Source organism: Juglans regia, chromosome 3 (genome assembly GCF_001411555.2).
Source record: "Juglans regia cultivar Chandler chromosome 3, Walnut 2.0, whole genome shotgun sequence".
In the NCBI taxonomy this organism is placed as follows: Eukaryota; Viridiplantae; Streptophyta; class Magnoliopsida; order Fagales; family Juglandaceae; genus Juglans; species Juglans regia.
The window spans coordinates 16,593,029-16,665,117 of record NC_049903.1 but is presented as its reverse complement, the minus strand read 5'-3'; the positions used below and the strand labels follow the sequence as shown (position 1 = coordinate 16,665,117).

Sequence of the window (72,089 nt, the reverse complement as noted above, 5' to 3'; positions counted from 1 at the left end):
GGCCTCCAAGTTTCTGATTCGGTAAGAAGAGTCTCATAATATTGTGCAATATGACTTTCTAAATCATCGGAAGAAGATAGCACCTGAGTACCTGAATGTAACAGCTCAATCGCATTATTACGTCGATGAGAATTAGCCATTTTGTGAAAAAATTTCGTACACCTATCACCCTCTTTCAACCAAAGGGCTCTAGATTTTTGTCGCCATGAAGTCTCTTCTAACAATAAAACCCTTTCCAACTCTGCCACAACCGTTACTTTCCTCAATAACTCCTCATCAGAGGCCCTTCCCAATAATTCCTTACCCTCCAACTCTTGCAACTCCTCCAACAAAATAGACTTTTGATTGTCAGTGTGACCAAAAACTTCCAAGTTCCATTTCTTCAAGTCTTGCTTTAGAGCCTTCAGCTTTCCTGCAAGAATAAAACTCGGAGTGCCACTAACCTGGTACGAAGTCCACCAAGTTCTCACCATCTCTACAAACCCGTTCACCTTAAGCCACATATTCTCAAACTTGAAATACCGGCGACCCCCGTGAATGCCCCCACAATCTAAAAGAATGGGAAAATGGTCTGAACTGACTCTAGCTAACCTTTTCTGACTTACTTCTGGATAGTGGGCTTCCCATAACGGCGAGACAAGGAATCTCATCAGGATTAGTGGCACTCCGAGAAATTATCTCTTTCCCGCCAGGATTACTCATCACCAAAAGTGGAGAAACACACGGAACCTCATCAGAAAATGACTTCTCTCTTTCCCGCGTAACCTCCTCACCGCGTAAGGACTTCTCACTTTCCCACGAACCAGGCTGCTCGTGCACAGCTATAGGACCTTCGTCCACCATGCTTAGCTCCGAAGGCCCATTCTCCGCCAAGATCCCTGGAGACGAGGACTCAAAGGTATTTCTCGGACTCTCTAACGCTATCGGCTCCACCAACAACTCCCCCTCCTCTAAATCTTCCCGTCGGAGCTTCGTTACCATCTCACCAGAGTGGTCGACCGAGGTCGTCAGCCACTTCTGTGCCGGCAGGGTTATCGGTAATGGGCTTGTCGGCAAGTTCTGTCTCTGATCCGATATATCGGGTCCGATAGATATCCCCGACCCAGCTGGAGCCACTGCCCCCCAGGCCTTCACAGTGCCTGCGGCCTGAACCTTGCCAAGGCCCAACTCTGCGGCCTTAACCTTGCCTAGGCCCAACTCACTGCCGTGACCCATTCCAGGCCCACCCTTACGGCCCACCACCTCCTTCAGCTCAGCCTTACCCTTAACGCAGCGTTTTAGATAGCTGATTTCATCTAACACGCTACCAACCTTCTCCTCCAAGCCAACTAACATCCTCAAAACACTTTCCTCATTTAACCCCAGCATTCTGCTTTCTTCTCCACCATACCACTGCACGTCTTCAGAATTGGTTACGTCTGACACCACGTCTAATGCAGCGCGACACGGTACCTTCTTCAACACCTCACTGTACGTCCTTGCTCCTCCTGCCCACGATAATGAAGCACCTCCCTCACCTCTGCTCTTCTTTGCAGCAGCTATCTGATGAATGTTTGAAACAGAGGGTGGAGAAATCTCCATTAAAATATCTCCAAGGTTCTTCCACCCCTCCCCCTTCCTTCCTTCCGGAATCACAAGCAATCCTCTCCTCTTATCACGACCAAATTCTGATATGGAGATAAAACTACCATTAAGATTACGTCCCTTCCTCACTATTAACACAGTGTCTCCTTTTCTACGAGTTCGTAGAAACTCCTGAGGACCCAATGTTACTGCACATTCCTTCACCATAGAACCCAGCCAACCCAGAGTTTCCCAATCCACTGAAATATATTTCACTCCACGACGACTACTTTCTATAATCCTCCACCACCTAGCATTCTCCTTTCTGAACTCAAAAATCTTCTGATCAATGAATACCTCCTTACACAACCCCATCTAAACCAGCCCACAAACAAGACAACCCTAGTGATTCAGTGATACACTAATCCCCTCAGGGAGGAAAAGCCATTAATATAAATAAAAAAAAAAAAAAAAAAACCATTTGACCTTATTAGCATTAGTAGTTCAGATGGACTGGCAAAATTTACTCTGGTAGTTGATGTAGTTGCTGTCTTTGAGATATATATTTTTTTTGGCTTGGTATATTTATTTTCTTTGTGGGATGGAAGAGACGGATGAAGGGTTTACAACTGCAAGCCCTCACATTATTTCAAATGCTTTATTTTCCCTCTGGCCAGAGTATATTATATTGCCACCCTAGTTCCGGCCACCCTCAGAAAAGTAGTTTATGTTTTATTTCACTTATACGAGAATAGAGTTTTGGTCTATTTGACATGGAAAGGATATATATCACCGTTAGTGGGGTTATGATTGCCAAGAATCCAAGATAAATGTCTGGTTTCTATATTAGATAGCTTCGATGAGATTTAAGGTTTTGTCTCTAGCATGTAAAGAAGGCCCTCAGTATTGGTGTGCATATGGACGTCAAGAATCCAAGATGGCTAAATTTACCTAACAAAATGGCATAAGCATTATTTGCACATGCCTTTACTCCATTTTGAACTCTTTTAACTTCCAAACTTTAGATCAGAGTTAGACAAGGAACATGATAAATGAGGTGATACAGACTACTGATTTCAATTATATATCCAACATGCCAGAGATTTGTCTCTGATATGCATTTTTTATTTCTTTTTCACATCACTGCAGCTAAAGCCTCACTCTATGTACTAAAGTTTTATTGCGTCTTTTGTAGTGACTCTTTCAATAATATATTGCAGATGCTCCCATCCAAGGATGCAAATTTCGTTGGTTATACCTACAAGAATTTTGAGATCGTGAATGAGGATCATATACCTGGCATTGGTCAGTATCAACCTACAAGTTTTCTGGTTATGGTGCTGAGATATATTATTTATAGTAGGACAAAAAGAAAGAAAAAGAAGGGGTGGGTGGTGAGGGATGTGGATCATACCATTCATGATTGGTCATGGTGGTACAAGGCAATATATATTTGCATTGTCATTATCTCTATGCTTTGTTATTCTTCAAATTATTTCCACAATATTCTATTTTTCTTTAATGTTTGATATTATTTTCCTTGAGAGATTCACTGATTGTTAAATGTACATTTGGCATTTATAACTCAATTCAGCTGAGTTGAAGAAAAAGAATAACAAGCCCAAGAGACCCTCTATTAGATCGCTATTTGGTACGTTCCCCTCTAATTCAAAGTGCTTTAAACACTATCCGTTTATACTCAGCACGTATCTTCAATGTCAGACCTCTATGCTTTCCCTCCCTCCTCTCAGACACACCTGATCCTCCTGATCGGCCTGCTTTGGGAAATTTCCTTAACATTTTGCCAACACAATCAGAGGTCCCTGAAAGCTCCGAATCCGAGCCATTGCGCCAGTCTGCTAGATCTGCACAACATCAAGATCAATGGCCTATGAGAAGATAGCAAGCGTCAGCCACAAGTAATTGTCCATCACCAAAACAAATATATAATAATAGAAGTGATTTTTTTTGTTATTAGGAGAAGGAAATCAATATATAGCATTGCATGTTTTTCTAACTATTTCAAGCTCTGCAATTTCTGTGCTTCCTGTGTAGCTTTCGTAGAATCTCATGTAGTACTAATGGCAGAGATGATCATTAACTTCCCCCCTAGCTAGTATCTCACCTGTACTGTACTAGATATATATATATAGCAACGAAATAAAAATTTTATGCTATAGTTTTTAATTAATTACATGTAAGCTGTTATCTGTTGTGTTAATTTGTGGTGTATTTGTGGAAACGTATAATAAGGTCCGACGTTGGGGTGTTTGTTATCAGAAGTAATATTGATGGAAGCCATTTTAGTTCAATTTTTTAATGATTTGTTGAAACCGGATTCTCAGAACTTATTTTTCACTAGACATTTGAATTCTAAATTGTCTTAACATCATTAAAAAATAATTCTTTAATCACCAAGTAAAAAAAAAAAAAAAAAATTCCCAGCGGGATGACCAGCATTTTCCTTTCCCATATAAAGGTTGTCATGTTATGATTCCCTCATTTAAATCTTCCGGAGAAAATATTATAACACAAAACCTTTTAATTTTAAGGCGTAGGATGACTCAAATTAAAAACAACATTCCAAAAATTAACTCCGGCCTAGAGATCGATCGAAGCCCTCATGAAATTCTTGAGTTATAGTCTTCATGATATTATTAATTTTACTATACAAAAATCACATATGCAATTTGTTAATTGAAATAGGGAAAACGCAGATACATTAAGACATTTTTTGGAAATTCTATATAGGCATATTTATATACAAAACTACTACTACTTCAACCCTTGAGACATTAATTAATTAAAGAGAAAATATATTTATAACTGTGAATTGTGTAACCACCGCGTAATTATTTTGAAAAAAATGAATAAAACATAGAATCTATATAAAAAAAATTAATTTTTTAATAGTGGTCTCCACTTTTTTTCAAAACGATTACACGACGTTTACGCACTTCACAATTGTATGTAGAATTATTCTTAATTAAATATGATGTATGTAGAACAACATGTGGTTAAATGAACAAGATATATTAAACGTACGGTGCCAAAATAACAATTTGACAATCAATGTAAATTAATGTTTAATTAATCGTTGAAACTGGTAAAAAAAAAAAAAAAACACGCTACTTATATATTACAGTATTAATAAAGTTTTAATTATCCGAAAAGAAAGCAGCTCCAAATTGAACAAGTCAAGGTAACGATATTTCCAAATCATGACTTAAAAATTCAAACGTTGATTACTTATAATAATATTCTTAAATTATATAATTTTCATTCACACGTAATATTATATATATAATATATGTAGCAAGCAAGCACATTTTAAGTATTTTTCACTTTCCATTATATATATTTATGTCGGGAATAGGAATTGTGAGGATCATCGCATATTGTACATGATTTCGATCCTTTGATCTTCCTTCTGGATCTATAAAAGTAAGCATTAAAAGAGAAGTTGAACAAGATGGCATGGGGAGTGTGGAACAATGCTCATGATCATCAGTGGCAGTGCAGCTAAAATGGTGGGGGTGCAAGTAAAGGACAAGCACTGAGCAGGCACAGAGATTATGAAATAGAAAAAATGAATGGACAGTGAGGTCAAGCAGCACTTGTAATAGTCAGTATCAGTAAGCTGGTGGATAGATAGATAGATAGATCAGCTTGTTTTTCCGAGGCCTTCACACGTTTATTTGGGAGATTCTTGTTTTTCTCTATACATACATACATACATTATATATATGTACTGACTTTTCTTGTCGAAATTGCATGGCCATGTTCTTTCACACCCATTTATTTGCATGGAATGCTCAAAGGGAAAAGCCCAACATATCCCCTCTCTCCCATCATTCTTGCTGAGAAAGTGACCCTTAGAGAATCCCTATGCTTCTGCTGTCATAATGGTGGGGTTTGCATCGCATTGGGTTCTGCCAGTTCTGCTCTCTCTCTCTCTCTCTCTCTCTCTCTATATATATATATATATATATATATGTATATATACACATATACACACACAAACACAGGCACACACGCAATGCCTGTCTTTTCCATCACCCACCAACAGCGCTCCACTGCTTTTGACTTTTCCTGGTACTCATCAAAACTCACCCATCTCCTAATTATTACTATACTCATTAGTTTGTAATAACTCTTTAATCAGTCATCATCGTGAACTGATCTCACTTCATTTCTTTTCCTTTTCTTTTCGTTAAAATATTCCTTTTAACTTTTTAAGTATACTTAAAATTTCAAAATGCACTGATCTCTAAACTCTCTAAAACGCAACGTCTTTATGTATATAGAAAATTTTATATATCATTTTATTTTTATCTCATTAAATAAGATGTAGTATATTTAATATCATTAAATGATAATTTATTACATATTTATTTATCATCTAATAATAATAAATATGCTACATACTGTTTAATATGATCAAAATAGGACGAGAATATAATATATAACATTTCTTTAGATTTTGAATGAACAAGAGATTTTAGATATATTTTCTTTGAATTTAGATACTTTAGATATATTTCAATTAATAATTAATACTATCTTTTAACAAATTGTATTTCTTTTAATATTTCTTAATTTTTTCTTGAATAATTGCAAATGAAGCACTCATGAATTTCAAAATCCATATATATATATATATATCCCCAGCCTTATTAATACGAGGAAGAATAAATTATTTGAGTTAAAACTTTATTTTTAAAAAACTAAGTTAAAACTTAATGCATGTTTATTTTTTGTTGGGTTTATATAAATCAAGGGTAAAGCATATATATATAAATACGTCCCGTCCAAGACAAGATGGTTGCATATTATATATATCATATGACTCTCAGAAAAGGATAGATGCATGCATGTGATCTTCGTGGGCAATTAGAAGCTGATCAATACAATGTCCCTTATTCTTCTAGTACTCGATCCCTACGCCTTTTAGGCATGAGCTTCAAAATTGGAAGTGTGCACTGCGAGTTAATAATGCTTGCGTGAGTACTGGTGCATGCATATATATATATATATATGCATTAATATATATGGTGAGACAGAAAATATTTCAAAGTGTTTAATGATAGTGCAAGGGTCGCAATTTTAATACTGCAATATGCTGCCTCGACTCATGAAAGATCTACTTGTCTTTAGTGACAGTGAGAGCTGAGTTAATACCTTCTACAAATTAACCTGAGGAAATACAGTATTTTTCACATTTAATTGATGTCTAACTTTATATGAATGATATTGCCTAAATATGTAATCGGCCGCCGGAATTGAGATATTGCACTCTTAAAGCACTAATATTATGAGAGTTGTTATTATGTCGTTTCAGTTATACCACTCACTTTGTCTCATTTACGTGACACCACAATCATGTGGTGCCACATGCATGGTTTATTACAATATATATATATATATACTCAAAACAAATTGGCATCTGAAAACATTAAAGAAGAAGACTGAAACTCTAAATTTCCTCTATTACTTTTATATTTGTGTTTTTAATTTTTTTAACAAGTTACGGGGCACACCATGGTTGTGGTGCGACATTAATGGGGACAAAGTGAGCGATATAATTGTGACGGCATAGTAACCGTTCTCTAATATTATTACCTTTTCTCAAATAGTAATATTGGTCCAATTCATATAGTTAATTAGATGGTAAACAATATGTAATATAAGTTAATCATAGCCCTTTAGATCTTAATAGAAGGTGCACTTGATGGTATCATTCGTCCAAATTTAATTGTTTATTAAGATGGCAAAACATAGGTAATGTGCTACAATCTTACGCCGATCTTAATTAGGAAGATGCACATGATCATTGATTGTTTGGGTACAACATTGCAAATTGGACATCTGTAATATTTACCAGTACTATATATATATAAATATATATATATATATATATTTATATGGGGTGCCTTCCCTGAGTGTAGCATGCAGGTGATCAGGGCCCGGGTGCGTTAAGCTCCTCTTTCAACTTCGGTACGTAGGGATATTGACAAAAAGGCGCCGCTGCAAAACCCCTTCCCGGGTACAAATATCTGATCAAGAAGAAAAAAAATCATGGATTTTTGTTATTTTCTCACTAACATTTTTAATCCAAAGAAAAAAAATCCCCCTTCCTGCCCATAGTTTTCCTAGCTTCATGTAAGTCTAGTTAGTAGAGGTGGCAATATTTGACACAGCTAGTGAACCTAACACGAATACGACACAAAATTAGCGAAATTGAATTTAATATAAATTGGTTCGGATAAAAAAAAGTTGACTTATTAAGACATGATTAATAAAGGAAAATACTATTCTTACTGCTAGCTTCTACCGCTAGTTTTTACCGCTATGAGTTTTTTTTTTAATTTTTTTTTTACTTAATGATTAAGTAAGTATTTTTTAATAATATTATAAATTTTTTTTATTTTTTAAAATATATTTAAATGTGTTAAAAAAATACAAAAAAAAAATAAAACTCATGATCCTAAAACCACTAGCAGGAGCCCTAGCGGGAGCTCCCAATGGTGGGAGTAGCACTGCTCATTAATAAATGAGTCTATAACGGGTCAACCCGCTTAACACGCAATAATTCCGTTTAAATTTATGACAAAATTACAATTTTACCCTCTTAACCCTAAAAACTAAAAAATCATAACTCATCACTCATCTCCCATTCTCTTACACTGCCCCCACTCCCCAATATGCTTATGTCTTAATTGTTGGGATTGTAATTTTGATCTATGTTCATATTTGTTATTGTTGGGCTTGTAATATTGGTTTTATTATAGCTTAAAATCTGAAAAATATAGATAGTTTTTTGTTAGAAGGTACTCTTAGGCCTTGTTTAGGTAACAATGTATTCTCAGGTATTTTCTTCCCAAACATCACTACAACACAAAATACTTTTAAATTTTAAATCTTTAACTTTTTTATCTAATAATTACCTAATCTTTACAACTTTTCCAAATTTTTAAACAAAACACAAAAATAATACAAATGTTTTAAATTTCAAAACAAAAATAATATTAAAAAATAATATTCAAACAATTTTTTAATTTTATAATATTTTATTCAGTTTTTTTTTTCTCTCATTTCTCAAAACCCAATAAAATATCTTAACTTAAACCATTTCACTACTATTCACAAATATTATGAGATATTCTAAGTGTCCAAACGATCCCTTATTTATTTTTGCAGATATTATGGCTATAAATAAATATAAATTTTAACTTTTATGTAAAATTATGTTAATCAGGTTATATGAGTTATGCAAGTCAATTCAACCCGTTTATATAAAACAGGTTGAAATATATCGTGTCATGTTGACTCATTTTTAATTAATTACTAAGAGTTTCCTCATTATTATATAAAACAGGATATTATTGCCTCTATATGTGCAATTTTGCATATATTTTATGTTATTCATTTACACACACACACTTATCTTTCAAAAAGTTTCAAAAGAAACCTAAAATTCAAACTCATACAAAACGGTAAAAAAGCTAAAATGGAATCTTGTTTATTAATCTATTACCATAATATTATAGATACTATATATTAATTATTACATTATATAAAACATAATTTCTAATTTCTTGATCCATGACTTAATGAGTCGTTTCAGCGTTGGTGGTTCAAAAATCGTTTTGGGTTCATTATTTTCAGATCGATGGGCAATGAGAGGTTTGGATAGTGAGTTGAAATGATATGAGATTTGAAAGTTGAATAAAATATTGTTAGAATATAATTTTTTAATATAATTTTTGTTTTTAAATTTGAGAATTTTGAATTGTTTATTATATTTTGTTTGAAAGTTTGGAAAAGTTGTAATGATTAGATGAGATGAGATAAAATGAGTTGAGATCAACTTTGAATCTAAACAACCCTGGTCAAGGTCATTTTTCAGAAAAAGATCGTGCATACTTGGTTTAATTTGAGTATAGAAAATGACACTCGCAATCGGTAATCCAACGTTTGGCTTGATCAATGTGTGTGTGTATATATATATGTAATACAGAAAAATTCTACTTATCATCCTCACACCACATAAAATTTTTTATCTTATTTTTTTATTTTTTTTCCTCTTATCAAATGTGTGATGTATGGATGATGAGTAGAATAAATCAATTAGTTTAGGAAGAATAAAACTAAGAATAATTTTAAGAAAATTAAAAAAATTAAAAATAATTGTAGTTTGTGGTGTGTGTGGATGATGTGTAACAAAACTCATATCTATGTATGTATAGCATTTTCTAAATATGCAAGTGCAAAAGTATATATCTCTTAGTTCATGTACTAGTGTTGTCATGCGATGTTACTAGTACTCCTCTTGCTATTTGTATCATTTCACAAATAAATTAAAAAAGAGAGGATATATATATATATATATTTATATATATATTGCAATATAAATATCTCATGTTTCCGAAATAAAGCAACAGCAAGTTGCCCTAGTACTTCAATTGTAATTTATATAATTTTAAGACCTAAAAAGGATTTATATAATTTAATTTTTTTTTTTGTAACTTTAAACATTTCTCCATTTCTTTTAATCTCATCATTTTTAATAGTTTCTCAGCTCTTTGCTTTTTTTTTTTTTTTTGTGTGTCTCAACTCTCAAGTCATGTTTGTATTTTCTTAATACCTTTCATGGATGTTTCAATTCATCTCTTGAAAATAGATAGTTTCAATGATCATGGGATTTATCAGCTTAATTGGGTACGTACGTAAAACCTAATATTAATGCTTTTCTTTTTCTTTGTAGGGGAAATAAAGGAGTAGCATTGCATTTAGTCGCTTTCCCAACTCCATAATTTGATATATATATATATATATATATATATTTGATCATGTATATATGGAGTACATCCCATGCATGTGCCTCTATGCATGTAGTTTTTATTTTTAGTCTTACTAATTATCTAAAATAAAAAAAAGAAAAAGAAAAATTATATTCTCAAGTCGGTGTTTATAACAAACCTAATAAAATACTTACATGTCATAATTTGATTTGGAAGATAAATTTTAAAACTTGAATCGTATAAATCAAATTTTACCATATAAGTAATAATGTGCGTGGATGATGTGTGTTGATCTACAAATCGGCTTGAGAATAGAATAACTCAAAAAGAAAACCCCTTAAGTACTACAACATATATACTTTGTGACAGAAAATCACAAGCACGAAAGAGATACGTGTCTACGACTACGGTTTTCTTGAATTTGAAATTCACTTAAAGGGAGCATTGGGATCTATAAACGATCCCCAATATTAAGGCAAAAATATATCATGCATGCCTGATCTTTGATCAACAACGACTAATTCTCATTAGAAGCAAAGTCAGTACTTATAATGTCACATGGGAAAGGGCCACGACACACGCTCCAAGGGCTTAACTATCCCATTAATTCGATCTTAATCTATGGAGGATATATATATATATATATATAGTTACGTGGTTTCCAACTAATATTGTACATACCATATATTATACAATATATATAATATTATGCTCATGTTCTCAAGGTGATCGTTTTCACATTAGTACTCTCGAAAGATTAATGGGTTGGACTATACCTAGGCTAGGGAAGAAGCTCCCTTATATATTGGTGTACACCACGCAAGCGTTACAAGTTAATTTTTTTTTTTTAAGAAAACGAAAAGATTGGCCGTATCGACCAAAAATAAAGGGCGTGAGACCCAACAATCATATAAAAAAAAATCAAAATCAAAATCATGCAAGATAACCGATAAAATAAAAAGGAAATTATAAGGAGATGATGATTATTAGGGGAATTAAATGGAATTTAAGGGTAGCTCAATCTGAATTGAGGTCCAAGGTAAAAAAATATAAAATGAGACATTTTGAATTTTAATGTGACATGATACCTTTATATACTTTATAGATCATGATTTATAACATTTATCCTCTATTATTGTTCCTTACTTCATATTTTTTGTAAGTACACTAAAGCTAGCATTTATATTTTTAGGGCCTTGCTTTTTGGGGGCACTTAGATATATATAACTACGTACCTTAATGTCACACCCTTTGAGTTGGCACCGTGGAACCACATGAGTGGCGTCTCGAACTCCATATATAACATTTTAATTTCGAGTTTAGAAAATAATCGCCGATTAGAGGTAATACCTTTTTTTGCGTAGTTTGGTGTGCAATTCACACAAAGTGTGCTACAAAGTTCATCTTGAATCGAGTGCGCAAGTGATAAGGGAGAATCTAGAAGGAGAAATTAAGAGGGAGATCATCAAATGAAATAATGGCCTGAAACAGCTTCTTCAAGGATCATGGGTTCAGGAGTTAGATAAGGATATTGCTTTTAGAGATGGAGACAGATAGAAGAGAAAAGGAAATATATATATATATATATATATGTATATATAGCTTTTATATGAACAAGTTAATATTGTTGGTTAGTTTTTATGGTGCAGGCCAGCGTGCAGCCCCTACTCAAATACCCAGCCAAGCTTCGACAATAAGCACTGTGGTTAATAGTGAGAATTAAAGCATATATACAAACCCCACCTTTCACAATGCTGGCCTGCCCTTGTCCAAATTTCCAAGGAGTGCCTGCACGCGCTACTAAATTCACATCCAATTTCATGCCTAAACTAAAATCAAATACTTATTAATTTGCACAAAACCTTAAAAATTCAGCTACTCAGACTGCAGAAATACTGCAACTAAGACTGCATGCATCAAGCAGTACCAATATTATATTACACAAAAACCTTAAAAATTCAGCAAACTGGGGAGATATACATATATATATCAGATCACATACTAGCTAGCTCGATGATTTTGATCATGTGAACGGGCCCCTACATTGACTTTGTCCCTGTTGGCGGGGCATTAAAAATATGGTATAGTTTATAGGGAAAAAGACAGGTGGGGAGTGCTAGCTGATGATGATCATAACCGTCCATGTAGAGGCATTGAGAAGGCTAAGATGAGCGTAACTGGTGAGGTTGCCGGTAGACGGGTGACGTTGAGAGGCGTCAGATGCTTAGGCAAGTGTCCCTGCCAGCCAGCGTGCAGATCAACAAGCTCAGACTGTGACAGTAAGGACTTGAGGAAATATATAAGAACACGACTACTACACAGACAGATCACCCCTCAATATATATTTAGATATATATTGGGACGGACAATCGTCGGCATCGACAAAGGGTCGGCATAATATATATATATATATATATATATATATATATAGGTGAATGAGGAAGACAATATTAAAGAAGTGGTTGGTTCACATGGGGTAGGATGGCATGGATTCTTATTAATGTTGTGGGAGGGAAGACAAAAACAGTGTATATATATATAGTATTGCTCGGAGAATCCCAGTTTAATTTTGTTCTCTTATGGCCGGGGACCGTGGTAGGCTTCTCATGCACCAACGTGGGGCAACTGTTTGTCTGATCAACCCATTCAATATTCATCATTCAAACTACACTCTAAACTTAAACTAGCTAGGGTTTTCATGGTGATGGGGTTGGACCACCCAAATTCTCCTTCCCTTTTCTTTAATATATATACATCAAGATAATTTATACTATTCATATATATATATATACATATTTTTTTAAATTATTGTCCCTTTAATTAATTTATAATTAGGTTTTGTTTTAATTTGATCCTTATAATTAGAAGCTGCCAATCAGTATCATGATCTTCTTAATTACCAGCTGGAGGAGGTACACATGAAGCCCTTGGGGTTTCAATTTCAAAATCCCGGCCAACTTCATGATCATGTGGAGAATTTATTAGGGTGATATTATAATAGTATTCTTTGTTAATGGTCATGGTCATCTAGCTAGCTAGCTAGCTAGCATATATGTAGATCATCAGAATTGATTAATTATATATAGAATTATATATGAGAAAGACCGTGACGGCCTGCAACTTGCTGGCTGGAGATCAATATCATCATCTATTATTACTTGTCATATCAATTACCTCACAATAATAATTTGTTCGTTCTTGTTTTGGCCTCTATCCCCTACCTTTTACCATTCTATATATATTCCCAATATATATCCTGGTCATCCAAATAGTACTGCTACCTCCATCCTGACACCATATATATATATATATATATACAAGAAGATATATAGATAAATATTATCGTTTTTAAAACTCTAATTTATCTATAATTTGCAGACAATAATCTAGCTAACAAAGAAAGCAAATATACGTACCCATGAATGAATTAATAACAATTAAATTATACTACGAAAGAATATACATGCATGCATATATGGTAATGGTATCTCAATCTATATACATACGCATATATATATGAACATTCCTTGGGATTCGCGGATATATATAGGTTACATAATTAATTAGATTAACTTTCTATTAGATTAATCATGCATATTAATAACATGATGCAGTACCAAGAGATAGGAAGAGCCTCTTTAAGAATCAACGTACAGTGTCATATTGTACCAATGATGTAGACGGCTAAAAAAAAAAAGTAGTAAGATGGCCGGTGGCAACATTGGTATTTTGGAGAATCCAAATGCAGAGGCGGGGAGAGAGAGAGAGAGATGTTGTTTTGCTATATGGTAGATTCCCAAAATGTCTCATCAACGGTAAGGTCGGTGATTCCTTCACTGATCATTGGCCCATTCAAACATCCAATCCTTAAAATACTAAACAAAAGCCATCGCCCACACAAAGATTAACATCCCCACATGATTACTGTTTTATATTATATATATATATATATCTCTAGAGAGAGAGAGAGAGAGAGAGAGAGAGAGACGTTTCGAAACTAGTTTTCTTAAAAGAAGAAGCAAATCAATTAAAAGCCCATCTCAATCTCAAATGTCTTGTTGAACATGATCGATATGCAATCCTGCACCCTTCAACACCAACTTTATTTGAACAGCTCGCAAAGTGAAAGGTCCTCCATAAAAGAAATCCTACTTTTGGACCAAAACAATAGGCATGCATGGCATGGCATACACATGATATATATATATATATATATATATATCTGATGACGGCCTCTTACAATATAAAGAAGAACTTGCTAATTAAGCTACTTTCCTAGACCCTTTTTCAAATCTAAAGTGCTTGGCCCGGGTTTAGACTTGGAATTAACCTGATCTCCTCTCTGTCCTTCATAATCCCGACATAATACTTTTTAACACCCTTATTGTTAACCTAATTAATGTGCATCAAACCCATGCATGCTAATCACCTTTTAATTATAATCACGTTTTAATTATAGCTTTCTGAATTAACCTATATATCTAGCTAGCTAACAGGCCGTAATCTCCCTAGCTAATAAATCCACGTGCTAATCATTTCTCAAACACCACGACACAAGCTAGCTAGCTACCATATATAGATATATATGTATGCATGTATATATGTTGGGACCTCCAAATTAAGCTTATAAATTTATGTTGGAATGTTCGTTCTCAACCATAATTGGTGGAAATAAAGTGGCTTATGAAATAAGTTAAAAAGCATTAATAATCCATGGCCAAGAAGTAGTCAATTACCAATGTTGACTTTGAATATTAATGGATTTAGTGGCACTAGTACTTCAACCTTTCTCATTTTTATTTTTTTTTTCTCTCCCCCCTCCCGCGCCCGTCCATTTTTCTTATCTCATATTCTATGATCTGATATCTAGTAAAAGTAGGCAATCGACACTGCGTAGGTCTGCTAAATGCGTCTATCAGTAATTAATGCAATTCCAATATATATTGACATGATGAGGTTCAGATCATGATATGCATAGCCAGGTCTTGTATATGGGTCGTTCTTGGTGTCGGCCTTATTGATCAAATGATATAGTGGCCGCCATGAAAGTTAAAAGAATTCTGAAGTGGTGTCAAATAAATGAAACTCATGAATTTATCATTTAATATACATATATATATATATATATATATATACATGTATAGTACTATACCCTAAGCTAGCTACAGGGTTATTTTGTCTATATATGTTGAAGATCGATGCAAGTTGGAGGCAGGTGGCTTAGATCCCCATATATATATATAAATATATATATATATAGTAATAATATACACACAACACATTTTCACAGCACATTTCATAATAATGTTATAAAATAAGAATATTTTTGTAAAATGATGTTATTTTTATAAGATATTTTACAAAAATATTTATCATTTAAAATATAGTTGTATAAAGTGTTATGAAAAATATTATGTATAAATTATTTTTCATATATATATATATATATATATATATATATACTAATGTGATGTTTCCTGTTTTTGTTGTGCGTGCCCATGTTACACGCGTACGAATGAATTAATGCAAGTTGTGCATGCACGATGTATATGGATGAAAGATTCTACTCATGGAGTAGTCATGCACCACATATTTGTCGAAGAAAAAAAAAAAAAATCTACTCAGTACGTGTGTGGTGTAGGCCAGGTTGCTGAGTAGAATATATAACTCATGATTAATTTATATATATGTTATTTTCACATTATTATTTTTACAATATAGTAATGAAAGTACTTTCATTTGATAGACAATGCTAGGATAACTCCTGTATGTGCACTCCAAATATGGCTCCTAGTGCAATTGCATTTTTTTTTTTAAATATTTTTTAAACATTTTTAACTGTTAAAAAAAAATTACAAATTAATTCAATAATATATAGTGATAACTTTCTTAACCATTAAAAAAATTAAAATACATGATCATGGGCGCATGATTTGGGGTGCACATGCATTTGGGAGTCATCGATCCAATCATTTTCTTATAAATTTCCTTAATTAGCTTATAAATTGGCCCATAGTGGATACATATGCTCAAGTAAACTAGGGTTTTCTAGTAATGTTGTATTTTTGTGACTATATATATATATGCAGTAAGTGGAATTATATTATATATCGTTGTTTTACTTAATATTCTTGCTCCCTGGCCAACATGCACATAAAAGACAAATTAGTGAGTATAAAAAAGGTAACGCATTTGTTTTTCGATTGATGTTTTAAATTTTCAGACATCAACTAATTCATGATCATGATGATGATGAAGATTATGATCAGTGTCTCCAACTAAATTAAGATCGACTTCGCATGAATTAGGAGATCATGAGTTGCTATATATAAATGGCTTGTTTAGTACTATTAATTGATCATAAAAAAACATGAAGTTGTACGGTGGATATTAATTGTAAGTGCTTCTACACTTTTTTTTTTATTACTAATAATTAATTAGTATAGTATTCATTTCATTTCATAATTAATTAATGAAATTGACTTCTATACGAAAACAAAAATACCTTTACTGACAACGTACGTACGTATATACATGCAGGCAATATATTATAAACAAACATGCATTAATATATATTTCGCATCAACAGCAGGCGAAATAATGAGTAAATAACGAGTAATCGTCCGAGATACTCGCCTGTTATATATATATCGTAACCCATTCTAATATTATATATTAGCATCCATTTGAAACTTGATATACGGATGTCTCGAAATCATCGGAAAGATTAGTAGTGAGAATGTTTCATAATGATTGTAAATAATATATAGTGAAAAAGTAATAAAAAAAATAATAATAGAATATTAAATGGTAGTAAAAAAAATTAATGAATAGTAATAAAAAGTAAGTACAAAGTATTTATGAGATCTCCATCAATTTATAAATCATGTTTACCTATAAAAGGGACAGACGCAGCTGATTCAAGATAACTTTTGGCTCATCAAATTTACTTTCGAATTCTTGTTGTCTAAAACATTGACTTAGATATCGAAAGTGTCTCTGATACACCGAGCTCTCACATGACTCTTTAATTGATACAGGTTGATTGAGTCTGTGAGCGAGGGTGCGAAACACGTCCAGAATATATATATAATAATTCTTTAATGAATTTTTCAAATATATATTATATATATATAATATAATATATATATCATGATTAGATTAATTATTATTGTAATTATTTACAAGTTTGCTCAATTAATTTGCTTGTGTGGGTCAAAAAAATAGTTAAGCGTCTCAATTAATATAAAAGAAAAAAAAAATGCATGAAATTATTACGTACATGCGGCCAGATTAATCGTTAAGAGATTATAAATTAATTCCAATGTAGCTTAAAAAAAAAAAAAAACTAATTCCAATGTAAAGTACGTATAAATCAACCAATAATATTGATACATATATACTTGTTAAATATATGTTATTGTTATGCTAGTCAGCCTTCTAATTTTAATTAGGTTCAAAAATTGTTTTTAAACTTATTTCTATTAAATATTATATATATATATTAATATAAATAATGCTTGGCATATATGAACTTGACAGATATTGCTGGATATAGTGGCCGAATAATAATAATTCAATCAGACATGACGCCAATTAAGTTGGAAATTAAATCCAAAGGTCACGATCTTTTGGAAATGGTATTTGTGGAAATGATCAGTTTATAAGTCCAATAATTTGGCATGTAACTTGTGCAATCAATTTCAATGAGGTTTTTCATTATTCCTAAGAATATTATTAATTAATGTTAGTACTCTTAATTAATTTTGTTGTAAACTGCATTAAGATCGAATACTAATTGGATACGTCCTAGAAACATTTAAATGAAACATTATATTAATATTAGAAAGAGATCAACAAGGAAAGGAAGTTATCTTTTAAAGATGCATGTTTTGCTGATCTGAATCCAATATTAATTTACCATATCCATAATAAATTAGTAGATGAATACACATACATACATATATATATTGTATATTTATATGCATATTATATGCATTAATTGTAAGTTTATGTACGGACCAACGTCTTTGCAACCTAACTAAATTACATTATATAGAGATATATAAGAAGTTAGTACGTACGACGTGTCTTATAACTATTTTTATTATTTACTAAGTGGCACAACTTAATTAGGAAGGTATTTTAAAGAAGGTTATATATAAAAAATATATATACTTGAAAAAATTTATATACAATCCATATTTTGAGATGAGTAATGCTATATATATATATACAGTTGTGGAGTGTGTAAATACCGCGTAATACTTTTGAAAAGTAGTAGAATTTACTATTAAAAAATTAATTTTTTTTATATAAATATTATATTTACTAATTTTTTTAAAAATAATTATACAATATTTACGCACTTCACGATTACAAATTTCACTTATCTTTTTGAGATATATGATCAACGTCATGACAAGCAGTGACATGGAGGATGTGGATCATACATGCCGCATCAATTAATAAATAGTGTTTTAACTTTTTCAAACAACCCCACACCAAATAGCTGTGTATTAACGCATTAAGTAGCTTGTAGGTAATATAAGGGCTTTTTTAAATATTGAATATCTTAGTATATTTATGAATGATAGTGAAATAATTTAAGTAAATTTTTTTATTAAGTTTTGGAAAATGAAAGAAAAAAAGTTGAATAAAAATATTATAAAATTAAAAATTATTTGAATATAAATTTTATTTTGAAATTTGAAAAAGTTGTATTATTTTTTATGTTTTGTTTGGAAGTTTAAAAAATTTGTAATGATTAGGTAAAAAAAGTTGAAGATATAAAATTGAAAAGTGTTTTGTGCTTAGTGATGTTTGGAAATGAAATATCTGAAAATGTATGGTTGTGTTGCCAAACAGACCCTAAATCATATCATTCTTCTTCGATATATTTGCTAAATTAGGGAATGTTTAGATAGTGAATTGAGTTAAGATTAGATAAGATGAGAGTTGAATAAAATATTGTGAGAATATAATTTTTTAATATTATTTTTGTTTTAGAATTTGAAAATATTGAATTTTTTATTATATTTTATTTAAAAAATTGTAATGATTAGATAAGTTGAGATGATTTTTTAATCCAAACAATACCTAGTCTTTTTTATTGTAATTCCATTATTAATATTGTCATGCACAAAAAGGTGTTATATATCATATATATGATAATATATATGTACAGGGATTAGTCGGCTACATAGTGCCTTTATAAAGAACTGCAAAATATATATATATAATATAGAAAAATTCTTCTCATAAATTATTATTTATCATCTTATGTTTCATATCTTATAAAAAATATTCTCATATTTTATGAAAATTATTTTTATATTTTATAAAAAAATTATAAATATGAGATGTGAAAATAAATAATAATTAATAGATAATAATTCTCTATAATATATTTTGCAGATAAAAGTTAAAACCCAAACAAGTTGTGATCAGAAAGTATTTAATTAAGACTTGTACTTTTCTAGACCATGACTTTGACTAATGGAATTTTTGCCTAACATTTCGTTTACGTGTAAGTTACCTAGTACTTGACCATACCATTTACTTTCTTTCTTTTTTTTTTTTGAGAAAATACCATTTTCTTTTTAGATGGTGATTCTCACGTGTATATAGCTACGTATGCCTCGAGTATTACTTTGACATGTTGATACTTTTATTTATTTATTACTAGCTGCTAGGTGAATGCGATGTGATTGATTTGATTCTTCAAAAGGAAATTTTAAAGATTTTGGAAAAAAGAAAAGAAAAGAAAAGATCAAAGCTATGCAATATTTTCATGCATGTTGGATATTGAAGATTATTGTATAATCTTTTTTGATTTCCTGCCAAGTTAGGTAAGCGACAAATTAAGGGTGGCATCACAGAGAGTGGTGCTTGTCAATGAGACAGATCAGCTTGTGTGTTCTTCCGGCTACCTCCTCCTCCTCCTCTCTACCACTGGCCTGCTTAATTCATCAGAAATGTTAACGAAACGGGATTAGATAATATGTACATAAAGAAACGGAGATGGATGTATGGATCGATCGAAACGTTTCCGAGAAATGCGGCTACTTGCCGCCTCTTTACTTGCCCATCACTTGTTTTCGAAAAAGGACTTTTGGCTAAAGTTTCTTTTACAAATCCAGAGAGAGAGAGAGAGATTAAAAATTAATGGAGAGATTAAAAACAGTGGCAGAAATTTGACCCTATGATACTTCTTAATAAATGATTAAACACCAGGCCAGCTCAAGACCTATTTGTTTATTGCTATCATTTTAATTTTAAATTCTCCCTCTCTCCCTGCGTGTTGCGTATGGAGATCAAGAGCTGTTTTTGTGTGAAAAGTCAGCGACTCTAGCCTTTTTCCCATTATTATTTTTTATTGTTTTCTCTATCTGCTAATAAGACCATTCTTTCTTTGTTTTTCACAAGAACGATCACTTCCATTAACCTTCGCAAACAAAGCAAACTTTTTTGTTCGTTTTTCTGCTTTTCTTCTTCCTAATTGCCAAAACCCATCTCCCCAGAACGACTGCTTTGTTCCCTTCCTTGATCAAACACCCATATAGCAGACGAACCAAAGAGTAATTTGCATGTCTTTTACGTCTGTGGTGTTCAAAAGATCAGGACAAATATCCCTGGCTTGCGGCCTCCAAATGACACTCTTTCTCTCCACCTTGTTCTTGCTCTTGCGCTGAAAAAAGTATGTACTGCAGCTTGTTTATGCCCAGGATGGAGAATTATCAAGGTGATTTGACTGACATAGTCCGAGCTAGCGGGGGAGCATATGGCACTGGAGCTGCAGGCGCTTCCGAACCCAGTCCCGGCTGGCGCTTCCCTTCCGATCCCATGAATTTTTTGTCCGTTGTCGAAGAGCCTAGGGATAATTTCGGCGATCCATTCTCCTACATGCGAGATCCGCTTCTTAACGAGCTCGATGTATCAGGTTCCAGCTTCTTCAGCAGCACCAGTTCTGCTGAAATGATGGGCAGCAGTACAGCTGCTAGTGTGGAGGACACGGGTGGTTTTAATGGAGGAAATACTACTGGTGCTGTTGTTGGTGTTGGCGGTGGTAGTACGAGTACGATTCTAGCTCCGAGCAATTATCTTGAAGATGAGATGAAAAGGCCTTGCAATATATTCTCACGGATGCTTCAGATCTCTCCTAATGCAAAATTGCCTGTCTCCCCATGTGGTTCGCCGGTGATGGCAGCGGCGGCTTCTCCCAGGGGAATTAAGGCGTCTGCCATGATTGCAGGCGACATGATTACTGCAAACAGCCCCAACGGTTGCTTTATCGACAACACCGGGGTGCAGATCTCGTCCCCGAGGAATCCGGGTATTAAGAGAAGGTGAGTATTTAATCTTATCCAGCTAGCTCAGGGTTTCTTCCATGAATTAACTCTAAAAGAGTTGAATTTGATGCTATTTTAGTACTTATTAAATCCTTGTTCAATTTTATTTTTGGATACAAAAGATTTCACAAGTTGGACCAGAGAGCTGGAAGTTTGGTTTTCGTTCTTTGGGAACTTGGGTGGTCATGATCATCAAGTCAAGGCAAAGATCTGAATAAGGATTACATGCTTTAACTGTCCATATTGTCATTTTAAGGTTGATTTTATCCTGTCTTGCTTGTGGTGCTCGAGAAGATTTTCAGATGGGATTTCCCACTGTCAACATTACCAACAAAAAACATGTTATCTTTGATGTGTAGTATTGATCGACCTGAAAAAGTAGGCTTAGTTTTGGTGGTGTCACACTGATATTCATCGTAGACTTAGCTTTAATGTTGTTATCTCAAACCACTCGTCTTCCCTAACACACTTGAGAGGTTAGCTGCGTTTTGATTGGTATTTGGGCTGCCTTTAGAATAATACCGTCCCTTTCAGCTTTATTAAAGAAAATAATCCAAAAAACATCAAATTGCTGCCAAAAGGTAGCTAGGAGATCAATTGAAACATTTTAATTAATTTGCTCCGGGAAAAGATCATGACAACTATTTAAGTTTCTTCAAATCCTCTCTACTGCTTTAATCATTCAAAATTCTATCAGCTTCACCATATATATATATACACATCATGATCTTCCTCTTATTCTATTCACTGATGTCATGATCATTTACAGTTGCTTGAAAAAGTATAGCAAACAAACATAAACTTGGATGAAAATATATATACACATATACGCAGGAAGAGCCAGGCAAAGAAGGTGGTTTGCATTCCAGCGCCAGCTGCTGTAAACAGCAGGCCTACCGGAGAAGTAGTTCCATCTGATCTGTGGGCTTGGAGAAAGTACGGTCAGAAACCCATTAAAGGTTCTCCATATCCAAGGTGAAATATTAAGTTCATTCAGTTATTCATATTCTTGATAACGGAAAGTTCGTTTAAGATAAAACTTCTGCCAAGGCTGCAATTTGTATCTTTCACTGACAGATCACATTATTACTTCTGCTTCTTTGCTTAATCTTATTTTGTCTGCATTAATATAATCAAAGTGATACAACATATAATAAAGACACTGCAAAGAACCTTCTGAATCCCCACAAAAGCTTCGATCCTTGAAAACTGACAAACCTCAAACACTTCCATTGCCATTAATTGACTATCTCCAAATTAACCAACCCTAGCTATCAGTTTCGTTTACTTCTGTTTCCCCCAAAACGAGTAGTAAACAAAACCGCTGGCATGCATCTTTGAACTTTAGGTTTAGAATTTCAGGCTCTTTCGAATGTTTCCTTCGTTATTGGATCGGACTTAATCAACCGGCCAGCACGAGCTCTAACACTATATTTTTTCTATTATATATGTTATTTCAGTAAAAATAGCTGTTTTGTTTTGGTTTCTTAGTTTATGATATCCAGTCAATCTTACAAGCTAGCTAGTCTTTTATATAAGTCTCTTATTTTTGTTTTTTGTTGGCAGAAGGAGTTTATAATAATATATAATGTTTACTATTCGGTTTTGAAATGTGAATATCCTATTATATTATAAAGAAATAGAGAATCCATTTTCAAAGTCAGATATACAGCTTACATGTGGGTGTATATAGCGGCAAATATTTCAGTGGAGTTTGATTATTTTGGATCTAGTAATTATTATCCAATCCGAAATGATTAACAGGCCAAACAGGATCGATCGACAACTTTAAAGTAAATAGGATCATGATTAACTGTTAATATTGTTACGTGAAAATTAATATTATTACAATAACATGCATCATGTTGCTCATCAACTTGTATATATGTACGTGTACATGACTTCTTATTTTATACAAATCAACTTCATGTATATATATTTACTTTTTTTGATACTATACAGGGGCTATTATAGATGCAGCAGCTCGAAGGGATGTTCGGCCAGGAAACAAGTCGAGCGCAGCCGGACTGATCCCAACATGTTGGTGATTACCTACACATCTGAGCACAATCATCCATGGCCAACTCAGAGGAATGCCCTTGCAGGCTCGACCCGGTCCCAACCATCGAAGAGCAATGCTGCTTCGAGAAACTTCCAAGGAGCCCAGTCCCAGAAGCCAACAAGCCCGAAAGAAGAACAGAAGGAGAGCAGCATTGACGACCACGTATCTCCGATTGTCTGCGGCAGCTCGACAACAAGTGCATCAGTCAAGGAAGAGCTTGACGAGGTGGAGAAGCAAGTGCTGGAGATTGATGACGGAGAATTCAGTACTGCTGAAGAGTTTTCTTACAGGCCGACAATGCCGGGGTCAAACCTCCAATCTGATCAGGACTTCTTCGCTGAGTTAGAAGAAATTGAGGCTGACCCTTTAGATCTCTTGTTTTCTCAAGGGTTTGCGGGAGATCATGCTCAGAAAGATAGTAAGGGCATGGATCCATTCAGTCTCTTTGACTGGCCAGGGGACGGCGGCACCAACTCTTTTGGAGAAGCTAAGAATAGGGGTTTATAACAAGGCATTTGAAACGATACAGAGCAATTTCCCCACTAAAGACTCATTTTTTAGTTTATATGGTGCACTTCTTCTATATTCAAGGTCTGGTATAAGCAGCCCTTAAAGCTTCTGGTTTGAATATTTTTCCTGTTGAGGGTGGGGGTAGCGGGAGAGATTTCTACCACTTTTCTTCTACCTTTTTCTCTTGTTATTTACCAGAACGGTTTGGGGATTAGGAAAAGGAGTAAAAGACAGTGCTGGTTCATTGGGAGCAAAACCTTGAGTCCCACATTCCTTTTGGAATATTGGTGGATGGGACAGAAAGCTGAGGAACAGAAGGTTTCTACAGTGTAAACAAGTACATCCATCAGAGACATGACTGGAAAGCTCGGTGAGGAGATTGATATAAAGATGGGACTTTGCCTTTCATCTTTTGAAGTGGGAAAAATTATCAATTGCGAAGCCCACGCTCTGGTTTTGTGGGTGGGTTGTCTTAAAAACAAAAGAAAATTAAAGCCATGCTTTAATTGCTTGGTAGAAATAATCGAAAGATGACAAAAATATATATATATACAGGAAACAGATTACTAGAAAAGCTTGGACTTTTCTTATCAGTCTTCTCTAGGGATGTATAAAGGAGAGAGAAACTACATGCTTTGGGTTCCTCAGCTTTCTGTTTCTTATATTATCCGTGCAACTTGTATTTGTTTTCTATTTTTAATTCCAGTGTTCTAGTTTTTATAAATTACGGTGATTGTTTACGAGAAAATGGAATTACCATTCAGCCTTATTTTCTATGTTCATCACCCTAGCTGCTCTCTGCATATTTTTAAATAGTATTAGTCCAGCTAAAAGGAGGTTGGCATTTAATATTTCTGCATGTGAATGGTAACCTGTGCATGCATTATTATTTCTGCATGCCTAGCTGCGACTGCGAGCCTAGTTTTGCAAGAATCAAAACCATATTCATGGAAGAGGTTTTTCAACACACATATACAAGAACAACTACGAACCGCCAAAAGTGTACTAGGTTCTCGCTAGTTGCTTATAAATTAACGAGAGGAGGGAATTGATCACGGGTGTGTTGAAATTGTGCCTTCAACAGGAAACTTCAAGGAGATTGATGGACTAGCGGCCTGTTTACTGTTTGGAAACGTGTTTCTCAGATTCTCAGTGAAAGTGATTTCCCTCAGCTGTTTGATTTTTTTCAAGGTCTATATGTATGCACCGTAATGATCAGTTTCATTATAGAATAGAGGACATAATTAATAATTAACAGTAGTACTTCTGCTAGCTTTTAGTACTAATAATCGCTTAAAAAATCTTTACGTTTAATTTTCAGAAATCTTCTTTATTTAAAAGAATTAAAAGACTGCATGCATCGTGAATTAATACGAGAAACTAATTGTATATATGACTTTATGATCCTAAAACACCATATATATATATATAACTAGCTAGTTAGGCAAGCTAGTCCTTGAGGACTCCCTTTTCCATCCATACTGATCTGTATTTTGAGATGATCGGAGGGGGAAATGGAGAGGACAATTAATAAATCATAAGATCATGATCAGTATGAATAAAAGAACAATCTTTAATTAATTTTTTTTTTCCATGTTATCGGATTTATCTTTGAAAGGAGTACTGTAGTACTTCTGCAACCTCGACCTTGATCGTGTGTACAGATCGAACTTTTTTCTTAAAAGAGTTCTAGTCTTTAGAGCTCATGATCACTAGCTAGCTAGCCCAGCCTTTAGTAACACATGAAATTAATATTCGATCGATGTCTTCTCCTAGCTAGCTCCTCCTATGTATATAATATATATATATATATATATATATATATATATATAAAAGCTAAAGAAATATAGACAATTGCATGGGTTTGATTTTAGTTTTGTAAGTGTCTATATATCTTTAACTACACAACAGGCAAACAAAAAAAATGGAACACTGGTTTTTGAGTTTGGATAAAGTCACGTTGCATCAAGTAACAGGTTTTTTCGCAGCTAAAGGTGGGATTTCATATTGTGTGTGTGTATATATACATATATATATTTTAAGGAATGCCAATACGCGTGGAAATTGAAACCTGTGCCAGAAACTAGGTGTTGGCTTTTAACACTTGTCCAAACATCGCCCTTGTAACATTGGGAGTCATATGCCTCCGCTGGTAGCTGAGGTAACTTTAACTAAATTTAATGGGAAATAGTGACCCTAAGTTCTGTCAAATCCATCAACTTTAAATCAAATTATCAATACCCTTTCAACTGAAGTCACTTCAAAGTGAGGAAAAAGAACAGTCCAAAGTTGTTCTCAAATGGGTCTCCCTCTACTTCTCATTCTCGATTGATTGAAATAAGACTCATTATGCATTTAAAGGAATTTTGAGTGCAATTGGGTTTATGGGAGTGACTGTTGTCATGATTTTGAAAAGAAAGAATGCCAGTTATAATTGATGACAAACATAAAAGCTTTAGAGACCATTTACTCTCTCTTTTTCTCTCTAAAAAAAAACAACCTAGCTGTGGCGATAAAACATGATCTTTCTTTTCTCAAATCCTAAGACTCAGATGCACATAAAACATCATAATTTCATGTTTTCAGAAAATAATTAGTCATAAGTATATATAATGTTTGCATGCATATATCATTATATATATATATATATAGCACGTAGTACGTACGAGTCCAGCTCTGATCTGTTGACAAAGATCAAAGTACTAGTAGTAGTAGTACTCGTGGTGATTTCTGTTAATTTTTTTTTTTTTTTTTACTAATTTAGTACTTTGACCTGTTCTTAATATCCTAAACCGGAAAAAATAAAAATGTGCAAGCTAATTGCTTTCATTAATACTAGCTGCTAGCTAGGGAAAGAAAACATATATGAAAGTCAGTTTTCCACACAAACCACTAGCTAGCTAATTTCTTGTTGATATCAAGTGAGCAATAGTACGTTCTTTGTCTTATTTTATTAGTGAAATATCACAATCATTATCATCTCACTTTAGCCATATTTTAATTAATTTTTGTTTGTAATTGCAGCAAATTATCACAAAATCCCTTTATTAAAGCCCTATTAACATTTGTATTTTATTCTTTCATGTTGAGGTTAATTATCTGTATATCATGATGAGTACTATTATATATATATATATATATATAATTTTACTAGTACTGTATGTACCTTCAATAATATGCTATATATATATATAATTAATGTGGGACCAGTAAGTATATATAAATTAAATATAGCATGAGTGGCCACATGAATTGATCAAGTCAGCATCTACAAATTAATTTATAAACCGTCTAGGTCTTAAATTTGATTTCAGTCGGCACTTTGATATATAAAGATAAACCATTATATTGATGTATATTATAATTTTATTTTTCATTTGGTTGTATTGATGTGACAATATTCATAAACCAATTAAATCAAATCTTATTTTTAAAGTGAAAAATTCAATAATTGATGGATAATATATATCGTATCGTTAGAATTAGATCAGTCAGATGAAAATGACTGTAAGTACGTACTACTGATCATCAGTATTTAGCATTTTCCATATAACAATAAATTAATGTGACCTTTAGTTTATTAATATAGAACAGTCTCATGTACATTTTGTTTTTAAATATTCATGTGAAAGGTTATTAGCTAATTAATTAACTTCTCCCTTTGAATATAGCTACTTAATTAGCTAGCAATTTATAATTAATTAGGTTAATCTGAGATTCCCTAGCTTTGGGATATTATCTCATACATCTCCTAATTATTAATTTGGAGTCTAGGTCTATATTTTACAGATCAGCTTAATGATTATGGTTTGGGAATTAATGCAACTTGGTCTCCAACATATATATATATATATATATATATATATATATGTGGTATTTTTATGAGAACTTTGAGAAGCATATATATATGAACGTGAGGTACTGGATGATATTTTCAGATTTTACAGCACATGTAAATTAATTTTATCAAGTACAGTACCCTATATATATATATATATATATATATATATATATATGAATAATGCTACTCTCACCACTCTCGGTCCCGCTCTCGGTCCCGCTATATTTTTTTTTTATTTTTTTAATATATTTTTTTTTACTTAATGATTAAGTAAGTATTTTTTAATGATATTATAATTTTTTTATTTTTTTAAAAAATATTTTATAGTGTTAAAAAAATATATATATAAAAAAATAAAATAAAAAAACACTACATTTTACACTGAGCGGAACTGAGAGCGGGAGAGGGAGCTGGGGCTGTAGCACGGTTCTATATATATATATATATATATATAAATATAAATATAGGCCAGATTGTCTCGACTGTACTAGTGAGAGGGAATACTCCTTGTATTTATTGTCGGCTGAGGATCAGATTCGTATTCGATTCCCTGAATATTGAACTGACATATTTTTGGATCGATGCAGATGATCATTAATGAGCTTAGGAATATACAAGTTTTATTTATATATATGTGTTAACACTGATCTATATATATATAACACCTAATTAATGCTTGGAACTCCTCTTCATAGCATCCATCCAATTTAGAAAGACAACGCATCTGGATAATTTCATGAGTCATGGGCCTGAGGCTTAGTTTCATGAGCAACAAAATTCAGTTCAATGAGGACGTTGATGATCATGATCATCAGCCAGCTTTAAGATAAGAATACCAACCAAAATATTTAGTGGATTGGTATTAATTTAGCCTTAAATATTAACAGATCGATGCATGCTTGGGTTTCAAGTTCCTATATAAGTTATTAATTCTAATTCTCCTCTAGTTGTATGTATATGCATGTTTGGGGACTTTCTAGTCATGCGTAGTTCAATTAGTTAATCATGCTGTGCTTGGGTTTTCGGTTATCTAGTTGCATGCATGACTATCATCATGAACACTTGTGTACCATGATATGGACCCATTAATATTTGGACAACAAATTACGGAATCTAGCTATATATATGGGCCTTGTACCAATTAGTTGGGCTCAAATTTCACTAAATTGTTTGATTGCAACGAATTAAGTTCTGAAAGTTTAGAGGTGCACAAATCCTTGCTAGTTGCTAAACATCTTCCGTCTCCTCTCTCCATGATCACCTTGTGATGTTAACTATATACCATTCCTATGCAAACTCATGTTGCACAACCTTGTGATCACTTATTTGAGAACATAGAAACTAATGATGACTGGAGGACTATAACTCATCTCATCTCATCTCAAACTTCAATTTAAACTCAAACTGCTACAATTTAATCCTTGTAGACTAAAATTTCTCAGGATAACAATATCCCCCCTTATATATATATAAATATTAGTTAATGTCGAGTATATAACAACTTATGTAAAGTTTTATAAATATTTAGTGAGAATGCCCCATTTGGTATTGATTGAACCGGTACCATTATTGTTATTTTGATTTGGTATCAGAGCAATAATTGGCTCACACTTCTTTTGATCCGCTATGGCCTCCACCATGATGTTGCATATTTTACATTCGGTATGCCCGATATTACACCATTAGTTTCTGTCAAACTTGATGGAACTAATTATCTCAATTGGACTACTCAATTTATTCCCATGCTAAGTAGCCATTAGGGCTAGGGGCCAAATACCTACACTTGATCCACCCAGTAAAAAAACTAGAGGCGGGTGCCAAGTGGGGCACCGCCCCCACCTGGGTTTATATATATCTATACTATTATATAAGAGCCTATCTAACGGTTGTAAACGGAAATTCTTGTTTTAACGGAGTGAAAATTTCTATTTTAACTGCTATCAAACGGAAGGTCTATTCTCTCGAAGCTTCTCCCCCTCCCACTCTCTCCCTCTCTCTCAATCCTCTGTATATTCTCTCACTCTCTCTCAACTAACTCTGTTTTTCACCGATTCTTTATAACCCTCAACCTCCATCTGCTTCTCTAACCATCACACACTTAGACCTACTCTCTCTCACCCTCGACCCTCCTCAAACTCACTCTCTCACACCTCTCTCTCTCTTTTGTAATATATTTTTCGTCGGAAACCAGAGATCTCTCTCTCTCTGTCCTCAAGATTCTTCAACCGTGTCTCTCAAATCTCCTCTCTACAGACGTTTCCCGTGTTTGGTCTCAAAGAAAATGAAGAAAACTGCAGCCTAGGTCAGCCAACGAAGAACAAGGTTGATCTGGAAAGGTGAGTTTTTTTTTTTTTTTCCTTCTAATCTGAGTTTTTTTTCTTCTTCTTTAAGTCTGAATGTATGATTCTTTGAGATCTGAAGTTTTTTTTTTTTTTAGGGCAGCCTACTCCACGGGAATCTGCTCAAAGGCTTTCGATTCTTCACATTGTGGTTCTTCCCTCTCTCTCATTCGTCCCCTAGAGCTTTCGATTCTCATAGCTTGTCTCAATGTTTTTTTTTTTTTTTTGGTTTTTGTAAGTAGACTAGATGCTCAGAGACTAGCACAAGCAAGCTAAAGATGTTTTGATCTCTCTTGGAGGGACTTTTTTAGTTTTAAACCCTCTCGAAGTGAAAGTTTTGGTTTCTTTGTCTTCGGTATCCATAAGAGGGATTTTGGACGTCAGACACCGAGGAAAAGCTTCCTCTCATAGTGGTGTATCTTTGGGTTCCTCTTCTCTGTTCTTATTGTTGGTATGGTCTGGGTATGGTTTTTATGGTTTTGTTTTTATTTTCTCTTGGTTGGATGTGAATCTGTGGGATGGTTTGGATTTTGTTTGCCGTCTTGTTGTTTTTTTATTGAAAAACTTGTGTGGTTTTTTTTTTATTTCATTTTTTTTCTTGCTTGTTCTCTTTTTGTTCTGCATTTTTTTTTTTGTTCCATGTGAATCTGGTTGTTGGATTTCTCTTCATTGCTTTGGACAATTTTTGGTTGTGTTTGCCAGTTGCTTGGATGTGAAATTTCTTGTTTGTTCTTATGGGGTGCCAACTAGATGTATTTTGTTGGCCATTTGGGATGAGATTGATTTTTTGATTACGAGTCTTTTGTGCATGTAACTTTCGGTTTTGGTCGGCAAGGGAAGGGGTGGAGGCCAATGTTTTAGGAAAGTGAATTATAATTTATAGGGAACAAAAAAAATCTATAATTAGTTGAGGTTATTTTGCCAATTTGTATTATTAATTGCTTTTGGAATTTAGAGGTGATGTTCTGATAAAAAAACCCATTAGCACACTATCAATTATTTTTTTAATAAACATATTCGCTCTTAATTTAGTCTAGGTTAATTTATAATAAGTCCCAATATGGTATTTTTGTAGCTTTCTATTAGTTTACACAGCAGAAGCTCCCAGCTTGTAAACCAGTACATCACCAGCCTGGGTAACTTCCCAAATGCTACTATTTGCTTCTGACTTTCATAATCTATTATTCATCCTAATTTGTGTGTTTATGGTGTTGAGAATCTCTTATGCAGGCCATTTCTATATTTCTATTGATGGGTACCATCTTCGTTCCTATCGGCCTTGTTACTCTTTATGCTTCCCAAAGTGTAAGCATTCTCTGTAGTTACTTTTAAGCTTATCATGTTGCTGCCTACATACCTTTTTGTACCTTCATAAGTGCAATGATTATTTATTTGCAATTTGGCTTCTAGGTTGTTGAAGTTGTGGACATATATGATGTTGAGTGCATACCAAAAGCATTTAAAAGCAAAAGGCAAAGACAACTCAATTCCCAAAAATTGTTCTCACTTCTTAAAGGTGTTTTATTTTTTATTTTCTGTTTGCCACATCTCATGACAATTCATGCAAGTGGTTAATCTATGAGTTTCATAAAGCTTTTGAGGATTTCATCATCCAAAATTTGTCAATACTCATTCTTTAATAGTCTGCACCTTGTGATGTAATCTAGGCTAAGGGAAATACAAATGAACGATAGAAGAAGCAGTAACAGCAGTGCACAGAGGGTGTTCTTGTTTTTGGCTTTGTTCTTGTTTGCCTTTTGTGTATATATAGTGTTTTAGTATTTTGTAGAAATTTTGAAATCTTAGAAATCTTCCTACTCAAATCGGAGGGGTTGATTTTTTTTTAGATCTGGGTGTAATGTTCTCTAATGAAGAATTTTTGTAGGTTGCCGAAGCTCGCACGGAGGATGGACTGTGGAAGAAGATCGGGCGACTGAGGAAGAGTTTCACACGGAGGATGGGCGGCCGAAGCTCGACGGTGCCATGTTAATTGGCATCGTCAATTTCCATCTCGGCTAACCCCATCACAGCCCAATTCGGACTGTTGTCACATCATCGTTCCTACTTCAATACTTCAATCAGCCCACACATACGGTAATCTTTCCAGTCCCCAGCGATTGATTTCTTGTGGATGAGTGTTTTGATATGGGCTTGCTTAAGAAGAGAAAAATTCTGATGGGAAATGATTTCTCTATTTGTTGGAATCAAATTTTGCTTAAACTGTGTATTCACATTCATTGCCAGGGGAAAATGTTCTTAATTTTCTATTTAAACATAATTGTCTATGAACTAATTGCTCGTCTGAGTAGCACCCAGTGTATAAGTTATTCGTTTATTGTTAGTGGGATTTTAAAATGAACATAAAAGAAATTTTTTTGTCTATGCTTATTCTACCCCAATTTCTTGGGTAGTGCATTCTACTCCACTGGATGTCCAATTTGAGCTTTTTAACTAGATGGCAAAGACATCACATTTGATACCTTGGGTTTATTTGAATAAAGTCACATTTGCTTTTGCATGGCATTCTTAGTTTGTCTTCAGTTTGAAGCTTTGTGTTTTTGGGCTCTGTGAATATAAGTTAAATGAGTTGATTGCAGCAGCCTGTACAACATGGTTATATGTATCACATATATATTGAAGATTATGCTTGCTTGACCTGTGCCAAGCACATGGTTTCAACATGGTCCTTTGTCTGTAGAGGTTGCAACAGAAAATTGGTACATGAAAATGACCAGAGAGGCCACTAGGCTGATGTTTTGTTTAACACTGGGCTATGTTTGAATAAGTAACTCGGAAAGGTTTGAAATTTGGCCTTTTCCTGCACCCAAGCATTTGGAGGGCAGATGGACCCTAACTCTAGACACAACCCTGCCATTGAAACGTGCTGGTGTACCAAAGTCCATGTAAGGTAGGATTATTTCCTGTGGCTGGGAAATAAATGTTCAGGTTTGGTATATGTGACTTTCTGTTTTATGATGTGACAAAATTTGAACCAGAATCAAGACTTTAAAGTGGCATGCTAAATTCAAGTTGCAACATCAATTTTTTGCCAATGTGTATATTGTTCACTAATTAATTATATTATATTTGTTATACGAGGTGTTAAGTCTGAATTTTATATGCTTGTGTTGTTTCTCTATATTGAAATCGTAAATTGCAAAGATGACAAGAATTATAAGAATTATGCGCTTTGATTTACAGAGTCTGTTTAAAGGAAACTTGTTTATGGAGTCTTGCATTTGATAAACGTGCTTTGTTTGTATTGAAATCATACCGAGCTGCCGGTTTTCTTGGAAGATTTGAATTGTTTGTAAGTCATGGAAAAATATAAATTCTTGGAATGAAATATACGTAATAAATGTTTTGTTTGTATGTCACTGCAAATGCATGTTTCTCCCACCTTGATTGTGTTTGGCACTCCTGTCTAATGATGTTGGCATGCCTTTGTGGCTCACAGGAATTTCATGACAATATTGGTGATTTAGATGGACCAGAAGAGAGAGCGAGCAAAAGATTCAAAGGTTTATTTCAGCCTTTCAGCCTTTTGATTTCTTAGGTTGTAGACTAAACTTGTGCCAAAGTGAAGGTAGTTCTGCTGAAAGTAATGAGACTATGAGAGACATGTTTGTTTCATTGTAAAATGTTCCACCGTTTACATTCAAAGTAATCTTTTTATGAACTTCCATTCTTTGGAGCTAATTTTGTAAGTCTTGTGAGAACTGGGGACAACATTTTTTTTCTCTCTCAAGAATATATTTTTAGTCAGTTGGTGCCAAAATCGTGGTTTTCTTCTATTCGTAAATCTCTTGATTCAGTTTTGCCCTGTAAGAATTGGCATGTTTATATTAAATGGTTTGATGTAATGAACATTTTAAATTTTTATAGATATGTATATATACGTAATAATTCCATCAGTTTGGAACTCCTTGCTTTCACAGCGCCATGTCCAACGCACACTAGAGTTTATATATATATATATATATATATACACTGTAAACAAGGAATACTAATAAAGTTTAAACATAGAAGTTGCACTTGAGAATTTCAGACAGCCATATACATTAGCGACCTGAGAACTGAGAGAGAGGTGGTGGCATTAGACTTGGAGGATGCGGTTGAAGTGGATGTGTCTCCCCGGATTTTCTTATCAGAATCAACGAAGGCTAGCTTAGCTGGTGGCGGGTGCTCCGGCGACCCCTTGCTTTTCAATAAAATAACTATTTCAGACATTGAGGTCCTCTCTGTAGCCGATGACTAAGTGCACATCAAAGCTATCTCTATTATGTTTTTCACTTCTTCTACTGTATAATCGTTTGGGTCTAAGGTATTTCATCAGATCGCTGTTTTTTTACAAATAACCATGTCATAAAACTAGGCAAACGTGCTTTGCACGTTGTTCCCGCCTAGTATATATATATATATATATATATATATATATATATATATATTACTTATATTAAAGAAGTTGGAATGAAATGACGTCTTTTTGAGGAGTTATAAATTCACCCACAACGACATTGTTTCGTGTTAGGGTAAATTACCCCCCTCCTCACATCTCTATCTCTCTTTCACACCTTTCATATAGTCATACTCACTCACAATCTTGCCTCTCTCTCTCTCTCTCTCTCTCTCTCTCTCTCATCACCTCTCTCTCGTCGTTGTTGTAGCTCACACTGTCGCCATCGCTAGGTTCATTTTTCTCTCCATCTCATCTTGTAAGTAACTTGAAACCCTAAGTTTGAAATTTCAAATTGTTTTATATGTTCAATGGAGGATGGGATTGTCTTCAATGGAGGATGGGGTTGTGTTTTGGATTATGTGGAGTTGGATTGTGTGTTATATGTTTGATTGTGGATTTATGTCCTTTAATTCCGTATTGATTTTAGGATCAGATGATTTATGGTTATAATTTGAAATCGTAAATTAATTTATGGGTTCGAAATGAACCCTTGGATGAATTTAGGGTGTTGAATCAGAGATCCTAAATAATCTAGGGGTTCAATCTGAAATCCTAAATTAGGTTAGGGATTCAGATTGAACTTATAGATGGTTTTAGGGTTTCAGATCTAAAACCCTAAAACCAATTGGGGGTTCAATTTGAAACCCAAAATCAGTTTAGGATTTTAGATTCAAACCCTAAATTAGGTTAAGGGTTCAATTTGAAACCCTAATCTAGCTTGGGGTTTCCATTTTAATCAATTTTGGGGTTCCAAATTGAAACCCAAACTAGATTGTCTAATTTTTTGTATGATCTTAATTTTTATGATTTTAAAAACCTAAAGTTTTTTATACTTTGGATCATGTGACGTGCTTGATTGTTTGTCGTACTCATGGATAATGGTAATTGTGCTAGTAGTGAGGGTGATCATAATACTAATCCAAGTCCAAACAGTAGCACTAGTGTTACCTCCCCTATACCTACCATTACCCTTACACCCATGGGTCCACCAAAGAAAAAATCGATTTCCATCGTGTGTGAACATTTTACCAAATTAGAGGGTGCTAACTCCAATGACCCACAAGCACAATGTAATTGTTGTGGTGTTGTTTATGGTTGTCACTATAAACGACATGATACTTCCATGCTGAAAAATCATTTAGAAGAACAATGCAAAAAGAGTCCTATAAGATGTGCAATACTTGAAAAGAATCAGTCTAGATTGGAGATTGCACTTAAGAAGATGGTTTATGAGATTAGTAGCAGGGCAATACATTGAAGGGGTTTGTGAGGTTTGATTCAGAGAGGTGTAGGAGGAATTTATCTCATATTATCATAATAGACGAGCTACCATTTTGAATTGTGGAAGGAGAAGGGTCCCAAGTCTACTATTTGAAACCTAGGTTTAACATTACTTCTCGCCATGAGTGAAGATAACATGTAATATGTCCACCACTTTGATGAGGAAGAAAAGAGATCGGAGTAGCCCAACAGTGTTGATTGGGAAAATATCCAGGTTTTTGTAGAATTTTTTAGGTATTTTTATGATGCCACATGCACCATTTTTGGGTCTTTATGTGTAACATTCAATGAATATTATCAGCAAGTTTTTCAGGTGAAGGGCAAGCTGTGGACTTTATTGATGATTTGTCTCATTTCTCTTGACTCTTCTCTCTTAAACAAAGACTAGATATAGCTTTATGCTTCATGAAATTTAAATGTTTTGTTGAAAGTCTATTTCCACAAAAATTAAGCAACTACAAACTGATAATAATGAAGAATATGTCTCTACCACGTTTACACATTTCCTAGAAAAACATGGGACCCTCCACAGATTAACTTGTCCCTATACCTTATAACAAAATGGTATATTTGAACAAAAACACAGGCACACATCACATAAATTGTGTAACGCCCCGTTCTCGAGGGTCCGAAGAGTTAACTCATATTACCTGATAATCAATTCTAATATTGCTAATATACTTTCAAAAGCTCCAAATCAACATGGACACTTCAAATTTAATTAACCACACATACTCATATATAAAATCCTCAACAATTAACCCCATAAATACCAACTTCTCTACATGTCATTTAAACTCACATTTCAATAATATAATGAACAAAACAAAATCACCAATACTCATCGAAAACTTTATATTCTTACTCCACTATTATTAAGTCATCTCACCCAATGCTTCGTAGTCTCGATCCTCAACTGAAAAATTCAAAATCATCTGAAAATATTGTGAAGATAAATGGGGTGAGTTATCAACAGCTCAATAAGCAGAGAGCATATACTAGTATGTAAACATGAGCATTTATAGAGTTCAGAATGCAGAACAAAACACTTTTTATTTTAGGATTGCAGAGTCATAACATGTTATCAAAAATATCAGAGCGAAAGTTCAAAAATATTCTTATTCAAAATTCCTTTGGCACGGCATAACTGAAATATCATATCAAAACAGAATTCCATGTTTAACCCCCGTGGTAGCGTTGTGCAAACCCCGATGGCCAATCGAGCAAAAACAGAATGTGAATCTTCCGCTTATCATTCTCGAAGTCCCGAGTGTGCACATAGAAAAGACCACGCAGAAAACCACTTTGTTTCCAAAGTGGGTGCACTAGAAATAGAAAAGTTGGTACTAACACAAATAGAGGCCACAATTTTACACCCGTGGTAAGGTTAGAACAGAACGAAAACAGAATGTCATGCCAGAGGTTTCAGAAATCATATCATATCACATCAGAGTACAGAACATTTTTCAGAACAAAACAAAATCAAATCACAAAAATATAATTTATGCACAATTTTTCATATTCGCTCTCTTTTGCATAATTCCGAAATAGAATGCTAAAACTTTGCTCATGTCTACACCAGTCATGACAGAAAATACTTTATTCTTATACAGAATTTCATAAGTCATGCAGAACAAATAACTGAGGTCGTTCTAAATTTTTTTTCATAATAAAACATGCATATTTTTTCAAAAATCAACCTCAGCCCATTTTATTTATTTTTATGCAAAGTCTACCATAGAAACCTCGCTTATCTGGACTCCTTAGTCTTTCAAAAAATTCCTCAACAATACCGAACAACTATTAATTGTCACCTATAAAAATCACGTAATTCTCGTAAATTTCCAATCAATCACGTATTTCAATATTTAAACCTAAAATGCTAAAAGAACTTATTTTAAATCCTCAAAACCTAAAATTCTCATAATTCCTAAAATACCATCATTTTCTAAAACCATCAATATCCAGTTAATCGAATTCGTACCAATTTAATCGAACAAGTATTAAGATAATTACGGAACTCAATAAAAAGTAATATTTAAAATATCTAAAATACCAACAACGTATTATAAATTAATAGAATACTTTGACTACTTTAAAAAATCTTATAAAATAAGTTGTGAAAAACTTTTCTCTTAAAAATAGGTTTACTTCCTTTAGTTAATAATATTATTAAAATATTATCTCTACAAAAATAATATTTTATGAGACTTCAAACAAAACCCAATTAATCATAAATCCAAAAAGACCACTCATCCGAAAACATATATCTGGTACATACTAAGGAAAAATTGGTAATAGTACTCAACTATTTGGTTAACAATTTACATATATTATATATATATATACCTTATGAGGAAAACTAGCAGTGAACGAAAACATAAAAAAAAATAACAGAAGTAGTTACAGCAGGGCTTACACCAGGAGAAGTTAGGCGCCATGGGCGACGACTGGGCTGGAAATACCGTGGTGGCGTTGCTGTCGAGCTGGGGAGGGCGTGTGGTGGTGAAGCTACCTATGCTGGGCGGCGAAAGCGAGAGAGGCAGAGAGAGATGAGCGGGAGGGAGTGCGAGAGTAAGCCGTGAGAGGGAGAAAGAGACTGCATGTGATACTCATTGAGAGAATAGCAATGCGGCGGTGCCAAGGTGGTTGGGCAGAGGCAGATCACGGGTGGCTGGGGCGTTGGTGTCGCTTGTAGATGCGGCAACAGGTAGGGTGGTGGCTTACGGGCGGTGAGTTGGTTGAGTGAAACTGCTCTGTTTTTGGAGAGCAAAACAGGGGGTGTTTCCACTACAGCTTTTCGATGGGATGGGGATGGTGGTGCCCGGTGGAAATGGGTTGTGCTACGAAGGAGGAGGTGCTTGGTTTGCTTGCTGGACGGGTTTGGTAGCAGTGCATCCGAGGCTGTGTTGTGGCGTGAAACGGTGGTGGAAATTTTTGCTTGGCAGCCCGCGTGTGAAAGCTGGATGTCGAGGTTTGCGGATGTAGGCCAAGGATGCGGCAAGTAGCATAGAAGAGAAAGGTAAAAACAAAGAAGGGAGAATCATGGGCGAAGAAGGAAGAACAAGCAAAAGAAAACGAGAAGAACAGATAAAATAGAGATGGGGGTACGACGCAACAGAGGAAGGAAAAAAAGAATAATAGGGTTTCAAAGCTCCGACAGGCTGAGCTCAAAAGGAAAAGTAGAACATACTCAAGTAGGCCAGTCCCAAAAAAAAACAAAAAAACAAAAAAAACAAAAGAAAGTCCAACGAAGAAAAAGACACAATAAAAAGAAATAAGAGCCAAATAAAAACACTACAATTCAATATTAATAAAATAAAATAATTAAAGTCTAGCAATAAAATAAATTAAAGCAAAGAGCAATTTAAATGTAAACAATAATTAATATCAAGAAAACACGTCAAAATGAATTTCAAAACTTAAAATAAAAAATTAAACCAATGAGAAACATGATAAATTTAAAACAAAAGAATCAATATTTAAAATTAAATAAAAAAATACTTCAATTAAAAAAAATACACTAAAACATGGGGCATCACAAATTGGCCTCATTGCTTGCTCACTCTCACTTACCCTTCAAATATTAGGTAGATGAATTTTTTACAGATGTATATCTTATCAACAGTATGCCTATCCTTGTTTTGCGCAACTCCTTTCCGTACTTTGTGTTCTTCCACAAGCACCTAGATTACTTGAGTCTCAAGACCTTTCGTTGTGCATGCTTCCCCTTACTTCATCCATATAGAACCCACAAACTTGTCTATTGCAGATGAAAATGCTTCTTTTTTTTTTTTAATTGTAGTGAAAACCAAAAAGGGTATAAGTGTTTAAAGCCTTAAACCAATAGTCTATATTTGTTGATATGTCAATTTTTATGAGAACAATTTTTCATTCTCCACTTGCCTTGCTCTTCAGAGGTGGCTTCCTTGGATCCTGCAGCTCATGCACCAACAGGTAATGGTTAGTTATCTTTCTCCAATCCATTTCCTTCTAATTTTTTTATGCCTACTAATGTTTCTCCTATAGCTAACCCTGCTCCCAACCAGCTCTGTAACGCCCCGTCCTTGAGAGTCTGGAGAGTTAACTCATATTACCTGATTATCAACTCCAACATTGCTAATACTCTTTCAAAAGTTTCAAATCAAACGTAAACACTTCAAATTTAATTAACCACACATACTCGTATATAAAATCCTCAATACAGTAACCCCAAAGTTTACCAACTTCTCTACATGTCACTTAAACTCACATTTCAACAATATAATTATAAAAAATCACCAATACTCATAGAAAACTTTTTATTCTTAATCCACTATTTTTAAGTCATCTCACCCAATTCTTTATAGTCCTGATTCTCAGCTGAAATATCTAAAAATCATCTGAAAATATTAGAGATAAGAGGGGGGTGAGTTATCAACAACTTAGTAAGTAGAGAACATATACTAGTATGCAAACATGAGCATTTACATATTTCAGAATGCAGAACAAAACACTTTATTTTTAGAATGCAGAGTCAGAACATGTTATCAAAAATATCAGAGCCTAAATTCAAAAATATTCTTATTCTTAGCATAGCATAACTGACCACCACCGTACCAGAGCATCATATCATATCAGAGGCCATGTTTAATCCCGTGGTAGGGTTGTGCAAACCCCGGTAGCTAACCGAGTAGAAACAAAATGTGAATCTTACCCTTATTTATTCTCGGAGCCCTGAGTGTGCACATAGGAAAGACCACCAGAAAAAACCACTTTGTTTCCAAAGTGGGTGCACCAGAAACATAATAGTTGATACCAACCCAAACAGAAGCCACTATTAGCACCTGTGATAGGTCAAATAGATCACCATCCACAAACCACATCCCGATTTAAAATGTCATGCCAAAAGTTTTCAGAATTCACATCATATCAGAGTACAGAACAGTGTTTTCAGAAATCACATCATATAAGAGTACAAAACATTTTCAGAACAGAACAGAGTTTTCAAAAATCACAAAACATAATTTTATGCACAAACTTTCATATTCACTCTCTTTTGCATAGTTCAGAAGCAAAATGCAAAATAGCTCATGTTTACACCAGTCATGCTAGAAAATAATTTATTCTTAAACAGAATATCATGTGTAATGCAGAACAAATAACTAAGGTAGTTCAAATCTCTTTTCATAACAAAACATGCATATTTTCAAAAATCAACTTCAACCCATTTTATTTTTATGCAAATCTAGTACAGGAACCCCGCTTACCTGGATGACTTAGCTTTTCAGAATTTTTCTAAAAAATATCGAGTCGACTATAAATTATCACCTATAAAAAATAATCACGTAATTTTTGTAAGTTTTCAATCAATCACGGATTTCGATATTTAAACCTAATCTTCTGAAATATCTTATTTTAATTCCTCAAAACTTAAAACCTTCATAATCTCAAAATACACCAGCACTTCCTAAAATCACCAATATCCACCATAACCCACGTCAAACTCAAAACACCAATATTTAACCTGAAACAGCCAACAAATCTCATAGCATAAACCAATCACACAAACAACTCTATCATCCAATCCAACCGACCCCCTTACTCCTCGGACTCAGTCCGACACAACCAACCAATTCACAGTAAATATGAGTTAGCGTGAAAATACATTTAAATTTCAAAAGTTCTTTGGAAAAATACTTACAATGCTATAATATAATTTTTAAAAGATCACAGAGGTGCTAGAAGTGGCAGCACAACAACGGAATTGTGCAAAATGCACTGTTGTCGTGGGTCTCAAAAACTCACTTTTGAACGGGGACAAACCAAGACTCGAGATTGATGGGGAAGGACTTAGGGATGTTGGTGAAGCCAATGGTGGTGGTAGTTGGCCGTGGGCGGCGGCGTAGAGAGTGGTTGAAGACTAAAATGTCAAAAATAGAAATGTTGATGAATGTGCTTCACTGGTGGCAGATCGGGGCTGAGGATGGGTGCATTAGGTTGCTAGGAGGTCGAAGATGAAGTGGTGAAAAAATGGTGGCCAAAGGTGGCGTGACGGCGGCGCTGTAGAGAAGAGAAGGCTATGGCTTCAAGCTGTGCGTACTCACAGCGGCACGAAAGGGCCTGGGATTGAAGGGGGGTGGTTGCCGGCCGATGGGGAAGGGAAGGAGAGGGGCAGTGTTAGTCATGGCGGCTCGCGGCGGTGGGCTGGATGGAGAACGACGCACGGACGCGGGGAGGGAATGAGACCGCGCGGGAGGGGAGAGAGAGAGAGGAGAAAAGAAATGGGGGGAACAAGAAAAGAGGAAGAAAAGAAAAAGTGAGGGAAAGAAATGATGTTCAATCCTAAAAACTTGGGTCACAAAATTGATCCAACAAAAATTATTTCAAAACAACAATTTAAATAAAATTAATTTAAACACAGTGACTAAGTAAAATAAAATAATTAAATCCAACAACACAATAATTTTAAAACCCACAAACAACTAATTTAAATTAAGAGAAATTTAAATGTAAAACAATAATTAATATTAATAAAGCATAACAAAATAATTTTCACAACTTAAAAAATCATAAAATAAACCAACAAGAAATCCAATAAATTTTAAAACAAGAGAACTAATAGTTAAATTAATTATAATAATCATTCAGTTAAAATACACTAAAATACAGGGTGTCACATCCTCCACCCTTAAAAAACATTTCGTCCTCGAAATTTGTAAGGTCAAACATTAACGCCAAGGCAAGATACAAGATACAACTCAGAATATGCTTGAGAAAAACATACCATCAATAACTTCCAAACAAGCATGAGTAATGCTCTCTCAAGTCTACTCCTATAGGCGATTCCATCATACTCGTATTAGTCCCCTAGTGGCATATCACGTCCAGTATTCCTAGGGTGGCTATGATATCCAAAATCTCATTTTCCACAACAGCCTTACAACACTCAAGGAATCCCAATGATTAATAACTTTATTTGATAATCTATATTAACTTCAATCGACTCCTACGGTATAACTTCCAAACCTTCATTGTATTATACCTTTGGTAACCCAATGGTCACTTCCAAAGTTAACCATCAATAACATAATTGGTACAACAGAGTGATTAATCTCCAACTACAAGCATCGTCTCAAAAATTCAAGTCACCACTAATTCCTCAAAATCAGCACAAAATTTGAACTCCTAATTACAACAAAATATCACGCTCCTGCTGCGCACTCTGATAATTCGCCACATGCATAAAATTTATGTCCTAAAAAAAGAACACCATCGAGTACAAGGTGGCTCCATACCTACTAACTAGAACACTCTTATCACATTTTGATAGAAAAATACTTGATCTTCCAAAACTATGAATTATTACACGTTCCTCAAAATCACCAAGAATGTCTTCTTGAATTTACACAAACTATCATCTTAAATTTGATATGGATCAAATCCCAAAATCTGTCACTATAACCATAAACTAATAACAATCATTACCCAAACTAGACCAATACCTTCAATCCCCAAGGAAATAATCTCCTTGAAACTTCCTATATCAATAACTCAACTTTGATCCACCCCATTTTAATGGTCACAAACTAATCTGTCTCCAAAATAAATCAAGCTAGCACACCAAGCCTGCAAAATTAAAAACTTAAATCATATTACAAATCAGTCATTCAAATCAGTAATTCTAAAACCTTAAATTATATAAGAATCATTTTCCGAAATTTGTAAGATCGATGAACTTATATCCAATAATAAAACAATCGACTCCCGAAACTTTCAAAATCTAAAATATTAAGTGATAACAAATCATTTCCTGAAGTCTGCAAAACCTTAAACTTTTGGTGAAATTTCCGTAAATCTATCCTTAAAGTTTGTTGAACTTACAACCTCATATTCTAAAGTTTGTTCCTTTCAAACCTCGATATTATAAAAGTAAACCAAGACGATAAAAGTTCAAGCCTACTACACTAAATATTTATACCTAACAATGTCATTCTCAATCGTACCATCTTTCTGCCATAACTTAATCCTTAACCCACTTTTCAACTTCGAACTAAACGAACAAAATAAAATAAAACAAAATAATATAAACTTAATAAATAAAATAACATAATTTCATTTCAAATAAAATAAAATGAAATAAATTCAATTTAAATAAAAATAATAATTTTAAATTAAACCTTTAAAGTTTTCTGGTATTGCACATATGGTTTTACCCTTAACCATATCTTTAACCAACTCATATAGTTCTTCCTACCATCTAATATTGTAAACCCGATATTGCTCTAAACTCCCGTACATCTTTAGAATCTAAACCATAAAAATCTAAACCTTAAATCTTATAAAGATTATCTCTTATAGTCCACAAAATAAGCTTGTCGGATCTAAAATCCTTAAACCTCAAAATCTCAAAACTCAATCATAAAGTCTGCAAAATTTAAAACCTTAAATATCCACCAAATCATCTCTTATTCTTTACAAGTCTACACCTCAAATCTGAAGTTTCTTCCTAAACCCACGGATATCCAAAACTTAAATATTTTTAGTCTACAGAACCTCAAACCTGGATCTGATACCAACTGTAACGCCCCGTCTCTGAGGGTCTGGAGAGTTAACTCATATTACCTGATAATCAACTTCAACATTGCTAATACTCTTCCAAAAGCTTCAAATCAAACGTAAACACTTCAAATTTAATTAACCACACATACTCGTATATAAAATCCTCAATACAGTAACCCCAAAGTTTACCAACTTCTCTACATGTCACTTAAACTCACATTTCAACAATATAATTATAAAAAATCACCAATACTCATCGAAAACTTTCTATTCTTAATCCACTATTCTTAAGTCATCTCACCCAATTCTTCATAGTCCTGATCCTCAGCTGAAATATCCAAAAATCATCTGAAAATATTGGAGATAAGAGGGGGTGAGTTATCAAGAATTCAATAAGCAGAGAACATATACTAATATGCAAATATGAGCATTTACAGATTTCAGAATCCAGAACAAAACACTTTATTTTCAGAATACTGAGTCAGAACATGTTATCAAAAATATCAGAGCGAAGGTTCAAAAATATTCTTATTCAAATTTTTTTGGCATAGCATAAATGACCATCACCGTACCAGAGCATCATATCACATTAGAGGCCATGTTTAACCCCGTAGTAGGGTTGTGCAAATCCAGATAGCTAACAGAGCAGAAACAAAATGTGAATTTTATCCTTATTTATTCTCGGAGCCTCGAGTGTGCACATAGGAAAGACCACCAGAAAAAATTACTTTGTTTCCAAAGTGGGTGCATCAGAAATAGAATAGTTAGTACCAATCCAATTAGAAGCTACTATTAGCACCCGTGGTAGGTCAAATAGATCACCATCCACAAACCACATCCCGATTCAGAATATCATGCCAAAAGTTTTCAAAAATCACATCATATAGAGTACATAACATCTTCAGAACAGAACAAAGTTTTCAAAAATCACAAAACATAATTTTATGCACAAACTTTCATATTCGCTCTCTTTTGCACAGTTCAGAAAATGCAAAATAGCTTATGTCTACACCAGTCATGCCAGAAAATACTTTATTCGTAAATAGAATCTCATGAGTAATGCAGAACAAATAACTTAAGTAGTTCAAATATCTTTTCATAACAAAACATGCATATTTTAAAAAATCAACCTCAACCCATTTTATTTTTATGCAAATCTAGCATAGGAACCCCGCTTACCTGGATGATTTAGCTTTTCAGAATTTTCCTAAAAAATGTCGAGTCGACTATAAATCGTCACTTATAAAAAATAATCACGTAATTTCCATATATTTTCAATCAATCACATATTTCGATATTTAAGCCTAACCTTCTTAAATCACCTATTTTAATTCCTCAAAACTTAAAACCTTCATAATCCCAAAATATATCATCATTTCCTAAAATCACCAATATCCACCATAACTCACGTCAAACTCAAAACACCAATATTTAAACCCAAAACAGCCAACAAATCTCATAGCGTAAATCAATTACACAAACAACTCTATCATCCAATCCAACCGACCCCTTTACTTCTCGGACTTAGTCCGGCACAACCAACAAATTTACAGTAAAGATGAGTTAGCGCGAAAATATATTTAAATCTCAAAAGTTCTTTGGAAAAATATTTACAATGCTATAATATAATTTTTGAAAGATCACGGAGGTGCTAGAAGTTGCGGCACAACAACGGAATAGTGCAAAATGCACTGTTGCCGTGGGTCTCAAAAACTCACTTTTGAACAGGGACAAACCATGACCCAAGATTGATAGGGAAGGGTTTAGGGATGTCAGTGAAGCCAATGGTGGTGGTGGTTGACCGTGGGAGGCGGCGTAGATGGTGGTTGAAGACTAAAATGTCCAAAACAAAAATGTTGATGAATGTACTTCACTGGTGGCAGATCGGGGCTGAGGATGGGTGCATTAGGTTGCTAGGAGGTCGAAGATGAAATTGTGAAGAAATGTTAGCCGGAGGTGGAGCGACGGCGGCGCTGGAGCTAAGCGAAGGCTACGGCTTCAAGCTGTGCGTGGGGATTCACGGCGGCGCAAAAGGGGCTGGGATTGAAGGGGGGTGGTCACCGGCTGGTGGGGAAGGGAAGGAGAGGGGCGGTGTCGGTCATGGCGGCGCGCGGCGGTGGGCTAGATGGAGAATGACGCACGGACGCAGGGAGAGAAGGAGACCGCGTGGGAGGGAGGAGAGAGAAAGGAGAAAAGAAATGGGGGGGGGGGGAAAGAAAAGAGGAAGAAAAGAAAAGAGGAAAAGAAAAAAAAAAGTGAGGAAAATAAATGAGGTCCAATCATCACAACTTGGGTAACAAAATTGATCCAACGAAAATTATTTCAAAACAACAGTTTAAATAAAATTAATTTAAACACAGTGACTAAGTAAAATAAAATAATTAAATCTAACAACATAATAATTTTAAAACCCACAAACAACTAATTCAAATTAAAAGAAATTTAAATGCAAAATAATAATTAATATTAATAAAGCATAATAAAATAATTTTCACAACTTAAAAAATCATAAAATAAACCAAGAAAAAATCCAATAAATTTTAAAATAAGAGAACTAATATTTAAATTAATTAAAATAATCATTTAGTTAAAATACACTAAAATATGGGGTGTCACAAGCTCTCTACCTCTTCACCTTTACCCTCAGACCCATGTATAAATATACCCCTAGCTTCATATCAAACTAACCATTTCCAAACTCATCCTCTATAACCCCATTTATAGATTCCTCACTTACAAATCACGTATGGTCACTAGATCACAGACCAATTCCCTAAGACTAAAACATTTTCGTGATTTCTAGCTTTATTACTCGTCGAAACATCCTATTTAGACCCTCTCCTCCATCATGCACTCTATGGAACCAAGCACTTATAATCAGATTGCTAAAGATCACAACTGGGTTGTCACAATGGAAGCAAAATACAAAGCCCTCATGGAAAATCACACTTGGTCCTAATGTCCTTGACCACCTCATAAATAGATTGTTCGCAACAAATGTATATTCAAACTAAAGCAAAAGTTTGATGGATCTATTGACTGTTACAAGGTGAGACTAGTTGTAAAGGGTTTTGATCAAGAAGATGACGTTGAATTTACAAAGAAATATAGTCCTGTCATCAAACATGCCACAATTCGACTCATGTTTAGCCCTTGTAATGCATCATAATTGGTTTATACAACAACTTGACATCTTTAATGCATTTCTACATGGTCACCTTGAAGAAGAGATGTTCATGGAACAACCTTGGGGTTTTGAAGATACCTGTTATCTAGATTATGTTTGTAAGCTTCATAAATCTTTGTATGTCATTAAGCAAGCCCCTAGAGCTTGGTTTATGCGCCTTTCTCAATCTCTAATGGAGCTTGGACTCACATGTTCTCAAGTTTACACATCACTCTTTTATGTTTACGAGTCCTACTTTTGTATCTTCATCCTTATATAAGTGGAAGACATCTTGATTATTAGTGACTCTTCATCTGACATCTCATGTCTTCTTAAATGGCTCAAAAGTGACTTTGCAGTCAATGATTCAGGACCTTTGTCTTTTTTTTTTTAGTATTCAAGTTCATCAAAACAATGAGTTACTGCATATTCACCAAGGCAAACATGTTCTTGTTCTACTTCATCGGACAAAGATGGCTAGAGCTATGCCAATTTCTACTCCATGCACATTGGGCACTAAACTCTCCAAGCACTTAGGAGATCCTTTACAAGACCCTGATGAGTATATACACATTGTTGGTGCTCTCCAATATTGCATTTTGACATGACTAGACGTTTGCTATAGTGTGTGAATCAGCTATGTCAATTCCTCCATTGTCCAACAACAGTCCATTTCCCAACTGCCAAATGTGTACTGTGCTACCTTAAGGACACAATTGAGCATGGCTTACACTAAACACGAGGTCTTTTGCTATTCTTGCCTTTTGTGATAATGACTAGGCTGGAAGTGCTAATGACAGGAAATCAACAAAAGTTTATTGCATTAACCTTGACCTGTGTCTAAAATCAACAACATTTTTTGATCCTATTGCATTTCCTCAATAATGGTAGATATGGGGTTCCCAATTGTAATCCATGCTAATGGAAACAATCTCACATCCCTCAAGTCAAAAATCAAAGATTCGAGGAAGCTCCTTCAAGGCTTCCACCTCCACACAAACTCTCGCATAGTTCACTCTTTCTTTTGCAGTTGTTCATACGGTTAGGATAAAGTGGTGTTCCAATAACACTAGCAATGAAACTCCAACCCTTTTGCAGACCATGCCTCATTAAGAATACTTCTTAATTTCACCCAAAGAGGGATTTCTTTATTTCCTCTTCGCATAGAGTCATATTAGGCTACCATTTCTTCAATACTAAGGGTCTATTTGCCGTATGTCAAGGGGCAATATCCAATATTTCAAGTACTTTTTCAATTTCATGAATTTGAAGAAATAAAAGCCATTAAAAACTTAAAGTACCTTGGTTAAGCCATGTTCCCTCCACAATTTTAATATTGCTATTGTGCTAATCATATTGTATGGTAATTTCTTCCCCCATAAAATATCCAACAAGGGTACTCTCCCACTCCTTGCATCCCTTCTCAAGAATTTCTTTTGGTAGAACACCCTTTTAACCCTATCTATAATCAGGGGTGGAATATGTTAAAGTGTGATAGAAGGTTTGGTTGGAGCAAAAGAATTCGCATACATCGTGATCCTTTTGACTATTTGAGCATAACTATGATAATGGGGGCATCCACAAGAACTTTGGGTTTGAGAGATGATTGCAGGGTAGATGAGTGTCTGTCCCAATTTTCGGTTTAGGAGGGTAGCTAGGGGTAGGAGTCTCTACCATACAAAAATGGAAATGAATCTTTGTTCGAACTCATAGTGTTAATCGATGTACCTATTGTTGGTGCAAACTAACTTGGTTGGTTCTTTCGTTGGTGTTCAATTTCAAGTTCAACATCCAATTGAGTTTCCAAGATGTGAGAGGGAGCACCACTTGTATTTAACACTAAGCTCCTTTTTTATCCAAAACCGTTGCAAAGGGTTCTCTGAGTCATGCTAGTCGGGATTGAGGTATATAAGGTTTGTAAGATCAACAGAGGTGTCATCCCCCATAGTTACTGATGCGAAGAGGATGGTGGGGATCACCTGTTGTTAGTTGGAACTAGCTAAGGGAAAGGGTGGGGAAGTTGGGAAGTCAGAGTTAAAGTAGAGAATAGGGGGAGAGGAAGGAGCGTTAGTGCTTTATCCCAGGGCTAAGAGTCACCGTGGGTCTGGAGAAATGAGATCAATTTAGTGGATGTAAGATCTTGGGGTCAGGGGGATACAGACGCGCTCGAACATGCCACTTGTGATGGTAGAGGGGAGTACAACAACTAGTGCAACATTGTTGTTTGTCAAGACTCCAAAGTGATAGTTGCGGAAGTATACTTACATGGCTTTGTTACCATCCAGTATAACATCTTTTATTTCAAAAAGCTTAAAACCAATGATTTTAATACTATATAGGTTCATACAAGTCTTTCGATCTTTATAATTACCTATGCCGAAATATCCAAGATATATCCTATAATTTCCTCTTTTGACAGCAAATCATAAGATTAAAATCATCTAATTAATGGCCAGTTAATTAAAAGTGATAAGCTCATAATAAATCAGACAACATATAAGAGAATTATTTCAAATTAGAATAGAAAAACAAGCATAGTTCGGAATTAGATTACATCGTTTTTCTAGAATAAAGAAAATTTAGTTCATGCTAAAAATTAAATTCAACATAAACGAATTCACCATAATTTTTCTGATAGAAGAATAGAAGAAAATGAACACTGAAAATGCTCCTCGCAATCCGCAGTGTCGTCCCTCACAAGTCGTAGCGTCTGAAATGAAAAAATCCAAAGAAATTCCCCTCTGAAAAACTTTCCAATTTCGTGCTAATGATATGCTTAAATATGGTAGAAAAGAAACCTTAATGTCTTCATATTCCCGCACACAAAATCGCCTAAATTTTAGGACTCAACTTGGTAGCCACGTACGCACTTCAAGAGTTTGAATTTGAAAATCCTTATTAGAGACAACTTTGTATCCCTTTAAGATAGCTTTCCAATGCATTAAGAATTGTATCAATTCGATTTTGGAGCGAAAAGTTATGATTAAAATACTGAAATGTGTCCATGTTGTCTACTAGCACGTTTTGGACTCTGATCCGAATTACTCTCAAACCCCATCATTATCCTTATTTGAAAAGTCCTACGCTCATTGAAAATTCTTAGGTTGTTCCAACCTCTTGCCCACTTGAAAGTATTTTGAATTCGAATGGGTTTGGATTTACTCTTTTATAAACTCTGAAATTAAACATAAAAATTACCTTAGGAGTATTCCAAAATAAATAGAAACTTAATTCAAGAATACACATTAATTCTAATGATTTCTATTAATATTTTAATATTTTAGTCTAATAATAGAGTATTTAGACTAAAGTTTAAAGTTAAGAAGTGATAAAATATAAGAAATTATGCAAGTTATCATTTGTCAAGACTCCAAAGTGATAGCTGCGGAAGTATACTTACATGGCTTTGTTACCATCCAGTATAACATCTTTTATTTCAAAAAGCTTAAATATCATTTGTTTCTCCCATTTTGTCAAATGAAAAGAAAAATTGATCTCGGACCTCTCATCGACCACCATGTGTCACTTGCTTCTTCTCTTGATGGCAATTTATATTCTTTTCACTCACTAGAGACCAAGATGAGAAGGTGATGAGGTTATTTCCACCAAATAATCCAAAACAACAAAGTGAAGTACATCAAGTATCTCAATCTCTAATCATGACAACATAACTTTCTAGTTGAACTTACCAAAATTGTCAATCAAAGTGACCCCCTTAGTTTGACCAAAATTTGTTGCAATGTGAGGAGAACAATTTATTGAGGCCCAAAATGTTATCTTTTGGCGTTGTGTTAGCTTAAAGCACTAGCAGTGGGCTCAACAAAGTTATATTTTGGTCAAAATTTAACTAGATTACATAAAAATTCACTGTAGTGGACTCAACAAAACTACAATACTTTTTACTTTGATAATTTTTACTAGCCAAATTTGTTGAGTCCAAGTTGCTGACCCAATATTATTTTGGCATAAAAAATTCCCTTTCCTGCATACTATTCGTTTCGTGTGAGCCCACAACTCCATAAAACTCCTCTTCGTCTCAAAAGTACAAAACGACCAGATCCCAAACTCAACCACAGAAGGCGGCCAGTCTCCATCAGTCATCATTTCAATGACATGACATCATCTTATTGGTGTGCTTCAAGTTATAGTTTTGCAATATTGTGATTAGTTGATGCCAATTTTTTTTTTTTAAATCTAATATCAAAGTTAGAAAATTAATGTGTACTTTTTTAATAATGAATAAATATTCAAATTACAATTAGAATTAAAATAAATGAAAATGTCAAAATCAATATTTTAATAGAATAATGATAGATATGGAGAGTATTATTTGGTGTTGTTGAAAAGTGGCTAGCGAAATTTATAAAAGTGAATTTTTTAGCTAAATTTTGGCCACTATTAATGCTCTTAAATTGGATATTTATTGAAATCTTCAACCTTTCTTTTTGTTATTAACGAAATGCTAACCTAGAAAAAAATAGTTGCTAATCCCAAATATGGGAGTTTTAGGAAATTATTTTTTCCCCATTATTTTTTCTATTCTCCATGAAAAATGATAAAGAAAAATACAGAATTTCGTGTAAAAGAATCTACACATGAACAGTAAAATTACTGTTTATAGAAAGTTATTTTAGCAAATCTCATTCTGCATTGAGAAACAAATATATATATATATTTATATAAAGAAAAAGGGGCTCATAGTAGCACACGAAGTTGAACTAGAGAAACATTAATGGTGGCAGGCCAAGAGCCATACAATTTTGCATTTACGCGAGGCGTTCAGTTGAGAACTCTAAATGCATTGTTCTACCCCCGAGCCTCTATAATCTACACTTTAACGTCAAACAAAGTGCAAAATGAATAAGCTTTTCCTTTTGAACCAGCGGGTGTTCATGACAACACCGCCGAGCATGATATCAATAGCCCGATGGCGACGGGCTTCCGTGTCTTCAATATCTTCTTCTGCTTTGAATTTGGAAGGTGGGGTTTCCATGGTGCAGGGAGCTTCCAGAGGAATTGGCCTTGAATTTGTGAGCTTTCCTTCCCCTTCTCTTTACATTTATACATTTTCCTTTCCACTCTTCGGCTTACATGGTTCATATATCTAAGATGGATTGGTCTGTTTCATCCGTAAAGCTTTGCTAGGAACATTGCATTTTCATGGCACTTCTAAATTTCGCTTTTTTCCAAAGCTAATGGAAGCGAAGGAGAAATAAAGCTTCTTCATAAATAAAAAGATTTTCTTTCTATTTCTTTCTGTATGTGCCTAGGCTATGTTCTGAAAGATGAACCAAATGCGGGCTCTCACTGACCTTACGCTACTATTAAATAAATTTGGTAAACGTAAGGGCGTTAAATTTGATAGCTTACCTGTGAATGAGTTCAAAGATTTGGTGCATAATTACCATATGTTTGAATGTCCTATAATCTGTAATGGTGATGCCTAGATGCTACCAATAAAATTAATGGTTATGCTGTTAATTTTGGAAATATTGGGAATAACCAACTATTAACAATTGGAATGGGGAAAAAATTAGGGGTTTCATTTTGAGCCCCGGCTCTTGGGACATTTTCCAATTCATTGTTCAAGACTGGTTCTCTATTTTTCTGTTATTATTTTTTGGGTGAATGATCTAATATTCAAACCGAGCAAGCAAAAAAAAAAAAAAAAAAAAACACACATATGTAAGTCAAGCAAATCATAATTGAGGAAAATGGAAATACAACAAGCAGCAGCATGCCACCAGAAACTTTTCTTAGTATTGAACAGTCCAAGTCAATTACGAATGGTGCAGAATGTTGGCAATTTTCCAGGATCTGATAGAAACAAAACGACATGTATAGCCAAAATGGTCCCCTGACTTCTTGCATCTTCATTAAAATTTGATATGGCAAACCCCCATTATAAAAGCCTTGATGATTTCTTGTCTTTTATGTATGGTTGTTTTTGGCCAGCAAGCCTGGCTTTATGGAATAGCAATGTCTCCTAAAAGCATTTTAAGTGGAAGCAAACTCATAAGTATCCTGATTTAGCAGATCCCTAAAGACTAAAAATCCTCTACATTAGGATTTGGAAGCACTTCAGTTGAATTTGATTCTGGTAGCGATTTGAACCGAGTACCATTTCTCAACATGCGCATTTATCTTGTCAAAGAGTAGTATTTTCTTCTTTTACTATTGTGAGTTTAACAAAGGCTGCATGCTTTAAACTCTGAAACTTTCATCTAGCTTCATTAGCATTGTAAAGGTTTGGTGGCAATCCAAAAGCTTTCACCTCTTAAAACAGAGGCTTTAACCCAAGCAACTGATAGAGATCCATATTGAGCAAATAGGGGCTACTATATTCTCTTTATAGAGGTTTTAAATCACCAAATCTGCTAAAAATCAAGCCACCCTCCAATTTTGGATTAAACTTTTCAACTAATCTTAGCCCTTGATTCTCTATCTGCAGTACCACGCCACAAAGCACAAAAGCTTTGCTCAATATGCTTTAGACATTGGGGAAGGATGAACTTTGAGTTTATGCTTTGGAGTGTTGATCAAAATATTTCTAAAATAATAATTTTAAGGTGATTTGACATCAAGTAGTGGGTGTTACCCTATTGGTTCTGTAAAGACCTGGAAAAATGTTGGATTCATTGTCTTCCTGTACAACTTTTGTCTACTCCTGGTTTAAGGGTGGTCAATCAATAATCATTGTCTTTGGCACTCTAGAATAAGCTTTCAAGCATGTTCTGAACTCTGTTTTAGTGCTTTGTTGGATTTCCCATTCTTCCAATGAGTCAACTGTAAATTTCTGTTCACAATTTGGTAAGACGATTGTTAGACGTCTATGGGAGGCCACCGTTTAGGTTCTTTAGGGCTTGATAGTATTATGACTATTATTATCTATAAATAAAATCTTCCACATGATTTTTATGGCTAGGTAATGCTTTTACGTAGAGGAAATTATTAAAATATCAGTTCTACAGTTATTTTCTTGATTGGAGATTGTTTAAATAGTAGACAGTACCAAAGTTGAACATACATAGATGTCAAATTTTGTTCTTTTGGTTCTTCCTTTATGTTATGAATTGATTTTGTTTTTAGCATGCTACTTTGTTTACAGTGCGTCGTCTTAAATTCATTTGCAGTACTAAAACAGCCTTGCTGGAGTCATTTTTAAATAAGTTTGATTAAAAGGTATTTTAGTTGCATTATTGGTACCATAATCTGTAGATGTTTGTGAGAATCATTGTCGTGCTTGTGCTTTTCCTGAAACCTCTTTCTCTTCTTTTGGGATTGTTGACATTAAGTTGAGATTGAATATAATGAACCATTATAGAGAGAGAGAGCGAGAGAGAGAGGGATTAAAATTGATGATGCATTAATTGAAGTAATTCTCTTTGTATGGCATTGACTTGTTTTCTGCTCGCATAGGTTAAGCAGCTGCTGGAGAAGGATGAGAAAGGGCATGTTATTGCTACTTGCCGCAATCCTGATGCTGCAACTGGGCTTCTTTATCTGAAAAACAAATTTTCTGAACGACTTAGCATTCAACAGTTGGATCTAACCCTTGAGAGCACCATAGAGGTTACATCACTCTCTTACTCGAAAAGGAGCTAACATTTGCATCTTGATCCATCCAACATGGTTTTTTGCACTTTTTTGGCTCGGCCCTTTTCCACCATCTATAATTTATATACCTTGATTTGGTGGACTAATGAAATCAAATTTTTGCTTTTCCTAATTACCATCATTTGAGTTCAATAGTTGTTTTTGCAATTGAGATTAATGGGAAAGGTATTAGGCCTTTTGTTGGAAATTCAGATAGAGGGATCGTAAAGTTGGAGGCCAATTGAGATAGATATGGAAAGATTGTTTAATTTTGCTTTCTCCAAAGAAAACGAATGAAAATAAAAAATGAAAAAAGAAATAAAGGTGTAAGATTTTCGAATTTTTCCTTTTTTTCAACAAATTTGGTTTTGCTATTTACTTTCTCTCCTCATTTTATGTCACATTTCAGGCATCTGCAAACTCCATTAGAGAAACATTTGGCTCTTTAAACCTTCTCATTAATGCATCTGGCATTCTTTCAATACCTGATGTACTGCACCCAGGTACTGCTCGTGTCATTGCTTACATCAGGATTTCGAGACTTGTAATGGGTGTTAAAATCCGCAGTATAAGTTCAGATTGTGGACCAGAGCTAAGATTCTTGGTGCCAGGAGCTTACTTTTTTTCCAATAAATCTTGGCAGTCACTAATATTCTTCGATTTGCAGTACAGAAACAACATTGAGCAAAGTAGAAAAGTCATCTTTGCTTCTTGCATATGAAGTTAATGCCGTTGGTCCTATTCTAGTGATCAAGGTATGCTTAATAATTTTTTATTTTGTCACTTGTCTTTAGCTTTGAACAACGCGGTTTAGCAGAACTGACCCCTGCATCCTATTAGGCAAGAAAGTCTGATAAAGTTTGAATGAAATGCTGAATAATATTTTTTTAGTGCTTGATTTGATGAGATTAGCATATAGTCCATACTTTCTAGGGGCCACGTCTCATAGGTGAAAAGCCTATAATTTACCTAATCTGTGTGATGGGGACAGGACGTGTTACACATGTATGGGGTTTAACGGGGGTAAAAGACAAGTTGTATTTGCAGAGTCTTCGAGATTCCTCGTCATCAAAACATTTGCCACGAGTTTTTGAATGGGAAAAAACTCCCTCTAACCACCATTTAATCCAGAGAACATTGAAAAGACGATGAATGTACTGGTATAAATTCCAGCCCACTGCTTGTGTTAGCAATATATGCTTAAAATAAGTGTGAAAGAAGGCTTCTTCATGTTATCAGACTTGAAAGATGTCTAGATCTAGCATCTCGCCTTCATTATCACAGGACTTCTACAAGAAATAATTTCTAGATGCAGGAATTGCTTCTTAACAGAACTAGCTTCCAAAACATGGTGGTATTATGTAATCCCCTGATTGAGTATAGGAAGGTGATGAATGGGATCTCAAATTGTTTGGGTGGGAGAAGTTTTTGCCTTTTATAATGATTCAAAGGGGCTCCAATTTAACATCGACTAGTTTATTTTTAGTATGAGCCTAGATGTGAGTTAAGCCTTCGTTCGGTCGTTATATATCAATATGCAATAAGCATGTTATGAAATGATTGCAATAGGGCTTCCTTTATCTACTATTTTGTTTGAACTTTTTTGTAGCTTCTTTAATAATATGATTAAAGATTGTAGTTTGTTATTTGTACAAGCAGCACATGTGGCCTCTTCTAAAGGTTGGTGGAGGCTCTGGGACTGAAAGGGATGTTGCAGTTGTGGCCAATTTAAGCGCTAGGGTGGGATCCATTGGGGACAATCGCCTTGGGGGTTGGCACTCATACCGATCTTCAAAGACTGCACTTAATCAGTGTATGAATTCTTCATTTAATTCTCATTAGCATGGATTTTCTTGCTCTAACACAGATCATTACTACATACAATTGATATCTTTCAATTCTGTTTCGTATTGCTATTAAAAATGTTGCACCAGCGGTGCTAATGTCAATGGTTGTGGTATATTCATATAGCTGTATGAATGCTACAGACTGACTCAAGACATGTTATTGAACATGTTGGGTGCTTCCATTGATAAAGTTCAATAATATATACCTATCAATCTCCATGTGATCAAACAGATCAAAAGAAACAAATAGTGGTTCTGTTGTATTATTATAATTCATTTGCAACTGATGCTTGCAGTGACGAAAACTGTCTCGGTAGAGTTTGCCCGAAGAAAGGATCCAATTATATGCATTTTGTTGCACCCTGGCACAGTGGACACTGATCTCTCTAGGCCATTTCAGAGAAATGTTCCAGAGGGCAAGCTATTTACCAAAGAGTTCTCAGTTCAGAAGCTCCTAGGCATTATCAACAATGCAAAGAACCACGACAATGGCAAGTTTTTTGCCTGGGATGGTCAGGAAATTCCTTGGTGATCTGTCAGATTCATTTAGAATACACAATATTGACTACTTGAGTTTGAAATTTCTAGATCAGAAGTCGATTCTATTTTTTGAGTGAAAGGTTAAATGTTATTTTCTAGTAATAATGCGAATTATTGACTATGCAATTTCTCCTTTTGTAACCTCATTGGTTTTTCGGAGACATTTATGTTTTCTACTCTGATGTGAATTCTGTCAGAAAGTATATGGCACTACTTTCCTATTCCCAAGTGCGTTCAAAATCTGAAACTTGTGATTCTTTAGTCATTAGGTTTTGGCAACAACTGTAAAATCTCCACTGTGACATCTACATTAGAAAAAATAGGCAGAATACAAGCTCTTAACACCCTCTGAGGCAGAATACATAATCTCTTGTATCCTTCTCACTCTGGTGTTACTCATTGCCATCTATACAAGAAAAAAGCAAGTTCTTAATCGTTTTTCTAAAGAAAAAAAAGGAGCTTAAGAAGTCATTTTGTTACAACAAACAATGCCTGAATTAGTCTGGATAATTTAGTTTCAACCTCGTTCATTTTGGAAATTAAACAATTATTATAAGCATGAAATGGATCTCACTGTTACCACCAGGGATGAATAGCATCAGTCCTTGAGGGAAGAGACAGAGGAACTTGCTTCACATGCTGAAACTTGTAGCATCAATCCTTGTCTAAGATTCTGATATAAAACATTGGTGAGAACCAGAATCCCGCCTTCCTTTTGAAGGCCACCACAAGATGTGGTCTTGCCATGGAAGGGTTCTCTTGGGAGGGGAGAGATATCTTTGGTTCAAACCTTTAGCACCTTGCCCATAAATTGGTCTCAACTTGCCTTTGATTGTCCAAAGCGATAGCAGTCAAGAAAAAAATGACCTCCAGGTCATAATACTCCAAGTGGTAGTGAGTCTCCTCAAAGATGAGCACCAGCAACCTGAGGGTACAGCCTTCAAATAAGTGAGGGCTTTTTAACAAGTCAAGGGGATCCATCCTTTAAAAAAAAGTCTCTTCCCATCAAATTCGACAAATCCTTCTTGACAAATATCAGGCCTCCTGTAGGAATTTGGACTTTGTACCATCCATTCTAACGAGTTCCCCCGCTTACTGCTTGAACTTCATCCACCTTAAAGGTATGCACCTCATTCTTATTATCGATCCAACTATAACCTGGTTCCTTAATGACTTGTTTATCACTCATCAGCTCTCTAATAGCCCTCACATCATCCCATCTTCCCAACCCTGAATATATATTTGCCAGAAGCACATAAGGAGCAGGATTCTGAGGGTCCAAGCGGTAAAGTTCCTGCGCTGCTCTTTCTGCTAAGTTCACATTAGCATGAACACGACAAGAACTAAGCAACACCTCCCATAGAACTGGATCATTTTTATATGGCACCTTATCTATAAGCACTTCTGCTTCATCGAACCGGTTAGCTCGCCCCAAAGAATCGATGATGCAAGTGTAGTGGTCCAAGACAGGCTCCACATCATGTTCTAGCTGCATTGAATTGAATATCTCCAAACCCACATCTACGAGTCCTGAATGGCTACAAGCAGTTAAGACAGCAATAAATGTAATATTATCAGGTTGCTGACCAGAAGTAATCATCTCTTTGTAGAGAGAAACAGCATCATATCCACGTCCATTCTGTGCATACCCATGTATCATTTCATTCCAAGTAACAGTATTTTTACCATGCATCATATCAAAGAACCGCCGGGCCTCATCCACATCACCACATTTACAATACATATCAATAAGAGCACTACCCACAAAGACGTCACTTATATACCCATCTTTTGCTATCTGAGCGTGTATCTGTCTCCCTTGGGACGAAGAAGATAGTTTCGCACAGCAACTCAGCACAGTAGCATAAGAAAATTGGGTAGGACATATTCCATTTTGTCTCATCTGCTTGAAGAAATTGAAAGCTTCCACGTCTAGAGAATTAAGCGAAAAGCAAGCTATCATTGAGTTCCAACAAACAACATCCAATTCAGGCATATTATAAAATATACACCCTGCCATCTCTGTCTTCCCACATTTAGAGTACATGCCAATTAGTCCACTGGCAACATATATGTCAGTATGAAAGGAAGCCTTCTGTGAGGCAGCATGGACCTGCTTTCCAAACTCCAGAAGCCCCATTGCCGCACATGAACTAAGGATAATAGCCAAAGTAGTCCGATCAGATTGCACACTTTGAAACTGCATTTCTCTAAAGAGTTGTATTGCCTCATTGTGATTCCCACTCTGGGTATAGCCAGAGAGTATTGCATTCCATGAACTCACGCTTGGGTATGACATGCTGTCAAATATTCGACGCCCTGTTTCAATATCGCCAGACTTGATGCATCCTGCAAGCATATTGATATGAGTGACCTCATCTGGCTCAAAACCAGACCATTGCATTCTTTGCAAGTAATCAAAAGCTTTCTCACTTTGATATTTCTGGCCATGCCCAGCTATCATAACGTTCCAAGAAACAACACTGACTTCAGGCAGCCGAGCAAAAACCTTCTCGGCACTATCCATGTCCCCATTCTTTGCATACATATCAAGCAATGAATTATTTAAATGAAGATCTGTCTCGAATCCAAGTTTAATCGTGAGACCATGAGCTTGTTGCCCATGCACATTGGACGAAAGGACGTCGTTCAGATCATCCTGATAGAATTCTCCTGATACCCCTCTAGCACAAGCACCTAAAATGCTCGACAACGAGACAGAATCGATACGTATCCCTTTCCTGCACATTAGTCTGAACATTTTCAAAGAATCCATAACTCGACCCGTCTGTACTAACCCACCCACCATGGCTGTAAAAGTGACCTCGTTATGTTCGTTCATGTCCCCAAAAACTTGAATTGCATCCTTCATAAGCCCACACTTGGCATACATGCACAACAAAGCATTAACGACATATATATTTTTGTCAAGGCCAATCTTAATAACAAGACCATGACATATCCTACCACGCTCCGAAGCTAACAAGGAGCCGCATCCACTGAATACACTCGCCAACGTGAAATGCGTAGGTACGTATCCTTCCGAGATCATCGCATCATACGCATCCAAGGCTTTCTGTTCCAACCCACTTCGAACGAGTGCGCTGATCAAAGTGTTCCAAGACACGGTGTTTCTTTCCGGCATTTTAACAAACAATGCATAGGCATCCTGTACATTGCCCACTTTACAGTAAGCGCTCAAGATGGCATTCCAAGAATATACGCCTTTTTGAGGGATTTTATCGAATACCCGGCAAGCGGAATCGATTTTCCCGCACTTAGAGTAAAGTTCGATGAGGCGGTTGGAGAGGAAGGTTTGGGAGGCGAGGCCGTTCCGGAGGACAAAGGCGTGGAGGATCTTGCCGGCACGATGGGCTTTCTTGTCGATGCATGACTGCAAGAGGTTTACCAAGTGGGTAGTGGTCTTGCTTTCCATAGTTAACGAGAGTTGGGTTTTGAAACAAAACTCTCTCACTACAGGAGCATGCGAACTGTAATCAGAGTCACCTTTTTCGTATTTTAACGGACATGTTCCAACTTGGTCATGCTCATGCAGCCGACTCGGACTTGCATTGCTGTACTCACGTAGGTAATGGGTCTGGTAACTTGTGCAATTTATTTTTTATTTTTTTTTGAAGTAATCCCAGCGGTATAAGTTATTTGTAAATACGACTCATTTCCTTAACGGGTAAGATGTTTGTCCTTTTTCCTTCTTAGAAGGGTGAGGGAAGGGTGAGGAGGTAGAGTAGGGTTTTTGCAAATAACATAATTTTGATTGACAGTTACTTATCACTTAGGTATGACAGGTGAGTTGGCTAGGCTTTGGGAATGGTTTAACCTAACAGTAACAGAAAGAGAAGAGGTTGCTTTAATAGAAGATGAAACAAATCGTGTAGATGCTAGAGCACAATGATGTATTCTTCTATTCATCTTGATGGAAAAAGGTCTCAATAAAGAAGTTTTCAAAGCTACCATGACTAAAATCTCGAATCCTTAAGGCTTTCTAAGCTTCAATGAGGTGGGGCATCGTAGGTTTTTAGTTGAATTTCAAAAAACTGTGGACATAGAACGTATGATAAATGGAAGACCGTGGTCTTTTGATAAAAACTTAATCTATATTCAAGCCTTTGACAGTAGTACTCCTCCTAGTGAGGTGATTTTCACTCATAAACCCTTTTGGATCCAACTACATGGTATGCTTTTGGCAGCCATGAAAATTGAAGGTGGGATAAAAATTGGCTCCTCAGTAGGGGAAGTCTTAATAGTAGATGTGGATGGAGATGAGGTTGGTTGGCGAAAATATCTAATAATTAGGGTAAACATAGATATTACAAAGTATTTACCTCGTGAGAGACTAATTAGAATAGAGGGAAAACAAAGCTGGATTGACTTCAAATATGAGAGATTGCCTTTGTTTTGTTTTCAGTGTGGGGTAATTCAACATGTAGACAAGGTTTGTGCTCTGGAAAGAGGCAAAATAAATACAAGAGGTGTTGGTCAATCCCAATATGGTCAATGGTTAAAGGCCACGACTATTAATTTAATAGGTAATGGTGATAGAAGAGTAGGGGAAACAAAATTCATACTTATTTTTAAGGAAATGGTAAGGGTCAACTCGATAGGGGTTTAATCACTCAATATGGTGATCAGGAAGATGTTCCCTTGGAATCCTCTCACAATCAACCAACTAAGATTTATAACCCATCTGATAAGGGGAAACAAAAATTAGAACCGGAGTACAAAAGGCAAGCTGATCAAATTGAAGACTAGAAGAGAGCCTTTTCAAAGGAGAGCTACAAGGCTAATAAGGTTCAGGAAGATTTGAACAACAACATTAGTAGTTCCTCTAGGAGTTTACAAGCAACTCAAATACTCAGCTCTTCACCAGGCAATCTTGTCTATTCGAGGCTTAATTCTTTGAGTAATGTCGAGCTAACACCAAAGACAATGGGTTGGATAATAAGGGCAAAAGTAGTTATGTAACATCCGGGCCCAGCACCAAGTTCGCTCTCTAAATATTTTTGGGTTAGATGTATGAAAAAACCCATTTATTATTCTTTATTCACTACCAGACGTGAGCCCAAAATTTTGAAATGGCCAAACAGCCCAAGCCCGTAAGATATTGTACCATAACCCACGACATGCACGTCTGTTTCCTTTGCATGCACGTCTATCCCACTAGGGTTAACAACATCACTATTTATTCATAAGTTTCTCACTTCACTTGTAGGTCACGCAAAGCCTCATTCTTATTTCGATCACCTGCAACCCTAGACTAGGTTACCACCCCTTCTCGATGCACCAACCACCTCTAGTCCTCATCTAGGAAAATAACCGAAGCCTCCATCGCATCACAGCCAATCGTGTTTCACTTCTCAGGACTTCGTTACACCAGACCACCACATTTGACACACTGCGACTCAGCCTCCGTCAAACCCTCCACCAAGTTGATGCTACTGCTACCCTCTTCAACCACCACTCCACTGCCACAAACGAGCCAGCCGGAGACGCAACTTGGAGTCACTTTCTGTGGCGTTGCTGCATCAGAAAAACCAACTCTCGTGTGTCCTCTCCATCACAGAAACACAACCCATGTACAACCACCATACGGAACCACTCTGCTCAACGTGCACATCCATGAAGCAACCACCCTGCCTTACCTGAGTACAACCACGTCGTAGCCCAAGTGCACGTCCACAAACACCCCTATTTTTGCAGCTCAAAATAGAGCAAGGCCTATTACGTTAGGTGCCACCAGCCACGGCACAATGAACCCCAACAATGTCCCCACACCCATCGCACGTAGACCCCTGTTTTAAACGCTCAACCCGAAACGGAGCAGCTGCTTCCTTCCATGCTGAGCCACAACCCAACCACCCCACGGCTCCAGCCTCTACTCCGACACCACCTGCACAGAAAGTTTATGCTGACCACCTCATGCCACCCCAAGCCACCGCTCCTCTCTTTCGGTAAGCTCATGACATGCCCATGGCCTCCTCTCCTTCTCTCTCTCTTTCTCTCACCGTATTTCTCTCTCTCTCTCTCCTCAAATTTTCTCTCACTTCCACAGTGCAGTCCCACCGTGACCATTCACTGGCCGCCACTCGTTGTTGATTACAGTAAGCCCATCGTTGCCCTCTACCCACAATGAATGGTTGCCTAGTGTATTTTGTTTTTTAATAAACTAAATTGTTTTTGCCATAGGCTCTTAAGCAGATATTAGATAGAAGAGAAGTTTAGTTTGTAATTACGATCTTGCCCTTCCAGTCATGATTTGAACACGTGTTATGAACTTATGTTGTGTTGGGCTTGTTTGTATGATGGGCTGGGTATATCGAAACCGGTTGGTGTGTATTTTTAGTGTTGGGCTGTGTATATTTTGGGGTTCGAGATCACGTGTTTGCATGGACAATATTATAAGACCAATTTATGGAGTAATATGATCGTAGGAGTTAATCGTGTTTTTGTTTGGAGAATATATGTAAAAATCAAAATACTTTTGGGAGAAAATATATTTTAGGGTTTCGAGGATTTTAGTCATTAGGAAAATATAGATTTTCTTTAATATCTCAGGTTTGAATTACGAAGTACATGTTCAATTTGAGATTTACGGAAGTTACATGTATCTTATAGGCGACGAGTAATTTTCATTCAGCACTGTTGCGAAGAAATTCAAAAAGTTAAGAAGTTCATACAAGCGGAGTTTTTATACTAGATTTTGCATAAAAAGAAAATGAAACGAGGTTGATTTGAAAATATGCATGTTCGTTTTGAAAAGAAATCTGAAAAATAACCTCAGATATGTGTTCTACATATGCACGAAAGCTGTATATGAGAAAATATTTTCTGTCATGACTGGTGTAGACATGAACTAATTTTGTACATTCTGTTTTCTGAACTATGCAAAAAGAGCTAATATGAAAATTTGTACATGTGATGTGAAACTATTTTTGAATATGTGAAAAGATCTGAATTTGTTCAGTACTCTGTTTGGATATGTTATAGCATCTCAAAACCTTGGCATGAGATTCTGATTCTGTATTCTGATAAAGTTTGATTCTAATGTTTTGCTCAGTTTCCGTTACGGCCCAACCACTGGTTAAAATAGTGGATACGGCACAGTCACGGATTATAATAGTGGATACGGCCAAACCACAGGTTATAATAGTGGATACGGCCCAACCACGAGTATAATGATGGTTTATAACCCTACCACAGGGGTTAAACATGATATACAGCCCAACCACGAGTTATAATAGTGAATAAGGCCCAACCACGAGTATAATGGTGGTTTATAACTCTACTACGGAGGTTAAACATGGTATCTGTCATGATGTGATGCTCCGATATGATGAAGATGAGGTATCGGATTTTGATATGCCAAAGGATTTTGAATAAGAAAGTTATCTGAAAGCTTCACTCTAATATTTTTGGTAATATGTTTTGATTTTGCATTTTGAAATCAAATATTTCTAATTATGCATTCTAAAAGTAAATATTTTGTTCTGCATTTTGAATTCTGAAAATACTCATGTTTACATACTAGTATATGTTCTCTGCTTACTGAGTTGTTGATAACTCACCCCCTTTATCTTCACAATATTTTCAGATGACTTTGATGGTTCAATTGACGATCAGTAATAGAGTTTGTGGATAAGATTAGCAGTGGATAGTAGTTGGGTACCTCGAGTTACTAGTGCTGTTGATGGATTTATTTATTTAGTAGGTTGATTTCAATATGTTTAGACGATTTATGAAGACTTATGTCAATTCTATTTTAATCTATTATGGAGACTTGTGTGGTTAATTAAATTTGAAGTGCTTACGTTTGATTTGGAACTTTTAGAAGTATATATATTTGGATTTTGGAAGTATATTAGCATTGTTGTAGTTGATTATCAGGTGACAGAAGTTAACTCCCTAGACCACCAGGGACGGGGCGTTACAAGTTAAATTACTAAGATCATATGAGATGGAAAGTGGGGACACTAGCACAGGTGGCACCAGTGGTTGAAAAAGAGACAAAGAAATGATAGACAGTGGAGATTAGCAAGGTTTAACAAAAAGAGGGGCTCAATCCTGAAAGGAGCTTAACTCAGGAACACGTGGTGGAGGTTGCTGAGCAGCCCCACCAGCAGCAATGAGATGCCTTACTTGGAACTGTCTAGGGCTTGGGAACCCTCGAACAGTTCGAGAGCTTTTTTTATGGTGAAGTAAAAGTGCCCAAACCTACTATTCCTCGTAGAAACCAAAAGCACGAGGGAGATGATTGAAAGAATCAGAAATAAAAGAGGTTTTGACAGAAGTTTTATAGTGAATAGCAAAAGAAGTAGTGGAGGGTTGGAAATGATATGGAAATCTGATGCTAATATAGAAGTTGAATCATATACTAATTCACACATATCTGTCAGAGTTAAAGATCCACAAATTGGGAAGGACTAGACCCTTATAGGGTTTTATGGCAATCCAGTAACTGCAAAAAGAGAAGGTAGTTGGCACTTATTAAGGTTTTTACAACCTATGGATCATAGACCATGGCTGTGCATGAGAGATTTCAATGAAATACTTCATCAACATGAAAAACATGGGGGACCAAACAGACCTTTTGCTCAAATAAAAGGATTTAGACAAGCTTTCCAAGACAATGACTTAAGTGACATGGGATACATTGGCACCAAATACACCTGGTCCAATAGCAGAGAAGGACCTGAATTAACCAAGGAGAGGTTAGATAGAGTGTTTGCTAATACTAAATGTTTGAGTAATTTTCAAGTTATTATTGTTACCACATTAGCAGTATGTTCTTTAGATCACAACCATCTTCTAACAAACCTGAGTACTCAGATTCAACCTACAAGAAGGAGAGCAAGACTCTTCAGATATGAACTCAGTTGGGGCCTTAAAAATGATTGTAAAGCAATGGTCACTAGAGCATGGAATGGCAATATTAGAAATGGAAAGACAGTGGCAGCCTTCTCAAACAATCTGGACAGTTGTAGAATTTAGCTAATCAACTGGAACAAGAACCAAGAGAAGGAAACCAAAGAAGAAACTGAAACTCAGCTAGGCAAGGTAAAACAACTTCAAGAGAGGGACACATGGAATGATCAGGAAGAAATAAAACAGATTCAAAGACATGTGAATATGAGATTGGAGCAAGAAGAGTTGAAGTGGAAACAAAGATCTAAACAAAGATGGCTCAAATAGGTGGATAAAAATACTAAGTATTTTCACACTTGTGCTTCTCAGAGGCATAAGACTAGTTCTATTAACAACATTAGTGATGGTGAGGGGTATCTTCATATTACTCTACAAGGTATAAATTAGATTTTTCAGGATTTTTTTTCACTAATCTGTTTGCTACTTCTAATCCCTCGGGTCAACTACAATGTGTGGAGTCTATGCCATTACTTATTACAAAGGAGATGAACAATAATATTTCAAAAGAATTTGTTTTCTCAGAGGTACATGAAACTATCCTTAACATGAACCCCATGAGTTCCATAAATGAGACTTTAATAGTCTTAATTCCAAAAACCAAAAATCCCACAAATGTCACAAAATTTAGGCCAATTAGTTTGTGTAATGTTTTATACAAAGTAATGGCTAAGGTTCCAGCCAACAGATTGAAGACAATATTGCCTAATATCATATTCCCAACTCAGAGTGCATTTGTTCCAGGGAGACTAATAGCAGATAATGTAGTAGTTGCCTTTGAAGCCTTGCACTCTATGCAGTGTAAAATGAAAGGTTTGACTAGGTATATGTCTCTAAAGTTGGATATGAATAAAGCTTATGACAGGTTGAAGTGAGGCTTTATTGAAATTTTGATGGAAAATATGGGATTCAATAGAAGATGGATTGACTTAATTTTTAAACTGTGTAACTACAGTCTCATACTCTCTCCTAATTAATGGATCCCCATAACCAGTCATTACTCCATCTCGAGGCATTAGACAGGGTGATCTACTGTCACCCATTTATACTACATTTAGAGGCCCTATGTCAAATGCTCAACAAGGCAAAAGAAGCAAGGATGATAACTGGTTTACCACTGGGTAGAGGACAAATTCACATAAATCATCTATTTTTTGAAGATGATAGTTTGCTATTCTGCCAAGCTTCATCTTTGGAATGGACAAGGGTGCTACATCTTATAGGCTAATATGAAATAGCATAAGGACATAGGCTGAATAAAGAAAAGTCATCTCTTTTCATTAGTAAAACACCCAGCTCTCAACAGGGGATAACATCACTAGTATTGCAAGGTTTAGAATTACTAGCTCTTATGAGAAATATCATGGCCTTCCAGCTGTGATAGGCAGATCAAGAAACAAGGACTTTAAGGAAATACTTGACAAAGTCAGAGACAAAATGAGCAATTGGAAGCTAAAGTTTTTATCACAAGCAAGGAGAGCAATCCTGATAAATTCTGTTATATAAGCCATTCCCACTTATTCGATGGAAGTTTTTAAACTTCCTAAAGGCTTACTGAAACAACTAAACAGATTGATGATAGGGTACTAGTGGGGTCAAGCTAACCAGGAGAGAGAAATGAACCAGTTGAGTTGGTCTCAAATGGGGAAGTCCAAAGAGGTAGGGGGCTTGGTTTTAGAGACTTTGAGAACTTTAACCTTGCTTTGTTAGCAAAACAAGGTTGGAAGATTATTAAGAATCCAAATTCTCTAGCATCAAGAGTTCTACAGGTTAAATATTTCCCTCAATCAGATTTTTTCAATGCTAAGTTGGGAAGCAATCCCTTTTACATATGGAGAAACATATCCCTTTTACATATGGAGAAACATTTTACTTGCTAGAGCTCTACTTCTAGAAGGGACCATATGGAGGATTAGTAATGGGAAATCAGTAAGAATTTGGCATGATCCTAGGCTGCCTCAACCTACCTTATACAAACGTCAAAGTGGGAATAATTTATTGGGGGATGATGCTAAAGTGGAGGTTCTTATTCAACCAGAAACCAAGGAATGGAACATACCCTTGATCAAAACAGTTTTCAATAACACTGAAGCATACCTAATAATTCAGATTCCAATTAGTCAGAACAATTAGCAAGATAAGTTGGTTTGGAGAAGCAATGCAAATGGAGTTTTTACAGTGAGGAGTGCTTATTACTTACAAGGGGAACTGCAGGACAGAAAAAAAAGGACAAAACTCTCATAAATCCCACCCTCAAGAAGAATGAACTAGATTGTGGAAGCTTGCTATACCACCAGCAACCAAGAACTTCTTGTGGAGAGTATGTAGGAATATTCTGCATACCAAACTCAACCTATGCAAAAAGAAAATTCTGAAAGAGCCCATTTGCCCAATGTGTCTACTGGAACCAGAAACTACAGAACACATACTTTGGGAATGTGCTTTAGCTATTGATATTTTGGGTCCATGTTCCAAAAAAATTCAAAAAAGTTAGTTGTCATACAAAAATGTGAAGGAGTTATTGCAAGATATGTTCAAAAAGCTAAACAAGGAAGAGATGATTGAGCTATCTTTAATTCTCTGGAATTTATGGTGGAGAATGAATGAATTTTTCTTTACACAGTGTTACATAGAGTGAATCAAATGCTGATAGAAATTTCTATATTAGAATCAAGAGAGGTAAACCAGACATCATTTACAAACACAAGGAGAGTTACATGAGAGTGCCCACCTCAAAGTTTTTGTAAGATCAACTGGGATGTGGCAGTTGATACAAGTCTGTGTAAAATAGGAATAGGTGTTTCTGTTAGAGATGAGGAAGGAAACTTTCTAGCTATTTTGAGGAAGAAACATGCTTATTTTCCTGATCCACTTCTAACAGAGGCAACAACTGCACTCACAGTAGTCAATTTTGGTCTTGAGCTGGGCATGAGCAAGGTAATCTTAGAAGGAGACTCTAAAAAAGTGGTTAATGAAGTCAATCAGAGAAGCCAAAATGACAATTATTTCGGAATGCTCGTTTTAGATATTCAAGCTTCAATGGCTAAATATGTACACTGTCAATTTAGCTACATACCTCGTGAAGGCAATTCAGTTGCCCACAACCTAGGAAAGGATGCCTTATTTGCAATAGACTGTATAGTTGATATGGAGGATCCTCCTAATTGTCTCCAGTTCTTGTATTAGAACAATATTATCAATGAATGAGGTTTTTCAAAACCAAAAAAAGTTATTTGTAAATACGATCCTCTATTTATTAATTTCAACTAAAAACAAGTAGCCTAATTACAAATTGTCACGCGTCAACTTTAACTTTATAAAAAATAAAATTGAAATTCTTTAAACAATCCAAATAAATTTCAATAATATAAACCAGCTTTTATTATAAAAATTGATTTTTCTTTTTTTTTTCTTTCAAAAACAAAAAGGCCACCGGTACCACTCAAGCTACCACCAGTGGCCAAAATCGAGTCATTTTGTATAGGTTGAGGTGGCCTAGAGTCTAGGCCCTAGACAGCTCCACAAGGTGAGGTCTATTGCATGTGTCATGGCTCCACCTCGATCACCATGGTGTAGCATAGCTTTAATGATCATAACATAGCCACTGATGATGGTTGGGGTAGCAAATACCACAAGAAGTCACTTTTTTTTTTTTAAATTTATATATTTAACTAAAAAATGGTTTTTATTAAAAAACAATTATGTTCAAATTTTAAAATATGTTTAATTTTTTCTTTTGAAAAGTTAAGTTTGACATAGGGGTGGGCAGCGGGGCCCCGCCCCCCACTACCCCCACCCCCGTATGGGCGGGCGGGCGGGCTACCTCTCACCGCCCATGCGGGGGCGGGGGCCGATTGACCCCAGTGGGACCCCGCCCCCACATAATGGTTAGCCTAGGAGGTCAAGACAATCCAAAATATAATTCTAATGAGTTTGTATTTTTTTTAATGTATTAATTTCAATTTATACTTTAAATTATATTATAATTTGAGTCTAAAAATTTTTTTAAACAATGGGTTGAGCGGGGGGCGGGGTGCGGTTTCTACCCCACCCCCAGTAGCGGGGCGGGGTATGAAACCCCTCCACCTGCATGGTGCGGGGTGGGGGGCGGGGAGGGGGGCGGGGAGGGGGTGCCCTCGCTCCGCACCATGCGGGTAGCACCCCTAGTTTGACATGCGGCAGCTTGTGATTAGAACACATTTTTTATTTGCGTTAAGAGATGGAAAGATTAACAAACAATCTTATTCTAAATAATTCATACCGCAGTGCGCAAATTCTAAAAAAAAAGTTATACACGATGCTATACCTGATTAAGTTATAGTGCAAAGGATGTTGACCAAATTTATTGATTTTAATCATCGATTCTAGAGGGGCATGTTCATCCTCTGCACGGGTTGGGCTCGGTCCACCTCGTGAAGGCCCAAGGATCATAAGCTACTAGCCTAATAAATGGCCAGGGAGAAGAAGGTCTGGATCCACAAAAGAAGATGGGACAACATTCACACCGACACGCCTTATGACCGGATAATTCACCGGGAACCATACCGCATTAAATGACCCGATAAGGATTGTAGGCAGGAGATCTCAAAGGAACATTCTGTCCCTGACAGGTTACCTAGACAAAGGTTGCACCTCATAGGAGAGGTGACCCAAGGTACTAATGGGAGCAATCGAATTAAATGCGACGACACGACTATGTGGCACCTAAAACAGTTGGCGGACACTCCAAGCATAGAGGAAACAGAGACCTAGCCCAGAGAGGGGGATATAAGGCTAAACATAGGTAAAAATCAAACTCAAGTATTCATCAAGAACTCTCTCTGAGAGATATACTAACTTAGGCATCCGAGATGTCACACATTCACGAAGCCCTCATGTTTATTGTATTGCAGGTTGATTGAGTTTGTTGGCTAGAGGTTGAACAACACATCAGCGTGTCTTTTGTATGCTTGCTATGACACGTTCTCAAGCGACCCACGACTAGGAAGCTACCTCAACCAACATAGAGGGAAAATTTGTAAAAATGGAGGAGCAAATGAAGAAGATGACATTGAAAATGGAGAATCTTTAGCGAGAAAATGAGATTCTAAAGCAAAGAAATGCTAGATCTGGGGAAGGTGCTTGGCCAAGCTAGAAAGATCGAGTCAAAGAGAAGTCACAAAGTGCTGGTAAGGTGGTTGCTGACAAAGAGGAGAAGAAGAGGATCCACGACAAGTTACACAGCCTCACGGATAAATATAAAGAGATCTCCA

At 35.3% G+C, this 72,089-nt stretch overlaps 4 protein-coding genes and 1 long non-coding RNA gene across 9 annotated transcripts in view; 4 read left to right on the top strand and 1 right to left on the bottom strand.

Moving 5' to 3' along the window:
* LOC108979451 (serine/threonine-protein kinase tricorner-like) overlaps positions 1–3,784 on the top strand; it is a 19,686-nt gene extending 15,902 nt beyond the window's left edge. For 2 of the 4 annotated variants that reach the window (XM_035688231.1, XM_035688229.1), the window contains exons 12-14: positions 2,784–2,868; positions 3,158–3,214; positions 3,286–3,784. In XM_035688231.1, coding sequence (XP_035544124.1) covers positions 2,784–2,868; positions 3,158–3,214; positions 3,286–3,458 — 315 coding nt within the window. In that variant the 3' untranslated portion in view covers positions 3,459–3,784. The remainder of the gene's footprint in view (positions 1–2,783; positions 2,869–3,157; positions 3,215–3,285) is intronic. The other 2 variants (XM_035688230.1, XM_035688232.1) reach the window with 1 other exon arrangement.
* A 16,872-nt stretch (positions 3,785–20,656) lies between these two features.
* Positions 20,657–24,381, top strand: LOC108988835 (probable WRKY transcription factor 14). Its single transcript, XM_018962208.2, has 3 exons — positions 20,657–21,715; positions 22,553–22,693; positions 23,681–24,381. Exons 1-3 carry the CDS (start codon positions 21,069–21,071, stop codon positions 24,285–24,287), a joined length of 1,395 nt encoding a protein of 464 aa, XP_018817753.2. The 5' UTR covers positions 20,657–21,068; the 3' UTR covers positions 24,288–24,381.
* A 7,552-nt stretch (positions 24,382–31,933) lies between these two features.
* On the top strand, positions 31,934–34,189 carry LOC109005999. Its single transcript, XR_004801208.1, has 3 exons — positions 31,934–31,986; positions 32,356–32,564; positions 33,928–34,189. It is a non-coding gene; the product is annotated as an uncharacterized LOC109005999 (long non-coding RNA).
* Positions 34,190–52,646: 18,457 nt separating this feature from the next.
* Positions 52,647–58,125, top strand: LOC108985680 (C-factor-like). The gene is made up of 6 exons (XM_018958061.2): positions 52,647–52,947; positions 55,337–55,489; positions 55,923–56,016; positions 56,186–56,268; positions 57,173–57,326; positions 57,657–58,125. Exons 1-6 carry the CDS (start codon positions 52,774–52,776, stop codon positions 57,890–57,892), a joined length of 894 nt encoding a protein of 297 aa, XP_018813606.1. The 5' UTR covers positions 52,647–52,773; the 3' UTR covers positions 57,893–58,125.
* Positions 58,126–58,180: 55 nt separating this feature from the next.
* LOC108985679 (pentatricopeptide repeat-containing protein At4g20770) lies at positions 58,181–61,510 on the bottom strand. 2 transcript variants are annotated; one of them, XM_035688039.1, is made up of 2 exons: positions 60,334–61,510; positions 58,181–60,249 (listed from the first exon to the last, which is right to left on the bottom strand). In XM_035688039.1, the coding sequence occupies exons 1-2, from the start codon at positions 61,334–61,336 to the stop codon at positions 58,976–58,978; spliced, it is 2,277 nt and encodes a 758-aa protein (XP_035543932.1). In that variant the 5' UTR covers positions 61,337–61,510; the 3' UTR covers positions 58,181–58,975. The 2 variants fall into 2 exon arrangements, with proteins under 2 accessions (XP_035543932.1, XP_035543931.1); XM_035688038.1 differs by having other exon boundaries at positions 58,181–61,510.
* Between the last annotated feature and the right edge of the window lie 10,579 nt (positions 61,511–72,089).

Coding starts and splice junctions, on each gene's coding strand:
- LOC108988835 (XM_018962208.2), top strand. CDS start 21,069: ATGTACTGCAGCTTGTTTATGCCCAGGATGGAGAATTATCAAGGTGAT. Junction 21,716..22,552: donor AATCCGGGTATTAAGAGAAG/GTGAGTATTTAA, acceptor ACATATACGCAG/GAAGAGCCAGGCAAAGAAGG. Junction 22,694..23,680: donor AAAGGTTCTCCATATCCAAG/GTGAAATATTAA, acceptor GATACTATACAG/GGGCTATTATAGATGCAGCA.
- LOC108985680 (XM_018958061.2), top strand. CDS start 52,774: ATGAATAAGCTTTTCCTTTTGAACCAGCGGGTGTTCATGACAACACCG. Junction 56,269..57,172: donor GTCCTATTCTAGTGATCAAG/GTATGCTTAATA, acceptor TTGTACAAGCAG/CACATGTGGCCTCTTCTAAA. Junction 57,327..57,656: donor AAAGACTGCACTTAATCAGT/GTATGAATTCTT, acceptor TGATGCTTGCAG/TGACGAAAACTGTCTCGGTA.
- LOC108985679 (XM_035688038.1), bottom strand. CDS start 61,336: ATGGAAAGCAAGACCACTACCCACTTGGTAAACCTCTTGCAGTCATGC.